General features: G+C 41.4%; 1 protein-coding gene and 1 long non-coding RNA gene across 2 annotated transcripts; both read left to right on the top strand.

The window, feature by feature from the left end:
• The first annotated feature begins 16681 nt into the window (after positions 1-16681).
• Positions 16682-21498, top strand: LOC308300060. Its single transcript, XR_013962796.1, has 4 exons — positions 16682-16991; positions 18099-18200; positions 18509-18595; positions 20031-21498. It is a non-coding gene; the product is annotated as an uncharacterized lncRNA (long non-coding RNA).
• Positions 21499-57156: 35658 nt separating this feature from the next.
• On the top strand, positions 57157-63594 carry LOC308298878 (uncharacterized protein). The gene is made up of 4 exons (XM_080742570.1): positions 57157-57407; positions 57937-58026; positions 60880-60957; positions 62909-63594. The coding sequence occupies exons 1-4, from the start codon at positions 57216-57218 to the stop codon at positions 63020-63022; spliced, it is 474 nt and encodes a 157-aa protein (XP_080598696.1). The 5' UTR covers positions 57157-57215; the 3' UTR covers positions 63023-63594.
• The last annotated feature ends 4738 nt before the right edge of the window (positions 63595-68332 follow it).

Below are 68332 nucleotides of genomic sequence, written 5' to 3'. Positions count from 1 at the left end.
TTACGGGCATGGCAGGGCCGTACAGCGGAAAATTTACGGGCGCTACGGGCATCGCGGCAAATGAGTTAATACCTCTAAAATGACAAATTAAGCATTGTCCAAATTGTCAAATATTAGAGGCAGAAATTGTGAAAATAACCGATCTACATGCTCACAACGCTTTGCAACGCCAGGGGGTCTTGAGCTAATAAAAAGTTTGGGGAAGGTCGCTGTGTCCCACTGCGTATAGATGCATCACGCAGCCTTTCAGCAATGACTCACATAACCACGGCATGAATGCAGGATCAGGGTGGCGCACGTTGGCAGAGTTCTGGTGATGATGAGGTTGAGATTACGCACAAAACAGTCCCGAAACAGTGACTGATCGCTCCCCGTGGACAAAACCATGACACAGAGGCAGCAGCACCATGGTAACCAATCCGAGCCTGCTCTTTGTTTGGTCACACTGACCCAGTAACAAGGAGGAAAGAAATGAGAACCAAAGTATTGCGTTTGGATGGATCAATAATGTGTGAAATGCTGTCCGCAATTTGCTCTCATCTTCTATGTTTTGAGCCCCATCCCAACATTGATTGCCAGCAGATTCATACAGCGATGGCAATGATGCTGCCAGTAACCGCAACTGGAGAGCTGGTGTAGGCCTATATTTCTTCACCACTGGAATTGTGGAATCAAAATTCGGCCAGTGTGTGTGTGCGTGCGTGCGTGCGTGCGTGCGTGCGTGCGCGCATCTGTGGGTAATGGTGTTTTAAACTTTAAACTTTTTTTTTGCTTCTATAATTACATGCCCAGAATTGGCGGGTTGATGGTGGTTCAATCTTCAGAAGGCATCATCTTTGGTCCATAAATAGATATATCAAAGTACCTCTTTCTTTGCTCCTTCTTTGTCTTTGTTCATTTGCGACCGTCAAGTTGCAGTTACTCTCAAAACCTCCACTGTCAGTCAGTCAGTCAGTCAGTCTGTATGCCACAACACGTCACACTTTTGGCCCCACTCTTATCTCCGCCACCGTTGCCCCTATCCATGCCAAACTTTGCACACACACTCCTTGGCTGCCACACCAAACTCCACCCCTGAATTTTTGGACACTGCTCCTACAAGACTGTAACTTTTGAAGATTCAAAAGATTCAAAAACATCGATAAGCTCAAACCGTGCGTTGAGCTTGTGGATCTGCTACTTTTGATACTTTTTTTTTTTACGCTGCAGTATGACCAAGTGCTCACAAAAATGCTAAATATGGAACATTTTACTTAAGTAAAAGTATTGGTGCCCAAATACAAAAAATGTTTTCACAATTTGTAAAACTTTTTTTTTTTCTTAAAAAAACAAATGCCTCGCAGCGCAAGGTGTTGTGAGCTTGTAGATCTGCTATTTTTGGCTAAAGTTCTCAGAATATGGACACTAGGGTTCAAGTGGTTAGTATAAAATAGGAGAAAAAAGAACAGTCTATCACTCAAAGACTTGGAGGACCCCCTGTAGTAACTCGGAGGCAGAAATTGTGAAAATAGCCGATCTACATGCTCACAACGCCTCGCAACGCCAGGGGGTCTTGAGCTAATAAAAAGTTTGGGGAAGGTCGCTGTGTCCCACTGCGTATAGATGCATCACGCAGCCTTTCAGCAATGACTCACATAACCACGGCATGAATGCAGGATCAGGGTGGCGTACGTTGGCAGAGTTCTGGTGATGATGAGGTTGAGATTACGCACAAAACAGTCCCGAAACAGTGACTGATCGCTCCCCGTGGACAAAACCATGACACAGAGGCAGCAGCACCATGGTAACCAATCCGAGCCTGCTCTTTGTTTGGTCACACTGACCCAGTAACAAGGAGGAAAGAAATGAGAACCAAAGTATTGAGTGTTGATGGATCAATAATGTGTGAAATGCTGTCTGCAATTTGCTCTCATCTTCTACGTTTTGAGCCCCATCCCAACATTGATTGCCAGCAGATTCATACAGTGATGGCAATGATGCTGCCAGCAACCGCGACTATAGAGAGCTGGTGTAGGCCTATATTTCTTCACCACTGGAATTGTGGAATCAAGATTCGGCCAGTGGGTGTGTGCATGCATGCGTGCGCGCGCGCATCTGTGTGTAATGGTGTTTTAAACTTTTTTTGCTTCTATAATGACATACCCAGAATTGGCGGGTTGATGGTGGTTCAATCTTCAGAAGGCATCATCTTTGGTCCATAAATGGATACATCACAGTACCTCTGTCTTTGCTCCTTCTTTGTCTTTGTTCATTTGCGACCGTCAAGTCGCAGTTACTCTCAAAACCTCCACTGTCAGTCAGTCAGTCAGTCAGTCAGTCAGTCCCTCCGTCTGTCTGCCACGACACGTCACACTTTTGTCCCTACTCTTATCTCCGCCACCGTTGCCCCTATCCATGCCAAACTTTGCACACACACTCCTTGGCTGTCAAACCAAACTCTGCCCCTGATTTTTTGGACACTGCTCCTACAGAGTTTGGCCTAAAATCATGCAAAGCGGTACACAGTATCTCTAAAGCCATGTCATACGTCCAAGACTGTAACTTTTAGAGATTCAAATTCAAAAACATTGATAAGCTCAAACCGCGCTTTGAGCTTGTCGATCTGCGACTTTTTATACTTTTTTGTGATGCTGCATAGTTGCAGTATGACCAAGTGCACACAAAAATGCTAAATATGGAAAATTTTACCTAAGTAAAAGTATTGGTGCCCAAATAAAATAAAAACATGTTTTCACAATTTGTAAAACTTTTTTTTCTTCAAAAATAGCAGATCTACAAGCTCACAAGGTGTCACATCGCAACACTTTGTGAGCTTGTAGATCTGCTATTTCTTTTAATAGCCTAAGTATTCATTTGAGGCTTATAATTGGTTAAAGGTAACATTTGGACCTGATGGTCAAGATTCAATGTATCCCCCAAGCAAGCAATAACAGGCTCTATTACCTCATTGGTAAAAATGCCAGCACTATCGCAGGATACTGAGTTTAAATCCGCGATAGAAGAGGAAAGTTACATTCTTACGTCTTATTAGAAGGACTATCCACCTGTTTCCACGACAGTTAAAGACCCAATGAAATGACTATTTGGGTATTTTATTTTGAAGTTTCAGTTTGAAAAGGAAGCCTGTGTGTTTCTGAACCTATCCGAGGGGACCAGCCCTTCAGGCGATGGGATTTAAAATCTGAGTAATGGGAGTAATGGGAGCCAGCAATGGGAAACAAACAGGTGAATGTAATCAAAGGTTCATTTATATTCAAAAACTCTATCTATGTCATCACTTTTTGAATTTCTGTTCACAGGAAGTAATTAAGACCTATTGGCCTATTTAGGGACCTTTGATATAAATATACACACAAATTGTTTATTTTCTATTTTTTTGGCATCTAGTGTTAGGTATGGCCATATTATCACTACAGATATGCTCTAAAAGTGTGAAAAAAATGTTTTTGATTTCACCCCGTCTTTAACTGTAGAATTATTTGTGGGACACTTCCGGAGAACAGCAGACATACAAGCTCACATCGTTTGAAGTTACAATGGGTTTGTAGGAACTACGTGTAGGCCTACGTGTCTGACAAAATGAATATCAAATATATAAATACTGACTCAATCAAAGAAAACTGTCTGGGGTGCTCACAAAAGCTTGAGTAGATGTTAAAATGGCCCCAAACATGTTTGAAAGTGAAATATCCCCTAGGCCTAAGCACATTTGTATGACAATGTAACCGCTGCTGTGTAGCTGTGGTGTCGCTGTGCGAAACGGTCTAGCTTGACAGCTCACTTAAGGTTGCTGCTCTGAGAAATCAGTCTATAGCAGGGCCACTCGACTTAAGATGGCTCAGGGGCCACTGGACATGGCAGCCTGGAACAGTTGTTCAAGTGCAGCTAAACGTGGCATGTTAGTAGTGCCGCAATTAACAATAATGCATTGCACCTGTGCAGCTGACCTGCAGAACCTGGGAATATACCATTTCGTCAAGATGGGGAGAATATAATTATAATACCTCGTTAAAGTGACAATTTTGTTAAATTTAGCATTTGTAGTTATGTAACTGTAATTTAACATAACCAGCACAGGTTGCCAAAGAGACATTCATGGATTTATATTTAAAAGTTAATTTTATTTTCTCCCCTGGACCCAGGGTATGGCAGCTGCATACCCCTGCCATACCCAATCGACGCCCCTGGGTGTTGCTACGTTTACTTGAGTAAAACATCTGAGTACTTTCTTCCATCACTGATAATAAGCAGTGCATAAGAGGGGAGTGATGTACAGTGCAATATTGGAACGGCTGGGCTGATCTATGGCACTTGGCCTTGTGCTGCGGCACAACATGGTGCCAATATTTCCTGATATACTGTAGGACTTTCTCTCGGGCATTATAGCTTAAATTCTCAAATGGCCATAGTTCAGATATTGCACGGGGCTGATATATTTCGTCGTTGTCGGGTGAAAACCTTGTATGTCCAAAAACCGTTCGTTTAGCATTTTCCATTTTAAAAATGATTTAAACTAGTGAAAACAGCCGATCTACAAGCACACAACGCCTCGCACCGCGAGGCGTTGTGTGCTTGTAGATCTGCTGTTTTCACTACTTTTGTGCTAAGGCCTTGTACGATGAAGCAGGGCTTTACTTTGCGAAAGAACATACAAATTTGAAACTTGGAGATAAGAGGTTTCCAACCGACAACGACGATTTGTATGTGCAGCCTCGTGATACATAACACGCTGCGATGGGTGCCCAAGGTCTTATTGTCTTTTGTGGGTTATTGAGCAAAGGCAGTGGCATTGGAGCAGAAACTGTTTTTGTAACGAGGTGTTTCCTGCACGCTTCCCTGGTCACGCAGTCCCTCAGCTCACTGAGAGCAGGGGTGTCACACCAACTTCTGGGCCCTGGGTACAAGGATTCACTCACATGTTGTGCTTTAACTATTGAAAAATAACAGATATACAAGCTTGCGCTGTATATTTTGAAAAATCGTGAAAATTTGTGCAAGTCTTATGTTTCTATGTCAGTGGTGCTCAAACTGTGAAGGTCCCCCAAAATTACATGTATTTGGCCACGGACCACCATCTCAAAACATTTAGTTCCAGGGACCCCACAGAAGCAAAATTTGAGTTATAAACGTTCGCTTAAAAAAATTAATGTATTCAAAGATTTGGACACATTTTCACGACTTTTCAAAAATAGCAGATCTACAAGCTCGCAGCGCGGCACCAAGTGCCGCGCTCAGAGCTTGTATATCTGCTATTTTTCAATAGCTAAAGTATTAAATAATTCCAGGCCCCTCCACCTTGGGCTCTAGTAACTCGGTCCCACTCCCCCCCCCCCCCCCCCCCCCCCCCCCTTGTGACGCCCCTGCACCTATCTGACCACTTAGCTTTAACACAGCAGCCATTCAGCTGCTGTGTTGACCCATTAAGATCTGTGAAATACCAACAAATGGTATACAAATTAAAGGAGTAGTTTACCCCGCAAAAAATTACGTATTTTCTATCAATTACACACTTCATGGGGTGTGGAATTGATAGAATATAAGTCATTATTTGGGTGAACTACCTTAGTAGAGTTCTCAAATTCTGCCCGAACCCGACTATACCTGAACCCGACCCGACATTTAGGGTAGGGTAGGGCCTAAAATGTATGCTAATTAGTCGGGCCGGGTAGGTCCTCGGGGCTCAATGAAAAAAGAAAATATATATTTGTCATTTTTATTGTTCGTTTTTATTACTAAATTCGTTCCAAACCCGACCATACCCGACTCAACCCAACTTTTTCGGGCCAGGTAGGGCCTAAAATGTATGCTAACTAGTCGGGGCCGGGTAGGGTCTTGGGCCGGCCCATTTAGGCCTGGGCCTTAAATTCCAGGCCCTTTGAGAACTCTACTCCTAGTCCTTAGCATGGTGAAAACTCATTTTGTTCTAGTTGCATTGACATTTGTTATTACCAGTAAGACTCCCTAATCGGGAAATAAACGAATAGGCCTGTAAGTGCCATTGGTGACAGATCGTTGATGACGAGTCTAGACATACTGTGTACCACTTTGTGTGATTTCAGGGCAAAATCTGTAGGAGCAGTGTCCAAAAATGTGTTTGAAAGAATCGTCCTGATGGTGGCGCTAAATGGGACAGATCCATCTTGATGACAGGACCGTAGACATACTGTGTACCGCTTTGCGTGATTTTAGGGCAATATCTGTAGGAGCAGTGTCCAAAAATGTGTTTTGCAAGAATCTGCCTCATGGAGGCGCTAGAAGAGGGGCAGCCAAGGAGTGTGTGTGCAAAGTTTGGCATGGATAGGGGCAACGGTGGCGGAGATATGAGTAGAGGAAAAGTGTGACGTGACGGAGAGACTGAGAGACTGACTGACAGCCGGTGGAGGTTTTGATAGTAACTGCGACCTAACAGAAATCGGAAGGTTCCTGGTTCCATCCCCAGCGTGGGGTCATGTGATGTCAAAGTGTCCTTGAGCAAGAAACTGAACCGCCAATCTGCTCCTGAAGAGCTGGTCGGTGCCTTGCATGGTTTCCTCTGCCGTCGCTGTGTGAATGTGACACACCTTGTGAAGCAATTTGGATAGAGGCACTATATAAATACACCATTTACCATTTCTAAACCACCCCAACCAACATAACATGCATACTGTAGAAGTATTCCATATCACCGTGTAAACCACTTTTTCCGAGGCTTCATGAAATGAGACGGACAATGAAAATTCACTCTGTTATGGGGGATGAAACAACAAATGATCAAACACTTAGGGTCGATTCATACCGTTATAAGGAGCCTAACTAATTTCGGTTCGGCACTAGGCGAACCCAAATATGGTTCGCATCCCCCGGTTCGGGGGGGCGTCAACCGACTAAATTCGGCTCTACGGTGCTGACGAAATGTTGTTTCGACTTAATTTCGGTACTCAGCGGTGTCTTCTCATTCATTCAGCCCGGCTTCACGTTCATATTCTCGGCTGTGAATCCAAGGAAACAGCGGTCGTTTGGGAGGGAGACACGCCGACTTCCAAATGCTTGTGTGGCCGTGTACTGGCCGTCTGGCTGACGAAGAGTGGTGGACTGGGAGGCGCGCGCGCGACACACACACACACACACTGTGTGTATCGCTAACGCGTCGCCGACCGTTTTAAAGACAAAAGAAGAGCTTAAACACAACTTTGCTAATTGCTAGTGTTCCGTGTTGATAGGTTTTCCACGACGAGTTGTGACTGTGTGATGACATGCATGCAGCAAGGGAGGCGGCACGTCTATAATGTGAGCTTGTAGATTAAATGTTTTTGACAGAGCTCGATCGAGCGTTTGTGAGTGTGAGTGAGAGAGAGAGAGAGAGAGAGAGAGAGAGAGAGAAGAGACCACGCTGGTACTGCTGCCTGCTGGAGCTGCTAGCCTACTCACTGGACCTCCAGTCATTCAGCGTGCAGCGCGAGGGCAAGTCAAATATGTAACCGCCCTGCAATGCTCATTCATCGGCCACAAACGTTGTCATGCCACGGACCTCCAATATTTACAAGCGACTTCGGCACTAGCCGTTAAGAAAGTATGGATGAACTCCCCCCAAACCTAAATAATTTCGGGTCGGGGAGCCCTCCCGAACCGAAATTAGTTAGGTTCCTTATTAGAGTGTGAAACGACCCTTAGAGTGCATGAAGAGAAGGAGGGAAGGTCAAACCACCCCATCGATCTCTCTGCTTCCCCTTCATTGTGTTTGTATGCTGCTTAAATGAGAAATCAGCTCCATGACTCCTGGTGTTGATGGCTTTTCATCTGAGTTTTACTTTGATTGATTGATTGATTATTTTATTAGACAAAGACGGAGAACAGTACAAGTATAGTCCATATAATTGAAATGTAGTACAGTACAAGTACAGTTAAACACCCTGCCTAAAAGGAACATCTCAAATAAGACCTTTTACGGTCTTTTTTTACATTGAAAGCCCTCAGTATTTCATTCACGGACATAACAAATAGCGAGGAAAGAAAACATTCAATAATATCACAGTTATAAAACATTATAATTATGTAGGCCTGCAGGATCGGGGAAACAAGGGGGTGGGGGTAAGGTAAGGGGGGGGGGGGGGGGGGGGGGGGTGGGGGGGGTGCTCACTTCTCGCCTGTCTATGGGAGAAGTGATAACTACCTCCTTCTCTGGCCTCCTGAAAGGTGAGTTTTCAGGGCAGCTTTGAAGGATGCCAGCGAGCTACATGTTTTAAGGGAGGTAGTCAAGGAATTCCACACCTGGGTGGCAGTGTTGTAGAACGAGAATTTACCCATATTTGTCTTATGGGTTTGTGTTATCAGATCGTTGTGTGTGCTCCCTCTGGTGTTGTGGCTGTGGGTGTCGCTAACTTTTTGGAGATGTTTGGAGTGATCTCATCTCCCCCTCTTTGACAGTGATGTAAAATAACTAAGATTTAATTCAAGAGCAATTTCAAGGTACTTTTTTTCTTTACATGAGTATTTCCTTTTCTTGATACTTTATACTTCTACTCTAGAAGTATATCTATATCTGAGTGGTAAATATCGTCACTGTCGGGCAGAAACCTCGTATCTCCAAGTTTCAAATTTGTACGTTTTTCAGTAAAGTAAAGCCCTGGTTCATCACACAAGACTATTGCACAAAACGTGAAGTGAAAATAGCTGATCTACAAGCACACAACACCACCGCGAGGCGTTGTGTGCTTGTTGATTGGCTATTTTCACTAGTTTTGGACATACAAGGTTTCCACCCGACTGACGATCTTGTACTTTTCCTGTACATTTATTGGACAGATTTTGTGACTGCATGGTTACTTTGCAGAATTAGATCATTACCACTTGAAGAGGCAGTGCCATAGTTTTGTCCTTTTTCTGGTTTTCATGTGTCTAGGAGGTTGACAGTATTTCATTAGACCCCCTGGTGTGGTTGTTATGAGCAATGATGTATTCCCTTTGTAACTTCAGCTGGGTCACTCACCACCCACCATGACAACCAGGCATACTTAATGATCTGGTGGGTGTGGCCACATAAAAACCTAATTTTAACTCTTTCTGTACACTGTTTTGGGAAAAAGATCTTCCTCCTAGTATAATCATAATAGAGGGTATGTGCATGCGTAAAGTGAATGGCAAATTGAGTGGCATATCGAGTGGCAAAGTGAGTTTAACGTTGTTTAACATCATTTAATGCAATCAGATAGGACTTTTCTGTTTGGATGTTGGCTGTCAAGGCCAAAAAGTAGTTGTTTGCCACTCAGTAGCGGATCATGGCACCCCATCTTAGTTTAAGCCCTATTTTATACTGTTCGAAAATGGATGATGTACAAGCTCACAACACTTCATATTGCCACACATTGTGAGCATGTATTGTAGAGCGTACATTTTCGAAAGACAATTACACATTTTGAAATATTTTAGTACTTTCACTTTGCTAATGTAGTATATTTTGATGCCAGTACGTTTATTTAAATTTTTTGTTATTTTGAATACAGGCCTTTTGCTCAGACTAGAGTATTTTTAGATTGTGGTTTTGCAACTTTTCAACTTAAGTAGAAAAAAGGAAGAAAGAAAGGATCATAGTTCTTCTTCCACTACTGCTCTTTGGGAGAGCTTGGGTTTGGTGAGCGGCTGCAGGAAGAGCCAGGGTGTAATTTAGGGATGGTAGGATAAGTGGTATTATTGTTTATCGTGATAAAAAACACCCACAATAATCGTATGGTGGAGATTTAATTCATTGTGATATCGTCCTCCGTCATGCACTGGGATCAATTCACCTTTTATTTGCCGAGCTGCATAACCGGTAGCACTTAAACCCCCTATAATTGGTAAAAATTACTTATAATATACGTACTTAATACAGTCTTTTTTCACTCTCTATCAAATGTCTTTGCCAAAATATAGCTTGTAGATCTGCTAATTTTTGTAAAATGTTCCACCACAGGATCATTTTGATTATGGCGATAATATCGTAAATCGTGATTTCTTTTGTCACAATAATCGTCCCATCCCTACTGTAATGACTGACATGTCTGGGCTTCACAGGACTTCATGCATTTTAGATCATTGGGGATGTGCCGGGACAGAGCGGGGCACAGGCAGGTGTTTGGGCATTCTGCCAGGGGGTGATCGCACGTGACGTGGGCAGCAAGAGAGAGATAATGAATGTGACACTTTAGACCTAGTGTCCCCATTTTGGGCACGTCATTATATGTGAACATTAAAAGAAAAAGAGAAAAAGACAAGACCGAAAAAGTGCTCCCGGTTAACACTTTGCTAGCCGAAATAGAATGGCTTGTTGTAGATTAGCCGTGAAATTTCTATTATTATATTATGATCTGAACCGCATTCATTTTACAAGACATTCAGCGCTATATCACGTGGTCTTCATCCCCCATATACCATACCGCGATCCCCGTTGTATACTCACCACAGTTCCCAGTGAAATTCTTCAATCTGCATTGGCTTAGACTTAGAGTGGGGGTTTTGGCCGACGCATCTTATCCCTGTGCATTTCGCGTGCGCGATCCGTTCACGTAAATGTCGGCTCAAATAATGTATGACTCAAGAGTAGATATGAGCATTTTCGCTTGCATAGCCCCCAGCACTCCTGCTATACTAGCACTAACGTATACACAGAAAATGGACGGCTACTGGGAAGCCTCTGCAAGGAATGGACCTGACGTCACTTCTGCTTCATGTCAGAGCAGCCATGAGCTATCGATGGACGAGCGGTGACTAGGGAAGGTTAGACGATCGCCGATTTTCGGATAAAAAATATTTATTTAGTTTTTAATGACCCAGTACTGTAAAAGACGGCGCGGCTGAGACATCCTTGCTCAGATGTCCGGTATATTCCGGTTTTAATATTAAGGGGCTCCCCGTGGCTTGCAAAGTGTTAATGTGGGCCAGCAATGTTCGGAATTCGGCAATCTGGATGGAATATGGAAAATCGGATGGATCTGTCTTGATGACTATAGAGATTTGTGTGATGTTTGGACAACATTTTTAGGAGTGGTATAATTTGTTTTTGTTAGTTTTTAAGCAATATTACACAAGGGGGTGTGCATTATCACGGTTATTTGCACACCAGCCTTGCTGCAGGAACGAGCCGAAGGTGAGTTCCGTAGGCAGGGCTGAAGTGAAAAGGCAGAACCCCGAGTGTAATATTGCGATTATACAACAGTTACCCTTAAAAAAAAAAAAGAAAAAAGGGTAGCACTTTACAATAATGACCAGTTATAAATCATTTATAAACATTTATAAGCAGTTTATAGATGAGTAATAAACATGAACAAACTGTTTATTGACATTTATAAATGTTTAACTAAACATTTATAACTGTTTTAAACATCATTTACATGTTATTAGTAAGGTATTAGTAAGTAGTAAACTAATCATGAATAAACCATTTATATACATTTGTAAATGCTTACTAAATCATTTATAACCAATGCTAAAATTCACATAATGTGTAGGTAGGAATGCATTTACAAATGTCTGTTAAGGTGACCTCCATGTGTTGTTCATGTTTAATATACACTTTGTAGATGTTATCAAGAGCCCTAATGTAAAGTGAAGACTATTCATTGCGACCGTGAGGTCGCAAGTTACTATACAAACCTCCACGGGATGTCCGCCCGTCCGTCACGTCACGTCACGTCACGTCACGCCACGCCACACTTTTGGCCCTACTCTTATCTCTGGCACCGTTGCCCCTATCCATGCCAAACTTTGCACACACTCCTTGGCTGCCAAATCACAACCTCCGCCCCTGATTTCTCACATGCCCCTCTTCTAGCGCCACCATGAGGTTGCTTATCTCCCAATTAGGGAGTCTTACTGGTTATTTACATCTGTCGTCTGTTAATGTGGCCACCTTGTTTGTTCATGGTTATGCTTTGTAAAACATTCCTTAAATATCTATAAATCATTAGTAGATGTTATCAAGAGCCCTAATGTAAAGTGAAGACTATTCATTATTTACAACTGTCTGTTAATGTGGCCTCCATGTTTGTTCATGTTTAGCAGTTTGGCAAGTTTGGCATGGATAGGGGAAACGGTGCCGGAGATAAGAGTAGGGCCAAAAGTGTGACGTGACGGACAGACTGACAGAGGGACTGACAGACAGCCGGGGGAGGTTTTCATAGTAACTTGCAACCTGATGGTCGCAATGAATAGTCTTCACTTTACATTAGGGCTCTTGATAACATCTACAAAGCGTATATTAAACATGAACAACACATGGAGGTCACCTTAACAGACATTTGTAAATGCATTCCTACCTACACATTATGTGAATTTTAGCATTGGTTATAAATGATTTAGTAAGCATTTACAAATGTATATAAATGGTTTATTCATGATTAGTTTACTACTTACTAATACCTTACTACTATCATGTAAATGATGTTTAAAACAGTTATAAATGTTTAGTTAAACATTTACAAATGTCAATAAACAAGTTGTTCATGTTTATTACTCATCTATAAACTGCTTATAAATGTTTATAAATGATTTGTAACAGGTCATTATTGTAAAGTGCTACCGAAAAAAGAAAAAAACATGTTGATTGATTGATTGATTGATTGATTGAAGACTTTATTATAAATTTGCATAGGAAAAGGTACAGTTTCATGATGGTACAGTTCACTGGTACAAGGTCAACTAAAAGGAGATCCTAGAAAAGCACTTGGCTTATTTACACAGGAAACCATTGAAGTATCTCATATAACATTGAATGACAGACGGATAGAACACAGTACTATGCAGTAGATATAGTAAGAAAAAAAACAGTGCAAGAAAATAATACAGTAGGTAAATACAAAGAAGGATCAGGGGAGGGTAAGGCTGGGCTAGGTTTGTTATTACCAGTTGCAAACGGCTGTAAGTGGTTTTTCAGGGCGATTTTAAAGGATGCTAGGGAACCACACTCCTTTAAGGCCTTCGGTAAGGCATTCCACATTTTGGTGGTACAGCAGAAGAACGAGTTTGACCCTTTGACTGACTTGACTCTGGATTGAACGTGATCTGTGGCGCTGCCACGTCAACTTCATTTCATTGTAATTAAGATATTTGTTAGGAATACGTAATTTTTAAACGCATCATTTAGCTACTATGTCCCTGAACTTAACATGAAAACTGCTAGCCTAGTCGCCTAGCATAGTCTGGGGAGAGGGAGAGCTTCAACTCTTTCTCAACCAGCTGATTGATATTATTTTGTTTGATGAGACAATGCAGTAGTGCTCATTAACTGCACTGGTAGAGAGCCTGTTCTACCCTGAGAGCCTGACTACCTGTTGTATAATCAAAAATACTCCTCCTGGAGGCGCTATAATAGGGCAATGTTAAAAGTGTGGCATCTGTTCTTCAATGCAGTGCGTATGGCAGAGACTAACTGAACATGATGAACAATAATCACAGGCTGGAGAGACAAGACCGGCAACAGCTACAAAGAACAACTGTTTCATCTGTGTTCAGACCTTGGTTGACCTGCATTATCAACTATTTGCACAGTACGCAAACTGCATTTGTCCTCATATCGGTATGACATACTGACACAGTATCAGAATGAGTCAACCACCAGAGCTTGAACTTCGGTAGAACTCATGGGTGGTCATTGAACTTTCTGACTAAAGCCAAAAAAACAACAGAGAAACCACATCAGGCAGATGTGACAGCAGGGGTGTCAATTGGGTATGGCAGGGGTATGCAGTTGCCATACCCTGGGTCCAGGGGGGAGAATACAAGTTACTTTAAAATATAAATCCATGAATGTCACTTTGTCTATCTGTGCTGGTTATGTTGTTAAATTACATTAAAATAACTACAAATGCAAAATTTAACAAGGTATTATAATTATATTCTCCACACTTTTATTCTCCCCATCTTGACAGAATAGTATATTCCCAGGTTACGCAGGTCAGCTGCACAGGTGCAATGCATTATTGTTAATTGTGGCGCATTTACTATATTATGCTAAGTTTAGCCGCACTTGAACAACTGTTCCAGACTGCCATATCTAGCCCAAGAAACCATAGAAAATTTGGTGGAAAAAATATAATGTACTTCTTAAAATAAATGTATCATGCCTGTTGCTAAGGTATGGCGACACCAGTCATGTTGCCATACCTTACCTTTTTCTGAACTGACGTCACTGTGTGACAGGTTGAATTTATTCAGCTTCAGGGTCCTCTTTTGTGTCTTTTTGAATGTGAAGTCGATGTTCGCGTCTCATTTAAGGTTCTTAGAGATTGTTCTGAGGAAGTCTCTGAAGTCATCGTGGTAGTCCTGTTAACTTAAACAAACTGGACGCCTGTGTGAAAATTCTGAAAAGGTTTGTTGATCTGGCTATTATTAAAGCAAATCAACAACACTTTTGGCCATCTGAATTTTTATGCCATTGGAAAGGATACAATGAAGTAACTTTGTTACATGTATGCTTTGTCATTTTATTCAAGTGTTTTAAAGTCTCCCAATGGAAATAATAAATAATAAATAATAAATAAAATAAGTAACTTTGTTATCTCTTGCATGTATGCAGGTTTTATTGTTTTATAGCTTTATGTTTGATTGATTGATTGAAGACTTTGCTCGAGTTTGCTTAGGAAAGGATACAGTTTCATTACAGTACAGTTCACTGGTCAACTAAAAGGATTCCTCAAAAACGCTTTTGGGCTTGTTTCAATTGGGGTCCTTTTTTAACTCATATGACATAGAATGACATATGAGTATCTGTGCCCCACTGGCATCATCAGGAATGCTGGTCCCTCATTGGCTGTTAGTGATGACGGTGCCAGAAATATAGGTCCCTGATTGGGCTACGGGCTTAAACACGGGCAGACACCGACATACATACACGTACGCACATACGTACACACGCAGCCGAACGCAGTACTTGCGCGCTCTGATCACGCAAGTAAAGTAAAAACACCCACACATACACACACACACACACACACACACACACACACACACACACACAGACAGACGCACGCACACACACGCGCACACACACGCACACACACACACACACATGTACACACACACACACACACACACACACACACACACACACACACACACACACACACACACACACACACACACACACACACACACACACACACACACACACACCCCTTTGGTCTGAATGTAGATGTAGGTCGGGTTCAGCCGGAATTTGAGAATTCTAAGCCACACACAGCCATGCACAGCTCCAATGTCATCATCAAGTATGCTGACCTCAAGTGTGTCTCAACAATTTTTTTACGGCATTCAAACCTGCCGCAGGGGTTTGCATGTGTCCTCATATAACATACTGATATCAGTAATGAATGAATCAGCCTCCAGAGTTTGAACTGTAACACAATGCTTCTGGGGGACTGAGGTGGGCGCTGAACTCTCTGCAAGAGGTGGAAAAAAAGTACACAAATATTTTACTTAAAGGGATATTTCACTTTCAAAACAACTTTTGGCAATTTTATCGTCTAATCAGGCATTTATGAACACCCTGAAGAGTTATTTGATGTAAATGTTACCAGGCCCTCCAGGCCCAGGGCCTCTCCCCACACACACCCATTGTAACTTCAAACTTCATTTTAACCATGATAGATTCATTAAAAACACCCATTATTTTTCTGGTTACTCATATTACCCTCCTAATACGTGAGCAGGCCGTGTTTTTTCGATAACTTTTTTTCATTTATTTTAACAATTATTTTTTGTATTTCATTTTTTCCATTTTCCCAAATAATTATTAAAAATAAATGAAAAAGGTTATCGTAAAAACACGGCCTGCTCACGTATTAGGAGGATAGTATGAGTCACCAGAAAAAAATAATGGGTGTTTTTAATGAATCTATCATGGATAAAATGAAGTTTGAAGTTACAATGGGTGTCTATGTGGAGAAAAGCCCATAAGGTCTTTCCCTGTTGAGAGTGGAATATCCCTAGTAAAGTATCCCAAAGTAAAAGTATCCCTAAGTAAAAGTGTCAATACTGCAATGTAGAACTACTCCGTCAGGGTGCCCTCACACCAAAGTACCTATGAGAGTGGAATCCGCGTTCCGCCAATGCATTTCAATGAGAGTGAAGCGGTTTCATGCCAGCAGAGGATTTCTGCAAAAAACGCTCCCTCATCATTGAAATGCATTGGCGGAACGCGGATTCCACTCTCATATGTATTTTGGTGTGAGGGCACAGTTACAAGTAAAAATCTACCATTCAAAATGTTCTTGAGTAAAAGTACAAAAGTATTCGTATCAACATGTACTTAAAGTACCAAAAGTAAAAGTACAAAATGTTTGAAAATAGCAGATCTACATACTCACAACACGTCGCGATGCGACACCCTGTGAGCATGTAAATCGGTTATTTTCAAATAGCCTGGGTATAAAATAGGGCTAAAGTGAACTAATGTATGTTTTATAATATAACATTTAAATTTGCAAAGTAACTAGTAACTAAAGTTTTCAAATAAATGTAGTGGAGTAAAAGTACAATATTTGGATCCGAGATGTAGTGGAGTAAAAGTAAAAGTACTGAAAACTGTAAATACTCAAGTAAAGTACAAATACCTCAAAATGCTACTTAAGTACAGAACTAAAGTAAATGTACTTTACACCACTGCTCTCTACCTGAAGCCAAAAACAACAAACAGAGAAATCAACCTCAAACCTCAAACAAACATCTGCTCTTTGTCCCCTAGACCAAGGTTAGACCAACTGCACGACAACATATCCTCTTCTCCAGAAGGTCTACTCTAGGTGTTGGAGAAGATCCTCTCCTGAAGGTCCCCGGTGTTGGAGAAGATGGCAAATCTTATCGTGTCTTTGTTGTTCCTGACGGCTTTCGTCTGTGAGACCACAGGAAAGACACTGGACTACGACCAACTGGACGCCCGCATGAAGACGTTTGTTGATCTGGCTATTATAAAAGCAAATAAAGAGTTAGAACCTAAGCCAGGCCATCTGAATTTCCTTGCAAGTGGAGAGAATTACAAAGAGGTAACCTTCTTGATTTCATTTTAATCATAATTTGTTTTTATTAGTTATAAGTGGTGTGATTATTTGTCATGAATGTTAGCTCCAATATGTTACAATGAGTGTGTTCTCTTCTGAAACACAGATCAGAGCTGCTATAATGTAACTGCTGGAATGGCCTGTGGAATGGTTCCAGATGTCAGATGTGATAGATCAGAAATTTTACTTTTATACAATCCAGTAACATAAAATGTTTGTATGTAATTGTGTGTATGGTTAGACTTCAGGCATCCATTTTTAGAGTAGAGATATAGGGCCCTATTTTTGTCCATGTCTTAGTTACCCCTTATCCTTTTTTTTTTTAATTTAAATTTTGTTTTAATAGTTCAAATAGCTGATCTGCAAGCCTACAACATCAATGTGTTTCTTTTTTTTTTCTTTTTTTTTTAATATTAAAAAAAGTAAAAGAAGTAAAAGAAGGGTAAGGTATGGATGGAAATATCTGTGTATGTGTACTATGACTGCTGTACTTAGTTAAAAGAAAATGTGGTTCATATTTGTTGTGAGGCATACAGGTATGCATACACTAGGGCTGCAACGATTAATCGATTAATCATAATCAAATCGATTATTCAATTAGTTGCCAACTAATTTAATAATCGTCATCGAATCGGCAACTAATCGCTGGAATTCTTTGTAATACCGTGCAGGAATATAGGGTCAAGAATAAAGAATATGACTTGAATACTGTTACCCTTTAGCCTGACACACGTGTAGCTATTCTTTAATCAGTATGCAGTCAGAAAAGGGTATTTATTTTTTGTCTTTTAGTAGCAACCTAATCGGCAGCTGAGCAAAATGTAATAAATTATGTATTTTTGAAGGAATTATTCATCTTTAATGTATTTTTTGTTAGTTAAAACATGTCTAAAAGAACCTCAAATCTAATGTATAAGGTAATAGTGAAGTGCCATAATACGATTAATCGTTTAAATAATGGACTGATTAATCGATTATGAAAATAATCTTTAGTTGCAGCCCTAACCACTGTCTGTCATGTTCCATCTCACAGTAGTGGACAGAGAAGGAAATGTAAACCACAGATTGCTTATGTTGGGTAATTTCTTGTAGGTCAAATCCTATGTGAGAATTGATGTCCGTTTAAAGGCAACACACTGCAGTAAGGGTACTGCCGAACACGGACATCACCATGGCTGTAGATTCAGACCAAAGGTGTGTGTGTGTGTGTGTGTGTGTGTGTGTGTGTGTGTGTGTGTGTGCGTGCGTGCGTGCGTGCGTGCGTGTGTGTTATACAACACAGCAATGCATTGAAATTAATAGTAAATTGTCCTCTGTCATTTGTACTTTTGAATTTTTAAGTATAACTCTTTGTTGAGTAGTTGAGTAATATTTGACCAGAAGTATCTATACTTTGACTCCGTTTGTTCACTACTGGTCAAATTATGTGCAGATTAAACCAGCAGTGTTTAAGTTGAAAGTGGTTTTGTCCAATCTGTCTGTGTTTACTCTCTGTCTTTCAGTTTGAGGTTTATTGTATCGTGTGTAGCAAGGATCCGAACACCAGCGAACCTTACATTGATTGTATTCGCAAAAGAGACGCAGCATCGGTAAACATCTCTTCACATTTCTAAAGTCTGTTATGCCTGTTGTTACTTACCAATATATCTAATTTATCTTTCAACTAATATGGACTTTCTTTAAAAGGATCCCTGGCTAATACGACAAATATTATAATTGTCCTCTATAACTACAATGTAAAATTTAAAACACCTTAAATATTGTATTTCTTCTAGAAATAGCTAATCTTTCACTCTATAGGGGAAATGCCCATTGCATGTTGGTGATGTCATAACACCATGTCTGGTAATTTATGGCATGCATGTGCAAAAAAACAACAGCATTGATTTGATGCTCATATTAACCATAGGAAGTATTACGTTTTTTTTTTTCTTTTTTTTTTTTCACATGCATGCCATAAATTCCATAGGGATAGATAACACATGGTTTTATGACATCTTCAACTTGCGACGGGCATTTCCCCTATATTGAGTGAAAGATTATTTCTAGGAGAAATAAAATATTTAAGGTGTTTTTAATTTTAAATTGTAGACAATTATAATGTATTAAGGCATATTTGTTGTATTAGCCAGGGATCCCTTTAACTATTTTATTACTTAAATACATTGTGCCGTGATTCCCCCCCCCTACAACATAATCATCAGGTATTATGATTTTACTTGGAGCAAGATTATTATTATTATTATTATTATTATTATTTTCCAAAAAAGTGTACAGAAAGTATAACAATTATGTATTTATGTGGCCACACCCACCTGTTCATTAAGGATGCCTGGTTGTCAGGTGGGTGGTGAACCAGCTGAAGTGGTGAACCCACATATGTTGCTGGATGGTGAAAAGGGGAGAGGGTGATTTTATGATGTCATTATATCGGTGTATTTCAATTGGGACTTTCAGCTTTCAGGAAGTAACCACAAATACACAGGAAAGACATATGTGCATATTATAACCACACCTGGGGTCTATTAGAGTAATGTTAACGCCATAGACAGATACAAAACAGAAAAAGTACAAAACTATGGCACCACCTCTATTTATTGCGATTTGTTAATTAGAGAAAATTAACGCAATAAAAAAAATGCATTTTAATCGCACTTAGTTTTTGCACCAGAGAAACTTCAGTTTCGGGCGTACCAATCATAGCGATGCACCAACCTAGAAGAGACAACAAACGCAAAGGGAGAAGTAGCCAATCAGAGCGCTTTGCTTGGCCCAGCGGATGCAAATTTTAGATTTAAAAAACCCACTTGTTGATTCACTCGTACAACAAAATGTTTTACTTTAAAAAAAAAAATGCTTCTCAGGTCAAATATTAAATGCGATTAAACATGCGATTAATTTCAATTAATTAATTACAAAGCCTCTGATTAATTAGATTATTTTTTTTCATTGAGTCCCAGCCCTACTTATTATTACATGTTGTACTTCAACTATATTACACATTTACCTGTTGTTTTCTTTCAGCGGTATCCTACATGGAACAATATCTGTCCTCCTCACCCAGGGCGGCGACTCCAAGGCGAGACCCACCCTCTTTCATCGAGCTTGAATCCAAGCGGCGACGCGGTGGTAGAGAATGGCAACACAACAGGAACGAGTTTGAATGTGACCGCTGATCAGGAAAACGTGATGAAAACGAATGCCTCTGATTACCAATTCAATTATGATTATGAAGACGCAGTCGTAGACACAGGTGGTGACGATGACACTGGAGATATTACATATTATTGAACATGAATACACTTGTTAAAGCCACAGATAGAAAAGGAAGGAGAAGACTGCTTTGAATGCTAATACCGTCTTTGTCGGGTGTAAACCTTTTATGTACAAAACCGCTCGTTTTGCATTTATAATTTTTAAAAATTATTTGAAATAGTGAAAATAGCCGATCTACAAGCACAAGGCGTTGTGTGCTTGTAGATTTGCTGTTTTCCCTAGTTTTGGGTGACAGTCTTGTATGATGAAGCAGGGCTTTACTTCAAAAAAATAAAAATAAAAAATAAAAAAATTAACTTAGATACAAGGTACAAGCTTTCTGCCTGACAGTGACAATATGAAAATAATTCTACTGTGTGTGGCCACCGCTTTTCATATATTAATTAAGTAACGGGGGATGAGTTTGTATTGTTTTGCATAATGATGATATGCGTGCACATGTAAACAGAGCAATTAAAACAGGAGAGATGCTTGTTTCCATATGATAGACAATAATCTAAACTCAGAAACAAGTTATGAGATAAATTCTTGGAGGTTATTATATTAATCAGGGAGTATTTTAAAGTGTATTAAAGCAGTGCCCTCTCCAGACCATGAATGAATGCAGTTTTTTCTATGGTGAAAGAAATGCAAATGCCCCTCTTTCAAAAGACAGCGCTCAAGAGAATTGCCTTGTCCAAACTGTCCTGAACTTGAATCCAGCATCTTATGTTGAAAGAATTGCCCTCTCTGTGTAGAAGTCCATGCCGTTACGTCACATCTCCAGTATTCACTTGATTATGCTTAGTTCATGTGTGGTATCAAGTACCGGAAATAGCCGACCTCTAAGCTCACAACGCGTCGCAGCGCGACGCGTTGTGAGCTTGGAGGTCTGCTATTTTCGATATTTTCACCAAAAGGCCGTCTTGAAAATTGCAGCCCCTGCCTCTAACATTCTCTGCACGTCCCTGAGTGTACAGTATAATAACACTTTGTAAAATTAACAAAGATAATTGTTATAGCCAACAAAGGTAGCCAACAAAGGTACATTGTAGTAGGACTGACAACTGCCCTGGTTTCATCCAAATGATCAGATCTATGCTAAGCATTATTCTGTTTTATTTCATTTTTTAACATATTTTTTTCAACATTATTATACTGTATGATCTATGATTAATCAACTGCTAAGCTTAACTGTCTGCAATAAAAGCACATCTACAATTTGCCTCTACTCTCATCTCGTCAGGCAGTATCTATTTTCAGTGTTCGATTAATGTTGGATCTTGTTGAGCAGTAAAATATTACAGTACTGTAGGTTCTGCATGCTTGTGAGGTTTACTGTAGCAATTCAAATCAGCATTTCCTTGTAGTAAAATACTTGCATGTAAATGCGGTATATTTCCATACAACCAACCACAACAACAGACTTCTCACTAGGAGGGGAGTCACTGTCAGAGTGGTTGGGATTCTAAGCCGTATATTTACAGGTCACAGCTACATTTAGGAGATAAACAGGTAGTCATCAGCATGTGGGAGGTTAGATCACATCATTCACACGTTGTTTTTGATCAGTGTAATGTGTTCTATGACAAAGGACTGGAACAGCAGAGGGGAAGATGATCCAGAGTATTGTACTGAACTTTCCAAGGAGACAAATCTATCATCTGTCGCACAGACCAGTCAGATTGTGTTACTGGTAATATTATTGTTCTATTACTCATTCTGTATGTCTGTGACCGTGAAAAAAAAAAAAAAAAAAAACAATTTTGACAAAATAATGTCCACCACAAGCCAGCATGGTAATGACCCCTGATACTGTACTGTAATATGACATAAATGTAAGGTTCTATAAAGTAACAATGCAATTCAGAGGTGTCTTGGATGAAAAAGTAACTGATATTAACAGTGGTGACTTGAGACGCCCCAAAAAGTTTGAAAACCACTGTGCTGGCCTGGACCTCACTTTAAAGGTTTTATTGAAGGTGTGTTAAACGCCCCGAAAATTAACATTGTGATACAGTTGTAACACTTCTATACCTTTTTCCATAGCATAGGTAGCTCCCTGTGTTCATATTTAATTCCCAATTGAGTTTAACTCTTAACCCCTTTTTGTTGCCCCTAAAATAAACCACATAAAAAACTACTTCCTCAACAATTTTCTGACAATTTATATATGTGGCGGAGAGAGTCGCAGCCCCAGCCTGAAGCCTCAAAAGTCTAGTATCTGCTCTCGTTCCATAGGGATATCCCTTTGGAGTGATGGTTAAGATATTGGACTTTCACGCGGGAGACACGGGTTCGAAGCCGGGTGGGGAGGTTCGGATCACCTCCGTTACATTGGTGCCGTGACCTGGATCCGGGCTTCCCCGTAGGAGGAGGTCAAAGGGGGGTGAGTGTGGCGGAGAGAGTCGCAGCCCCAGCCTGAAGCCTCAAAAGTCTAGTATCGGCTCTCGTTCCATAGGGATATCCCTTTGGAGTGATGGTTAAGATATTGGACTTTCACGCGGGAGACCCGGGTTCGAAGCCGGGTGGGGAGGTTTGGATCACCTCCGTTACATATAAAAAAATAAAATAAAAATAAAAACTAGAAGAAGTTCTCTTCCGAGCACAGGTCTCCACCAGCCACCCGTCCTGGTGGTGCTATAATAGGCCAATGTAAAAAGGGTGGCATGTGTTCTTCACCAATCTTAGACCTTTCATGGCGCCACCATGAGGCTGATTTGAACATTCTGTAGTGTAATTTCTTCCTTGGCCTTTTGCGAATGTGCGTGCACAATTTCATTAATTGCACGCTGTGTTTGATTTGAGGCAGTTCGTTCGAAACTGATCAATCCTGCAAAGTTTGGAGGCCAATCTTAGCCAATCAGGATTGAATATTTATTACGGGAGAGATCCGCCTTGATCATATGACTGTAGAGATACTGGCCCTCATTTATCAACGTGGTGCAGATCAAAATTTGGGTGTACACCGAAATTTAGGGAAGTCTCGACATTTATCATTTCAACTTGACTTTGACGTTGGCGTAGGGTAGGATCAAATCTCACGTCAAGTCCAGAGGTGGTGTAGGATTCATCCTACACCACTTTGTTCCATTGTAGACGTGCGGAGCAGCATTGTGTAACTATTTGACAGGCAATGGACACATGTATCCACTCAAAAATGTATATCCAACACAATAATAAATAATCCTGTGAAAATATAACATTTTATAAAAGTATATTATAGCCAGCTACATCATGGACATGCACGCCGATTTTATTTCCAAGTTACAATGACAAGCAATCAAAATCTAGCAACATGGAAGCAATCTAATGTTAAGTGCTTTAACAGTCTATATTTTAAGATTGCAGACCTGGCTCAGAACAAGCACATTATAGCCTACGAACGCATGCGAGAGCATTTTCGGGACCAGCGCGGCGCCGCTGTGATCTACCGTGAGGCGTGAGCCTCCAATTTATACAGTGACGCGAGTCCTTTTAAATATGGATAAAACCCGAAGCTCCAAACCTGGCTGTGCCCAGCCCCGCGCACGCACGCTGCGGATGATTTATTTGGGGGTCCACGGCCCACCTGGGAGAAGACCAGCCCGCGCAGGAACGGTACATGATCGCTAGTTCAAGCACTCAAAAGTGCATTGCGCTCGTCACCGAAATTGGGTTAAATTAATATCCAAAACGTAACCGTGGGGTCTCTCAATTTATACAGTAGATACTGTACACTATGCTGGAGTTAATGATGAAACCCGACGTGGCGAGCCTTGAGATCATGGCCATGGGGAATATGATTGCTTGTAACCAAATGAACGCGCTCTGTCTGCGCACGCACGGCACGGGTAGGCAATGGTTTAAATTAATATCCAAAAGTATTCATGGCAGTGACCAGTGACTTGTGTCATTCATGTCGGCTGCGGTGCTATAGCCTCCTTGTCAAAGATTGTACCGTTGGTTAATCCCACGTTTCCACTGTCAAAGACTGCTGTGTAAACCAAAATGCTGCTGTTCCAAGTAGCCTAGTTGCGTGTGTAGGTGTGTGCGTGCGTGCGTGCATGTGTGCGTGGTCTGTGTGGGACGCGGACATGGCTTTTCTTTGGTTGTTAGGTCGTATTCGGGTTGTTCTGGTCGTAAAATGGGGGCGTTTCGAGAATAATTAAGGGCGTGTTATTTAAATTTCAGCCTGCGCATTTATCAACGCTGGGATCAAATGTACGCCAGGTGTGTCTGTTTAGGAAGCATTGATAAATGCCGTGCACACGTTGCCCTACGCAAAATTTTGTGAAAAAAATAGACCATTTTTTACACTCTATTGATAAATGAGGGCCACTGTGTACTGATTTGTGTTAATTTTGGGTAAAATCTGGAGGAGTAATATCCAAAAATGTGTCTTACATAAGTCGGCCACCTGGTAGCGCTATAAAAGGCTAATGTGAAAAATACAAGGAAAGGGTTTTTCCTTGGCCTATAGGGAGTGCGCTTACAAAGTCTGAAACTGATCGGTGGAGTTATAGGTAAAACCATGAATAGTTATAGTGCCACCATGAAGCTGTTTTCAAAAATTTGAAGTGGCATTTCTTCCTCGGCCTAGTGGGAACGTGTGTACGCGATTTCATGTTAACTCTCCCACCGCTTTGAACGTTCACGTTCGCCCGATTGCGCAAGACCTCTCCGCCAATACGGCGCTCGTTCGGTTCGTTCGTCTGATGACTGTAAGCTGATGAGGGGTCGCGCGGCCGTCTACTGTAAACACATTTTCCGCGGTGATGGTGTAAAAAATCCATTATGCGTTAGATCAACGGAGAACAATTCACTTCCTTGTTGATTTCCTCCGGCTGTAAGGCTCTATGGCCAGTGACTGGTCTTCTTCTTCTTCAACACATAACAGGCATTTTCACATTCATTCTCGCATGACGCCGCCCTCTGCTGCCTGGCAGACCAAAGTGCACTATTGCACAACCCAAAAAAATAAAAATAAATAAATAAATGTCTGTCTGTCTATCTACTATAACGTCGCAAAGGTAAGCCGCTTTTTGATGGCACCAGACCCAATAAATAAATAAATAATCTGGCAGTAGGAAAGTTAATTGCACTCTGCATTTGTGATTTGAGGCATTTTGTCCAAAACGGACCAATCTTACAAACTTTGAAAGCCAATATCAGCCAATAAGAATGGAATATGGACAATCAGACAGATCCGTGTCGATCACATGACTGTAAAGACACTGTCTACCGATTTGCGTGATTTTTGGACAAAATCTGTAGGAGTAGTGTACAGAAATGTGTTTTGCAAACATCGGCCTCATGGTAGCGCTAGAACAGGGCCATTTGAAAAATGTGGGGCAGAGGTTCTGAATTGGCATCCAGGGAGTGTGTGTGCTCATTTCGGCAGCGACTGGGCCAACGGTGCCGGAGATTAGCTGTACACAAACTCGGAGGACGGACGGACGGACGCACGGACAGACGCACGGACAGGGGCGAAAACTTACTCTCCCCCTGCCTTTGGCTGTTGGAGACAAAAAAAATAAAAATAAGTTGGGGAAAAAAGGATAGAATAAAACGGTTGTTGAAAATAAAAATGAAACAACTGGATCAGCTGACTGTGTAAACTGAGTGGCTAGGCTAACTGCTACTGTAAACACAAACTCAAACCACTGTGTTTGATTGCTTCTCAACAGTATCTGTGCAGTTACCTACAGCCACTCACTTGCATTGTAGTCTTCTTTAGTCTCTAAAAATGTATAAAGAGCTTGGCTTTTCCAACACACACTTTTCATCCCTTTCTTTGTCTCTGCCAAAAACACTCTCTGCACTCTCTCCACTCTCTCACTCACTGCTCCCTCTCCCCTCTTGTTCTGCCTTGCTTCTACTCCCCACCAATCACCTTGCAGGAAAAAAGATATCACTCTTCTTCTTGTTCTTCTTCTTCTTCTTCTTCTTCTTCTTCTTCTTCATGGCGTTTCATGGCAGTTGGCATAATATACTTATATTCTATCCCACAAACCAGTTTCTTTATTAAATCTAAACACTGTGCCTCTTCCCACATTATCTTCTGCTGCACTGATTATTATATCACTCTTAACCAACCAATTACATTTCCCCAAAACACTCAAGATAGGTTGTCTCTTGCATTGAAATGCACTTTGAACTAAACACATGGCCTGAAATAATATATATATTGGGGACTGCCCATAAGTCCGAAATCTCATTAGTCCGAAATCTACCAATTTAGTTAGGGTTATGTTTTAGGGTTAGGTTTAGGCATAGTTTTACTGAGGTTAGGGTTAGGGTTATGTTTAGGTTTAGGCATAGTATTTTTCACTAGGTTAACATCACCAGATTCTGACTAATGGGATGTAGGAGTTTAATTAGGGTAATTAGCCAGTAGCTATGCCCCTCCCCTAAAAGCTTTTGTCCAATGCTAGCTTGGCAACCGGCAGCTTGCCAAGGCTGTTGCCAAGGCAAACCTTGGAAAGTAGGAAGTTATTCTAAGCTAGCATTGGACAAAAGCTTTTTGGGAGTGGCATATAGCTACTGGCTAATTCTTACTCACTGGAGCCTTGCACGGGGCAAAAAGTACACAGCCCGGTCCTCCTAAAGCAGGACGACAAGGTCCGTCACCAAATTAATACTACTTTCTCTCTGATGTGTCATTTCTTTGATGCACATGCAGCGCACGTCAGACTGAGCAGAGCTCACCACAGCACTGCGCTCACTCGCGCTGGTACAGGCAGCAAACAACAAAAAGCTGCTGAGCTGGTAAACTTACTTGTTGTTGTAGTTTGAAAGAAGCTTATTAATTCTGTGTTACCCACCTACTGTAGTCCTACTGTCCCTGTCACTGTGTTAACTTTGCGTCGGGAAGCAAAGCGCTTCGCCTCCGTTAACAATCAATCGACATCTCCGTGCATGAGCAGTGCAGGGGCGGCCTTAGCTATTTTTTCACCCGTTTCACCATCCTCCAAGAGCTGGCTTGTTTTGGCTGTTTTGTCACTCACTATTGATAATGAAACACTAAGGACGCTAAGTTAACTTCTGTATGTGATTGTTGCGCAACTAAAGTTATTATTATTATTATTACCCTTATTGTTTTATTACATTTTGCTATTTGGCTATATCAAAAAATAAAAAAATAATCATTTCCTTGCATTTTTTAAATGAAAACAACATAGTTGAAACAATGTATACACAATGTCTGTCTTCATCTCTGTCTCGCACTGTGTCCATCCACTACATGTAAGCAATTGACCATATTCACCTGGTGGCCATGTTTGAAATTTGCATTGAAAACTGTACCTACATAGGGTGGCATTTAATTGACTTAATGGCAAGATGGCCGCCATGTGAATATGGTCAATTGATGTCTCTTTGCACTGTGCTGCGTTTGGTGGCAGCGTCCAAACTCAAAATTCACCCTGGTTATTTGTTTTACGCCATCCGACACTGATGCGACACCCGATGGCTGCAGTGGAGCTTTGGGTAGCACTTTATAATAACTATACACTATAAAGCATTAGTTAAGCATTAGTAACTAATGAATTCATGATGAATTCATCATGAATTCATCATGAATTCATCATGAGTTTATAGTTTATTAATCATGAATCCATCATTAGTAAGGCATTATTTATACATTAACTGAACATTAGTAAACACAGTAGTTAAGCATTAGTAACTACTGAATTCATCATGAGTTCATACTTTATTAATCATAAATTTGTCATTAGTAAGGCATTATTTATACATTTACTGTACATTATATAACCCAGGTTCCAAATAAGGGTCAATTATATGGTGATAAAAAGTCAAATAAATGACTACCTGGTTATGCATACTGGTTTAAATAACTCATGGTTAATTCATTGCATCATATGATTTTGCCTAAAAACAACAATAAATAGTTGGTTCATCTACAGTAAATATGCTTAAAAAGGTTGAAAACATTTTATATGTGAGGTTAAAAAATCGGGCTTTGAACAAATCCCTTTAAGTGCACTCCACTATAAAAGGAGCACTGCCCCTTTAAGAGTCTCTTTGTAACTGCCTCTGTGTCGGTGGTCAGTCAGTACTTTCGTTTTGGTTACTATTTACATTAGGAATTTTGGTTCCTACCTTCCTCCAGTCAGATGAATGGGGCGGAACTAATTAGCGGCAACGCAACGTTTCTACCCGGCCGTATTTCAATGTTGCACACACAGTAAAACCAGCGTCAGTTCTGAACACTAGCCAAACAGTGTTGCTGTAAAAGTTAACTATTTAAAGTGCTATAAAGTCCGCGAATTTAAACAATAATTCCCTCCTTGTAAATGTATGCAGCTAATAAGGTACTGTACTGTATTCTGACGTTTTTGTGTTGTTTTATTTGAAGTTATTTCAGTATTGTGTTGTTGGCTTGATGTAAACAGCTAAGGGCTAAGGAAATGTTTCTGACTAAGTGCTTCATTACTGTATGGCATTAATGTTGTAGTTATTGTAAATCTTACATTTTGCTTATGGAAATACATCGGATGGCAAGCTATTGGAGACCCAGGAACTGAATCTACAGAAACCATCTATTGGACCAACTGCATGGTTTGACCAAGTGACTTGAACAGAGCTCTGACTGACTATTTTTTGGAACTGAGACTTGACTTTGAACAGAACTCTGACTAACTAATATTTTTGAACTGAGACTTTGGACCGAGCAACTGAACTGTTTTGATCATCCACTGAGTTAACTGAACACAGATCTAAGGAAGAGGAAAAGACAGTGACATTTCATTTGGAAGTTAGATATTGACAATATTGCACTGTTTTGTTACTAAAATTGATATTGCACTATTTTTGATAATTGATTGTTTTTGATATTTTATTTTATTATTTTCCGTAAAGGTTGAACTTAAAGGTCATATTAAGGTTAAAGGGGAGTTTAAAGGTACTTGCCTGGACTTTTTATTTTGAAAGCATACTTAACCTGCTGAAAATAGCTCAAATAAATAGGTCTTACCTGTTTAAATAGGCTGAAAATATAATAAAGATTGACCGGTCCTAAATAGAAAACTATCTTTAGTTTGAATTACAGTTTTTTTCGATTGCTAAAACACATTTTTCAAAACTGTACGTTTGTTTCAAAACTGCACACACAAAACTCCAAACATCAAACACAAATTGCTAAACCCTGGCATCCCTTTGCAAAACAACTCTTTGCCATCAAATCTCTTAACATGTTCACAAAATGGAACTCGTGTTTTCATTTGGTAAACACAGCCATATTTTCACATGACACACACATGCATTCATTGAATAAACACAACTAGCTTTTGGCTGAACACTACCAAGCATGAACAGAACACTGAAGAGCAAAATTGAAAACACAATTGTCGAAATGGAACACACTGAATGAATGTCAATTACTCTGGTAAATGAACCAATTCCCTTTTTGTAAAATGACCCAGTGTATGCCCACTTCTCTCATAGACAAACATAAAACAGCACACAAATTTGCAGACAAAACATTTTATTGACTGTAGGTCTAAACGTTTACCCCCAAACACTCCAAACAAGCCCACAACGCGTTGTGTGCTTGTAGATCGGCTGTTTTCAATAGTTTTGTGCGACAGTCTTGTATGATGTAGCAGGGCTTTTCTTTACCAAAAGCCGTACACATTTGAAACTTGGAGATACAAGTTTTCTGCCCGACAGTGACGATATTTTAGTGATTATGTTGCGAGGAAAACGTTGAGCCATTACATAATAGCCATTTTGGTTAGAACTGACTGAAAATAACTTTGTACTTCAAGTTTAAAATTATACTAAATAATATTTTTTCAAGTGTCCAAATAAATTCAAAATATTATCAAATGATCTCGCGGCACCCCTGGACTGCCGTCGTGGCACCCCAGGGTGCCCCATCACCCACTTTGAAAACCCCTGGCCTAGAGTGCCGCATGAAGCCCTGACAGGCCTCAAAGCCCACATCTCCACAAGCCTCCTCCATGGCCTGAAGCAGTGGGACCTGGCTCTGAATTGCTCGCCTGACCCGAAAGTTTAGAGATTTGAATATTTGTGTGTTGTGGATTGATGCTATGAGATTTTATGTGAGAAGTGTGTGCAAACCTGAAAAGTGTGTCTTATGTTTTGACAACAAGGTGATGTGAAATTTACATCAGAGTGTAAAGAAGGAAAGTCAGAGTCTAATATGATAAGGAAATCTAAAGTAGTAACAAATTGAGTCAAGCAATTGGGGACAGAAGTAAAGGTTGTGAAAATTGTGCCAAATTTTTGAAAAATGTGTTTTAGCAATCGAAAAAAACTGTAACTGGATTAAATATTTAAAGTTGGTAAACTAAATAGAAAAACTGACCTAAGAACCTGCTCTAAAAAAGAAAGGTGTTGAATGGTTTTTGAGAATTTTGTCTACCTACCTCCATCATTGTAAATAGTTTATTGTATGCATACTATTTTTGCTTCATTATTTCATTCAGTAAACTTGACGTCTTTATTATTCACATTTAAGCTCTTGTCTCTGGTCTATTCTTTTAGTCACCTCCTCACGAACCTAGAAATACGGTCATTTTCTACATCACTGCTTCTATCTCATTTATAAATGCTTTATAAGGCATGAATAGTCCTCACTTTAGATGGGCTCACGGAACATACTTAACTAACGAGTAGTAACTACCTTAATAAATCATTAATTGATGATGAATTAATGATTAATAAAGTATGAACTCATGATGAATTCAGCAGTTACTAATGCTTATTAATCATGAATGTTTTGTTTTATTATTACTATGTTTCAGGTGTCCGCTTTTGTAATAAATACGGTCATTTTCTACATCACTGCTTCTATCTCATTTATAAATGCTTTATAAGGCATGAATAGTCCTCACTTTAGATGGGCTCACGGAACATACTTAACTAACAAGTAGTAACTACCTTAATGAATCATTAATTGATGATGAATTTATGATTAATAAAGTATGAACTCATGATGAATTCAGCAGTTACTAATGCTTAACTACTGTGTTTACTACTGTGTTTACTAATGTACAGTAAATGTATAGATAATGCCTTACAAATGATGAATTCATGATTAATAAAGTATGAACTCATGATGAATTCAATAGTTACTAATGCTTAACTACTGTGTTTACTAATGTTCAGTTAATGTATAAATGATGCCTTACTAATGAGGAATTCGTGATTAATAAACTATGAACTCATGATGAATTCATGATGAATTCATTAGCTACTAATGCTTAACTAATGCTTTATAGTGTATAGTTATTATAAAGTGCTACCGAGCTTGGGTGTAACATGTCTGTCAGCAACTAATGTCAAATCCCAAACCGTAAGATGATTAAATATGTTGCACATATTTAATCATCTTGGGACCCCCCAAAATAATTTGGGTGGGGGTCCCGACCCACAGGTTGAGAACCACTGTCTATTAGTATTGTTTGTTTATTATCTAAGCAACGGTTTTCTTATTTGAATGTGTTCCACATTTGAGGTAGCTTAACTCATTCTGGGCGATCCCCGTAGAAACCGTAGATTTCCCGCTGTACCGCGGTGCCATGCCCGTCGATCCCGGAAGTTTAATTAGCTTTAATCATTATGAAAGGATTAAAAGTATTATCGCCGATTTTTGCTGATTCTGGCTCTTTAGGCCCGCCCCCCTAACTGTATCCTGTCATTTCCGGTCTGGACCGGATCTAGCTTTCCGTATCCGGTCTGAGCCTGGGCCATAGTCCCGCCTCCGTTGGTTTACAGTGTAACAGAAAAGAAAGCTACTCGGCGATGGAACACTCGTTTTTCAATCGGATTTTTGCGTTTGGAAACTTTGATCCAGTCTCTACACGCCTGGATTATGATCCCCGCACATATTGTGCGTTTTGTGCGCGAACGTGTCCACTTGTTACCATAGCGCAATGTTTTTTCATGTAAACACTGGCGGATAAGCAGGGAGGGATACAGCGTGGCAACGGATATGTCTATTTCAATGGGTTTTTTTTTATTCGAAAGCTTGTCACCGAGTCTACAGTCTACTAGATGAGTCGCGCACAGATTGTGCACGATGCGTGCGCGTGCCCACGTTAAAAGGTAAGGACAATTTGGCAGCTGCTTACTACAGCTATGTTTAAAATGGCAGCAAAATTGTTAAGGTCTTAAATATCAGAAAGACCTGAGGGTGTGTTCACACATTTAGGTGATATAATTTATCAACACCTTGCCTTATCAGAACCTTATCCAAACCTTTTCCAAATAAGAATACACTTCCCACAATGCTTTGCGTGAAGTGGGCAGTGTCACTGCAGACCAGAGGCTCTGAAGCAATCTACAGGTGTGACCCCGCCCTGTGGCATTCCAGCACGGCCCATTCTGTCCTATTGGTTGGTTGGTCTCATCAAGGCTATTCCCAGCAGCTTGGCTGCTCCTAGCAGCTGCCTACAACTTAACTGATGAAAACCTTATGGAAACCTTATGAAAACCTCAAGCTTATTAGGAAAGCTTAAGGGAAGCTTCCCTTAATGAATTGAATGAAACCTTACCCCCGCCTCCCCCAGGTTTTTGATAAATGATAAAACCTACATGTGTGTCGGCGGCCCAAGGCTCCCGACACACATTTAGGTTTTAAGCCTTTTGTGGGAGGTTAACTCAAGCTCTGCCACCAAAATACCCCTTTGTACCCCTTCTCTGCCATGCCCGTAGAACCCGTAAATGTAATACAAATTAATTAAAAAAAAAATTTTATCGAAGCGAAACTAAAATAGTGCTCCGTGATCGGTTTCTACACGGACACATTATTGGGCGGACCCGTTAGCATTGAGCCCCTAAACCGGAAGCCGATGGTCCGTCGTCTATTTTGGCCCGTTACCTTACTGTTTAAACTCCGCGGCTTACAGACGGAGAACTTATTGATCAATTGTAAAAATCTAAAAGGATTTGAGAAGCTGATGGAAATACGCGAACACACGACGCATAGCAGTGTCCGATCACGCACGATGGGAACTGGATGAGAGCCTACGTTAACAGGTAGGAGAAGCCAGCAGTGAAAGACATAGAGAAATTTACGGGCTTCACGGCCGTAAACTCCGAATGAGTTAAGGTTCCATTCAATTCATTCCCTATGGAAGTCACGTGTTTTGATAAGGGAAGCTTCCCTTAAGCTTTCGTTATATGGCTGGATTTAAGGGAAGAGGTTTTCATAAGGTTCTCATAGAGTAAGTTGTAGGTGAGCAGCCAGGTGCAGCCCAGCTGCTGGAATAGCCTTGATGAGACAAAGGGGCAGGGTTCAACAGCCAACCAATAGGACAGAATGGACTGTGCTGAGATGCCACTGGGCGGGGTCTCACTTGTTTGGATACGTTTTTGATAAGGCAAGGTTTTGATTAGTTATATCACTTAACTGTCTGAACACACTCTGAGAGTAAATTGTCACTTTAGAAATGTGTAGATCAAATCATATACACTATACAGTGGTTCTCAACCTGTGTGGAAATTATTTTTGGGGGTCCCCAGATGATTAAATTAATGTCTAACATTGTTTTCTCACTCAACAGTAAACAAACCTGCATAAAGTTTATAGAGGGTATCTACACATTTCTAAAGTGAAAACATAAGGACTTCTTAACCCTTAAGTTCTGTTCAGATTCACTACACCTTCGTTCTGTTCGGGTCATTTTGACCCGGGGGATATTTGTTTTAAAAAAAACAATACTAATGTAAATTTTAACTTAATAAATCATCATGATACATTGACTTTGACTCAATACCAAACAGCTCATATGATATATATGGTAAATGTTTGCATTTCTGCTTTGCTATATCACATTAAACACTGAAAGAGCTAGGCGTTTTTACTGATTTAGCTGAAATTCATGTTTAAAAAAAACTACTTTATTTAATACTGGGCAATATTGCTCATGCTTATAGGAAAAAATGAAAATCAGACAATATTTTTATGAACTTTTTTTTTTTCAACATGCCCATAATTGAATACTTGTGGTTCAGGAACAGGACATCATTCTCACATAGAGCTGAACACACATGTGAACACACATGAACGTCACATATGAATATACACTAGGACAGAGGTTTTCAAACACTTTGGTCTCAGGGCACCCCTGTAAACAACATTTTCATCCACAGCACCCCTGAATTACAGTGTTACTTTACAGCACCTTATGTTTATGTAAAATAAGATAAAATTTCCCCTAAGATATAGTACAGTCACAAGGAAAACTTCAGATAAGTGAGGGGTGAGGGTGAGGGGTGAGGAGGGAAGGGGTGAGGAGGAGAGGGGGTGAAGGGTGTGGGGGTGTGAGGGCGATGAGGGGGGAGGGGGGGAGGAGGTGTGTCTGTGTTAGTATACCGGTACATGCTTTCTTTTATTTCTGTGCATCTGGGGTTGCGGGGGGGGGGGGGGGGGGGGTTTGGTTGGGTTGGGGGGTTTGGAGGGGAGGGGGTAAGGGTGAGGTGAGGGGGGTTGGAGGAGGGGTGGAAGGGGTTAGGGGGTGATTGTGTATCTGTGTTTGTACATGATTCCTTGTATTTCTGTGCATCAGGGGAGGGGGGGGGGTAGGTGTGGGGAGGGGGGGATGTGGGGGAGGGGGGGAGGGGTTCGGAATGGGGCTTCGGAAGGGGGGTGTTAGAAGTGGGGGTGACTGTGTGTCTGTGTTTTGGCATAATACTGTGTATTTCTGTGCATCTGTGCTTCCGGGTCAAAATGACCCGAACAGCACTAAAGGTTCAAATAATATGAGGGGGGTGTAGCATGGGTGTAGTGCAAACATATTTTTTGTTCATCTCAGAAAAATCTTTAAGGCCAGTGAGTTTCAGGTGGAAAAAAATTAAACTTCTACATTTTTTTTTCAAATGAAAATGTAAAACGGGTCAAAATGACCCGAACAGCACTTAAGGGTTGTCAAACTGTCAAATATTAGAGGCGGGAAATGTGAAAATAACCAATCTACATGCTCACACCACCTCGCATTTTCAGCCATGTTCAGCCATTTTCCACAATAGAACCATGCTATACAAAATGTAATGCCTCAACTCTTAGTGCTCTTCAGGGTGGGGGTGCCCAGATCACAGCCTGAAAAGGTTGAGAACCACCGTGCTAAGGCATCATTTTTTGAAGGGCCATTGAATGTGTCTTCAAACAACTCCTCCTTGAAACTAGTTAGAGCAGTGAACCTCAAACTGTAGGTACTCCCTTTTGTCTCTGCCAGGGTTGCTGACAAACTGCACACACACTCCCTGGATGCCAATTCAGGACCTCTGCCCCACAATTCTCACATGGGATTGTTCTAGCACACTTTTCTATTTGTACTCCTATAGAAAAGAAATCGCACAAATTGGTAGATATTGGCGCTATAGCAGGCTGATTCGTGATTTTACTCCACTGAACAGTGTAAAACGTTGTATGCACGCTCGGAAGAGCACTGCTTCACAGTTGCAGTTGCCGACCCTGTATACAACAATAATCTGTATAAACTGAATATGTGTCTGTTCCTATGTATACAAGATACTATAGAAAAAACAGAGTTGCTTTAACATTTTTGAACATCAGTTGCATGTTATTTCAAATGATTTCATGCTTTTTTTCTCTCTCTCATTCTCTCTCCTCAATCTCCATCCAAGATTTGTTTCCTGCCCAACTACCACTGACAAAACATATCTACAGCAGAAACAGTCGACTCAAACATCGCCAGAGAATGAATACAGGCGAGAAACCCTACCACTGTGAACAGTGTGGGAAACAGTTCAGCCAGATAGGTAGTCTCAAACGAATTCATATAGGAGAAAAGCCTACCACTGTTACCAGTGTGGGAAATGATTCTTCACCTGCAGTGAGCCCAAACTAGTACAGGAGAGAAGCTCTACCACTGTGACCAGTGTGGGACTAGGTTCAGAAGGAACAGTAGTCTCGTACGTCACCAGAGAACTCCCACAGAGGAGGGAAGAGCTTCTCTTTAAAGTGTGAAGTGCTTCCTTTGCCTCTGATGCCCAAAGGGCCCCTTTTTTATCCCCTCCCCAAGGGTTAGGGTTGGCCCTTATCAAGAAGAACATTTAACAAATAATAATACAACATTTAATCTTAATAATATCTAGAAAAGAACATTTCTAAGACATTTTAAGTGTGCCTGCAGTTCGCTAAGTGTGTGCAACCTTGTGTAGCGGTTGGTGATGGCATTATCATTAGAGTTTTTAACATTAGCTTTAACATTTTTAGCATTATCATTGGCATTTTTAATTAGCATTTTTAGCATTAGCATTTTAACCCAATGAGTGCCCCGGGCCACAAGGTGCCGCTAGAGTGCCAGAAATATCTCTATAGGCCTTCGCTCTAGCTTCCGTCGACACTGCCTGTAGTGCCTTGGGATTTCACTCCAGCCACTGTTATGTATGGCGAGAGGAGGAAGTTAGCTAACACTTTTATTTTTTAGAAGCCCGATCTAAAGCTATTTCAGTCGCAAAAAAACTTTGTCTTTGGTCTGGGAACACAATTCAGAGAAAATCCTCTCTAAAGATGTGACTTTGTATTGGATTCGGCGGCGCGATGCGGCGGCGTTGCCCGATTACGGCCCATGGATGGCCGAGTCTTGGCCCCGGCCATGGATGTAAATTTAGACCGGGGCTTCGTTGAGGCCTCCGATTAATTCATTCATTTTATTAAATATGCCTATTTAACTAGATCGGGATAGGCACCCCGGAATACGTCGCACCGCCGACAGTATATATTGAGTTTTTTTTTGAGGGGGCTCTAAACTTATTTTAAACCATTTTCAATGGAATAAATCGTCGGACCATCTAGCATCACTCGTTGGAAAGCGTAGGACGACCCAGGACCACCCACATCTCTACAAGCAGCTCAGGGTATGTAAAATAGCAAAAAAAAAATATTGTATTGGATTGAAAATATCCCGAACTTGTTTGGGATAGGCACAAGAAGGGTTAACATTAGCATTTTAACATTCATTAGCATTTGTAACATTAACATATTAGCTTTAACATTTGTTAGCATTAGTATTTGTTAGCATTAGCATTACTATTACCATTTTTAACATTAGCTTTTTTGGCATTAGCATTTGTTATCATTAGCATTTTTTTAGTATTAGCATTTTTTTAGTATTAGCATTTTTACTATTAGCATTTTTACTATTAGCATTTTTACTATTAGCATTAGTGGAAGTAACGGTTAGCATTAGAGGTTAACCATTGGGGCAGTGGGACCACCCACCAAGTTTGAGCGCAGTAACGTGTTGGGAAGTGGAGTTATGGACAAAAAAAGCTTGAGCCAATCAGAAGAGGGGGCGGGGATAAGTTAAACCAATTAAGGTGAAGAACTCTGAAACAAGTCAAATGACGCCACCCACAAGTTTGTACGACAAACGGTTGACGAGATAAAGCCAAATAAAGTTTCAGACAATCAGAAGAGGGGGCGGGGCTAAGTTAAAACAATTAAGCTGAAGGACTCTGAAACAAGTCAAATGACACCACACCGCCCACAAGTCTGTACGACAAACAGTTAACGAGATAAAGCCAAATAACGTTTTGGCCAATCAGAAGAGGGGGCGGGGCTAAGTTAAACCAATTTAGCTGAAGGACTCTGAAACAATTCAAATGACAGCACCCACAAGTCTGTACGACAAACAGTTGACAAGATAAAGCCAAATAAAGTTTCGGCAAATCAGAAGAGGGGGCGGGGCTAAGTTAATAAATTAAGGTGAAGAACTCTGAAACAAGTCAAATGACATCACCCACAAGTCTGTACGACAAACGGTTGATGAGTTAGAGCCAAATAGAGGAACAAGCAAGTTTCGACCAATCAGAAGAGGGGGCGTGGCTAAGTCAAACCAATTAAGGACAAGGACTCTGAAACAAGTCAGATGCCCATTTAAGTTCAGACACCGAGTTTTGAGAGGTTACCATTCTGCAAACTGGAGTAAAGTCTGTTTAAAGCTCAGCCAATAGGAAGACAGAGGGGGCGGGGATTCAGCAATTACAGTTCGTCCCTATTGGCCAGAACGATTCCAGTCATGTGAGCGTTTTAAAGTTAAAGTTTAAAGTGTGCCTGCAGCTCGCAAGTGTGTGCAACCTTGTGTAGCGGTTGGTTTTAGCATTAGCATTTTTAGCATTAACATCGGCATTAGCATTAGCATTAGAATTTTTAACATTAACTTTAACATTAGCTTTTTTTGCATTAACATTTTTATTAGCATTAGCTTTAGCATTTTTAACATTATCATTAGCATTTTTGCATTAACATTTTAGAATTAGCATTTTTAGCATTTGCTAGCATTAGCATTTTAGCTTTAGCATTTTAGCTTTAGCATTTGTTAGGAATAGCATTTGTTAGCATTAGCATTTTAACGTTAGCATATTTTTAGCTTAGCTTTAGTGGAAGTAGTGGTGAGAGTAGTGGTGAGGGACAGCGAATGCATTTTCCGGCAGCGGCACCTGCCCCGACGTCGCCGGAACTGCCGACAACAGCCGCGGAAATGATTCCTATGCCGTGGGAATTATACCTAATCCGTGGCAACGCCGGACAGACCGACAATGGAGCTGCGTCAGCCGCTGTTGCCGAATCCCCCCCCCCACACACACCAGCGTGCTCATATAGTCAATAATGTATAAATAAATGAATGAAGTATTAAAACAGTAATGTCTGCTCTCTCTGGTGGTCGCTTGCCGACCTTCCGGATCTGCTGGGGGACCACCGGGATCTACCGTGGCAACCGGCGGGCCTCACCGGCAGCCGCCGGTATCCGCCGTCACCTGCCGGGCCCGCCGGGCCTCACTGGCAGCCGCCGGCAGCCGCCGGTAGCCGCCGTCACCTGCCGGGAACGCCGGGCCTCACCGGCAGCCGCCGGTAGCCGCCGTCACCTGCCGGGACCACCGGGCCCGCCGCTTCTATACCGGATCCGCCGGTCCATCTGCCGGTGCATTGGCGGCGGCCGCAGTGCTGCCAGAGATGGGTCTGTCTGTATGTCTGTCTGTCTGTCTGTCTGTCTGTCTGTCTGTCTGTACCACCCTTTCCCTTAGTAGCCTAGTAGTAGACCTAATAATAATAATCAGTGTCTATCAATGTCCCTCCCTCCACCTCGCCTCTCCACTTCTATCTATCCATTTTACGCACAGCTGTTTTGCGCTGCACGCATCTATCCCGCCACACACACACACACACACACACACACACACACACACACACACACACACACTTTCCCCCCAATGCCCATCTTTTCCCTTCGTTTTTACCCCTCCCTAGTTCCAAATATACAGTATAGGCCTATGCCTTATTGTATTCATTTTATTGTAGGCTATAATAGTTAACGGACGGACGGACAGATGGGCGCCTCCGCGAGGTTTTGGACGTAGCGCGCCCGGGAACGACCCACGGAGCAAGCAACGAACACCCACCCGTCCGTCTCGCCGCCCTGTTCCAACGAGGGGTCGCGCGATCCTATACGGCCGGAGCTATACGGTCGTTTTACTTTTCAATGGTCCTTTAAACATTCCTTGGGGCAAAAAAGGCCCCCCACAAAACTGTGAAAAGTGATGACTGATGGAAAAAAAACCTTGTTTGACCCCTCACATGCTACTTAAAGCAAATTTATTGTTTGTATTATTTTCCTGAAAAGTAAAGTCAAGGAGACCCCAGCTTTGATTGGCTTCCACAAAGTTTCCCAAGGGAGTTGGGTATGACAAAGTTCAGAGGTTATAGACACCTTTATGAACACATTTGTGAAGAAAGCTATTGGTAAGCATTTAGTTCCCAGATGGGTCAAAGACTCTGCTAACTTTCTCTAAATAATTAGAAATATCATCAGCTGTGCAGCTGATTAAATGGACTGACAAGAGTCTCAGCAGCAGCAGCACTGTTGCAACTGCAGTAGACTCAGCGGCTATGCTAGTGCAGATTGCACGCAACGTTCAAATCAAATTATTGGCTTAGGAATGCAACACAAACTAAAACATCTCTATGAATTCAAGGAATAAATTGGCCTCCTGTATTAACAGTGCAGTTTTTTAAACCTTTGTTTAAAGCTTTACTCTGGAAGTTGCTCAACTACTGGTCAGTAGCGGTATTGCTATTTTTGGCAGTTTTTTACCCGGGGTCGCTGCAGACCACCGGAGCGGGGCCACAACACTGCGACAACCTTCACCTCGCCGATATGCATCTTTAGAGGGGTCTCACGTTCCTGTGCGACCAAGCTTTGTGGAGTAACAGGCAAGACTCCAACACCAGCGTAAACACTGTTGCTGAGGCAAGCTACTTCCTGAAGAGACGGCAAGACGCGCTGTAATTGGCACGCTGTGATTGGCCAACGTATATACAACGTATACGGAAAGATCCAGATGACGTAATTTTGCAGCGAAAACCGGTCCCCGGCCAGGATCATAGAAAACATATTTACAGAAGGCTTTAAGGGCTGAAATTAACGGAGTGGGTGTTCTAAAACTTTAGCGATTTAATAGTTAGGACAATTTTAAGATTAGTTCTATTGGAAAAGTTACAGAGTATAGCTTTAACCAGTAAAAACACATTGAGACAGAGTCTCTTTTACGAGTGGGAACTGGCCAAGACGTAGCCTGGTTCCAGACCCTGAATCGCTAGCCACGCCTCTTTAAAAATATGTTTTACGTGATTCAGGGGTCTGGTGACACTCTCATTGAAGAGGTTTTCCACTTTTGAAAATCCGTACGGCGAATCAGCGTCGCTTCAACTCGATGACGTCGGGGCTTGTGAGCAGCGTGGGTGGGGTTTTCCCATAACTCATGTGCGATTCCAAGTAACCCAGTGCCGCCTACGGACCGTACCGCACATTCCCAAACATAAACATTGCGTCGCTGTAGAAGGTCAACAAAGAGGCTCAGGTGTGGCACCTATGCCCCCGACCATGTCTGTCAAACCTCAGGCGACCACTCCATCTGCCACAAAGAAGAAGAAGAAGAGGGGGCCTGGGCGCCCCCGCAACGCTGCTAGGCCACAGAGTGCTCCGGTTGGGCCTTCATCAGGACCCACGTGGGGCTTCTGGCCCCCACCCAATCAACAGGCGACTTCTGACTGGGGAGCAACCCGGCCAGACGCTGCTCTGGCAGGGCCCCCACAACAGTATTCACCTAACTCAACTGGGCTTATGAGTGCGTGGTGTGTACCAAAAGGCCTGGCCTGGTGTCACACCAGAAGTCAAGACCAGTATCGTTGATTGTATTGGTGTATGTTATTATACGTATCTCATGCTGTGGGCAAAACTATATCTCACGTATCCACTGCCCAACTAGGTATGTGCACAACTCTGTAGTTGAGTTACGACTCTGAAGGGCTCCGCTGGCCACGCGGAATGGAGGTCAGGGGGCAAAGAGAATCATTCTTCCAGGATGAGTTGGACTGAACTCTGGGACATTTACTATGCACGTGTATACTCATGTTAGGTTTTGGTGTGTGTCTCTATGTACTGTATGCATGCACATGTGTGACGCATTCATAACCATGACAATGTATTTCCTTTTTCACCCTACGTGTTTCCTGTATGCGCTGAGTAATGCAACACATATGTTAAAGAATGAGCCTGCTGTAGAAGGAGGTCTTAATCTCATCTTACAGCAAGTGTCAGTGATGACGTGATATGAGTATAAAAGGTGCCGTCTCGCTGCTGCGAGGCAGATTTTTAGACTTGCAAGCTTTTTGCTTTTTCCGCAGCCATTTGTACAGCTGCATTTTCCATTCTTTCTTTTTGATTGTTATTTTTAATAAATACTTTCATTTTATCACGTCGTTGTCTGTCTTGCCTCCCCATGTCAGTTAGGGTCGCAGAGGTCTCCGCGTTGAGTGCTTCGCTTTAGCACACGGTAAGTCTGGTGTAAGATTTATTTGTGTAGGCGAGGGCGGAATACACAGAGCTTTCTAACACTTCCGCGTGGAGAGTTGGGGAGTGAAGGGTCTCCCCTCATGCTGTTGCATATCACTATTTTGGCACTTTAGCGTTCGGGTTCAAGCTAAAGGTCAGGTGCCTAATCCCCACATTCCTGGTTACCATGGTGATCACTGAGAAGTGGAGAAATAGGTGCTAGCGTATATTGCAGTTGCTACGAGGAGTGAGAAGCTCATATTTCTGTGTAGCTGGATGCGTGGCAGAGGAGTGTGTCTGTAAAAGTTTCTAAATGCTTGGGATTTCTGACTGATTACAGTTATTATCCTGTTTATCAGAGGTTGATACTTATGACTGAATAATACATTGTATTCCAAAGTAGTAAAAGACACAGTACTTTGCCAAATAGTGAAAACAGTTAGAGGCATCTGAAGGTGTGATAAAGTGACCCACAAATCCGAGACTTGGGGGTTTTGAGGCTGACAGGTTAGTCACATAACTTCTGAGACGGCGTTTCCTCTTACAGTCGCCCGCCGCGGTAACATGCAATCGTATCGATCTCGCTATGAAACATCAGTAGCAGACATATTTTACTGTGTTCGATTACTAGTTCGTAGCGCTCCTATTCTGCCTGTTTCTTTGGCTAGCAAGTAGCAAGCAACAGGCTAGCCACTGCCACATAACACCGATAACAACTACGTCATCTGCTTTGCTACTGTTGTGATTGGTCAGGCGGTGAACCAATCGCAGAAAACTGCCTCTTTGGCAACGCCCATCCCAGGAACTGCTGTCGATGGAAGCACTTTCAGACTGAAGGCTGAGTGTCAGGTTAGCCAAGAGGCAGAAATATAAATGACAGTCTTTGCTACACATACAATAGCAAAACAAGCCACAAGATAGGTCATCCATGATACACTTCAATAAAATAACTCCAAAGTGATACACTTTACTGTGTCTGTGTGTGTTGACACAGTACTAACAAAGAAAGTAGCCAAGCTGAGACGGAGAGGAGCATTGCGTTGTGGCGAACTTCTGCTTTTAAATCAAAGTAAGTAAATATTTAAATGCTAAACTCTTTACATTGTAGATTATGCATAATTCTGTTACCTTAATAAACACTTTAGGACTAGAACAATTGTCTGGTTGCCTATACAGGGGCGTCAATTGGGTATGGCAGGGGTATGCAGCTGCCATGGGTCCACGGAGGAAAATAAAAGTTACTTTTAAATATAAATCCATGAATGTCTCTTTGTCTATCTGTTCTGGTTATTATGTTGTTAAATTACAGTAAATAACTACAAATGCTAAATTTAACAAAATGGTAACTTTAACAAGGTATTATAATTATATTCTCCACACTTGTATTCTCCCCATCTTGACAAAATGGTATATTCCCAGGTTTCGCAGGTCAGCTGGACAGGTGCAATTCAGTATTGTTAATTGTGGCACATTTACTAACATGCCAAGTTTAGCTGCTCTTGAACAACCGTTCCAGGCTGCTATATCCAGCCCAAGAAACCATAGAAATGGGGGAAAACATTTAATGTACTTCTTAAAATAAACGTATCATGCCTGTTGCTAAGGTATGGCAACATGACTGGTGTCGCGCACGTGCAAGACACCAGTCATGTTGCCATACCTTAGTTTTTCTGGACTGACGCCGCTGTGCCTATAGCAACCACACTAAATAAGTATCACCCACTTCGCTTGGTATCAAGCTGCAGCACGACACACAAGAATATCTCCTTGTATGGGCCGTTCCGTCCATGATGTTAGTTATCTCCATACATGGAGTTCCGCGCTCATACATACACACAGCCAGATGTAGGAGCCGTTAACACAGCTAAAAATAGGTGACAAGAAGTGATACAGGGAGAGAGGAGGGTGTGAGTTGAGGATACCAGCGCTCACAGTCTATTTTTCTAGTGTCTCCTAATCCACTGTTGACAATAGCTGTTGAGTGTCGTGCATTAGTGATTCGTTCATAGGAACCGAATCATTAGCAAGACTTGTGAACGCTCTTAAAATGTTACGTTCGTGCTATTGTACCCCTACCCTCCCCCTCCCCGCAGACACCGCAGACTGGTGACGGAAGGTTAGTGAGTGAGCTCAGGCAGCAGACAGACATCCTTTAATTATTTGCCATTTGAATTGAAACAAAGAACTGTGCTTTTGTTGCTCCTGGACAAAAGACAGTTAGTAACCCATCAGCACACCACATTTTAATATTTTAGTATTTTAGTATGAAAGGAATATAGTATAGATGCGCGTGAGTCCAGCCTCCCCAATGATCAATATATGGACTGGAGTGAAATCAATGAATGGGCAGTAATGATTTGCGAACTAAGCACTGCATAATTTGCTATGAAAGACACACACACACACACACACACACACACACACACACACACACACACACACACACACACACGGACACACACACACACACACACCATGAGTGCCACAAGAGCTTGTAGATCTGCTATTTTTGAAAAATCATGAAAATGTTTCTATGTCAATGGTACTCAAACTTTTTCATGTGAAGGACGCCCGAAATTATATGTATTTGGCCACAAACCCATCTTAAAATATCTAGTTCCAGGGACCCAAATTTGAGTTTGCACACATTTTCACGACTTTTCAAAAATAGCAGATCTTCAAGCTTGCAGCGCGGCACTCGGTGTCGCGCTGTAAGCTTGTATATCTGCTATTTTTCAATAGCTAAAGTATAAGGCCCCTCCACCTTGGGCCTTAGTAACTCAGTCCCACTTTCCCACCCCCCTTGTGATGCCCCTCTTGAAGCCAAAAACAAACAAACACAATCATCTGGACTTTGTCCCCTGGACCAAAGTTCGACCAACACATATTATATATACAATGACAATATATTTTCCTCAGTAGGGTCTTGGAGTGTTGGAGAAGATGGTGAGTCTGATCGTGTCCATGTTGTTCCTGACTGCCGTCATCTGCCAGACGACAGGACAGCAGGCACAGGACTACAACCAGCTGGACCCTGGTGTGAAGAAGTTTGTTGACCAGGCAATTTGTAAAGCAAACCAAGAAAATTATTTTGGCCATCTTAATTTCCATAGAATAGAACATACTATTCCACAGGTAATGTATCTTTAGCATTGTATTCACGTTTTCAATGTTTTCAGGAATGTAGCTTTATGTTACAATAATGATTAATGTAACTGCTGGTAACTTAAAGAGATGGGCCACCCCCCAAAATGTGTATATATATTGTTTAGTTTTTGTCAAATTCCTAAGCCAATAATTGGCAAATAATAATATAATATTTAGAGCAAAGATACATACATACTGTATGTCTTGTAGGCGTAGCATTTTTTGGACTGCCCCTACATTGCGTTGTGGCGAACTTCTGCTTTTAAATCAAAGTAAGTAAATATTTAAATGCTAAACTCTTTACATCGTAGATTATGCATAATTCTGTTACCTTAATAAACACTTTAGGACTAGAACAATTGTCTGGTTGCCTATTACAGGGGCGTCAATTGGGTATGGCAGGGGTATGCAGCTGCCATGGGTCCACGGAGGAAAATAAAAGTTACTTTTAAATATAAATGGAGAAGTGGAGAAGAGATCCAGTAGATCTAAAAGACACATCATTTTACATTTAGGAGATCTACAAGCCCACAACTCATCGCAGAGCACCGCATTGTGAGCATGGAGATCGGCTCAGCCCTAATGGCACCAGTATCTGAACATGTGACCACAAAAAGTGGTAGAATCTTCACTATACTGCAGTGCCATCTAAATGATGTCGACGGTGTGCACTGTTACTGTCTTCCTTTAGTCAGGGGTGTCGCACCAAATTCTGGGCCCTGGGTACAAGGATTCACTGCGGGCCCCCCACGAATGTTCTTCATAGGGGGAGGTGGTTTAACCCATTTAGACTGGGAACACATTATTACGTGTTATGTCATGCTTTAACTATTGAAAAAATAGCAGATATACAAGCCGCTGCAAGCTTGTAGATGTGCTATTTTTGAAAAATCTTGAAAAAGTCTTTGAAAAACCTATGTTTCTGTCAGTGCCAGTGGTAGCCTACTCAAACTTTGTGAAGGACCCCCAAAATGATATGTATTTGGCCACGGACCCCCATCTCAAAATATTTTGTTCCAGGGCAGGGACCCCCCAGAAGCAAAATTTGAGTTACATATATTCGCATAAGATATACCTTATATTCAAAGATTTGCACACATTTTCACGACTTTTCAAAAATAGCATATCTACCAGCTCGCAGCCTCCAGCGCAGCATGAGCAGCATCATTCATTACTCTAAAAAGTTGCTACCGTGCAAAGTTTGTGTTAGTGCTTTGATTGCAATGTAACATTGAGGAGAGCGGAGCAGGTCTCTTAGTGCATGCTCATTGCTTCATGATGAGTCCAGAGTCAACAGCTGCAGTGTGCTGGGGAGTTAATTCGTATTTAACCTAGATTTGCGCTTTTTGCTGGTGATGTACTTAATTATTTTGGAGCAGATTCCAATAATATAAACATTATTAAAATGCTGTGTGTGTCTGTCTGTCTCTCTGATCTCACAGTTGAACAGCGGCATGTTATATATAGTATCAGTGAGAGCTTGAAAATGTATCTCTTTATCTGTCTCTCTCTTCCTCTCTCTCTCTCGGACTTTAAGGCCATCGGAAAATCACCAGCCCCCCCCCCCCCCCCCCCCCCTGTGAGTCTTAGGCCCCTTTTACATTAAAACGGGCTTCACTGTAAACGTAATGATTTATAGCCGTTTGTGGGGGGTCATTTAGACGAAAATGGCGCCTTCGGGGGGTGAAACCGTAACAAAGTGAAAACCCCTTTGAAAGTGGAAAAGGTAAAAACGCTTTGTATCTCCCGCTTTCATCTAAATACCGTAAACGCAGCAAACCACTGAAAATGATACAATGTGGGACGTCCTAGCTAGGGATGGCCAAATGGAGATTTTTTCTTAACCGATAACCGTAAGGCCTTATCAGTTAATTAACCGTTAACTGTTAAGGAAATGTGTTCAAAAATGCGCTATTTTAGCGATTTAAAAAAGGAAAATACACCTGTTTTTCCCAATAATAAAGTGCCATATTTACACATTAAAAACAATAAAACTAGGAGAAACAAGAATACAAATGTTTTCTAAAAGAAATGTGTTTTTGCAAAGAAACGGTGGGATTGAAATTATCAGTCTGTAATGTGATGCGCTGTCACCAGGCATGTGCGCACATACAGCAAAGGGGGCTGGAGCCCTTAACTTTTATCAACAGAATTGTCCACCAAAAGGCCCTTCAGCCCATGCCTCTCTAACATTCTGTGCACTCCCTGGCTCAGGCTGGCTGTCGCCTAACAAAACAGCCGCAGCGAGATGCTCGCATGTAGAGCAATAACTTTCAATCGTATGACTTTTGGAATGGTTGAATCGGCTAAACGTGATGTCCATTTCATTCATTTTCTTCTCTCTCGCCCGTGTTTTGTGTGTGCTGATGCAGCGATCATTGAATTTGCGACTCTGAGCTTTGTTATTTTCGCATATCCTACTCTGTAAACAAGACGACTTTAGCGTTCCTCACGTCATCAACATGTAACATTAGAAAGTTGTGTTTTAAGCTCTTCTTAAACGGGATTCAATGTGACGGGGGTCTGTTTTGTAAAATCCAATCAACGACGGAGCATTTGTTGAACAAGTCAGCGTGTACGACTCGTCGCAGACTCGCAGTTGCGTGAATGCATGGATGTTACACAGACATTGGTGTCCAGAAATGTGTGGCCACAGCGTTTATAGTTGAATGGTTGTCCATTGAAAAATATCTGCTTTGGTGCGACGTTTCGCCATGCTGCTGCCTGCGAGTTATGGGTTTCGTTTGTTTACATCCGCGAGTCCTCTGGCTGCTAGGAAGTAGAACGGAACTTCGGCAGTGCGGTCATGCCGACATGCGCCACCTAGCGACCTGGCATGCAAATTACCGCGTTTACGGACAAATTGCGTTTTCATCTAAAGACCACATAAAAAATTAAAACTAAACAGCTCTTAGCCGTTTTCCACGGAGCTCGTTTTAATGTAAAAGGGGCCTTAATCAGCCCTATACACACGCACACTCACAAGCACACGTACTGTATAGATAACTGCATAGATCTATATGTTCTTAATCGTGGTTTTAGATCACAGTTTTTAGTATCCTCCTGATGGCATCATTGCAAGGCTAAATCAATATTTTATCTCCCATTAACCTCCTAAACAAATGACAGTATATCTTTTCTTTTGGAATTACATATATAAAATGATGTGCAGATTAAGCCAGCAGTGTTTAAAGTTAAAAGGAGCGCTCTCAGTATTTCTACATCAATAAGGTCTGTTTTTTTTTTCCCACTGTCTGTCTGTCAGCTCGAGGTTCGATGTATGGTCTGCCTAAATGGTACTGAACAATACGTCGATTGTATTCGCAAAAAAGACCAGAACACGGAAAATATCTCTTCTGTCTGTCTGTCTGTCTGTCTGTCTGTCTGTCTGTCTGTCTGTCTATCTAATGTATCTGCCAAACCTGCATTTACAACATGAACTAACTTTGTTCATTAAACTGTTCATTACATTACCAGTAAGACTCCCTAATCGGGAGATAAGCGACCGTTGGTCGCTTATCTCCACAAATAGGCCAAAAGTTTGTTTTACCAATTATTACACTCTATGTGAACATTTACATCAACAAATCCCAAGTACTGGTTTTTAGGGGTGTAACAAAGGCTCTCAATTGCGCTCAAGACAAACGGGCAGTTGACAGTTTGCCATGGTTACTCATTGAAGTTGAATCTCCATATATGGAGATAACCTACGCATCACACTAAGTCTGACCTCACCAGCCCATATTTGGGCATGAGCAACTTATGTCTCCATATATGGAGATATGATGACATCACACAGTCCTCAGCCGATGATGTGGCGTGATGTCATACAATACACAAACGAGCCCTACAGTATAAAGGGGCAATTCTTGCCAGGAAAGAAGCATTTCTTCGACTCAGACCTTATCGCCAGGGTTGGCTTATAGCTTATCATCACATCCAACCATGCCGGTCTTATATAAGGGTCATTTGTGTACAGTGTGATGTCATACTGATGTCAGCATTGTGATGTCATACTGATGCGGAGATATGAGCAGGGCTGATGTCAGCAGTGTGATGTCATACTGATGCAGAGATATGAGCAGGGCAAAGGTGTGACGTGTGACGTGATGGACGGCCGGTGGAGGTTTTGATACTAAACTGCGACCTTACGGTCGCAATTACCACATGTTCTCTCATCTGGCTTTCTTTCAGTGTGTTGCAGAATGGAACAAACACTGTTTCTCTGCGTTGCCCGGGTCCGTCATCAGCATAGCAGCCAGTACTGATGGATCAACTGAACCAGGATGTCTGGGCTGTGTTTGATGGTTAAGCTACATCAGGGGTTTTCAACGTTTTCTTAGTCGAGAGAGAAATGAAGCAGGGAACCCCACAACCCTTTCTTAGATTCCATATAGTTTCATCGTTTGACAGCACAATCATCTGTGTATTTTGGGTTCATGTAAATGTGTGTTTTCAGATATTTAACCACTTGAACCTCATACATACATACATACAAAACCAGATGTTGGAGGAGTTAGCCAACAAAAAAAAACACATTTAAATTTTAAGTATGAAAGGAATGAAGCAGATGCGCGTGAGACCAGCCTCCCCAATGATCAATGCATGGACTGGAGTGAAATCAGTGAATGGGCAGTAATGATTAGCGCTGCATAATCTGCTTTTAGTAGCATAAGAGGGGTCAAACTAGGGGTTTGTCATGCCATGTCATTGCCGAATCCATTGCAAGCATTTGTTTTGCACAAAAAACATTCCTTGGGCTATAAATGGCGTCAGAAAACGATGCATGTATGGGTGTGCATTCATGTTAGTCAGAGGCCTTAGGGTTTTATTTCTCGTGCTAATCAGTCTAAAAGCGCCAAATTTTGCACATATGTAGCCCAGGGCATGCTCTAATGATTTAGCTAGGGCGCCCGAGTCGGTGACCTTCGGGGTCGCCACAGCTCCAGAAAAACAATGGTTTAGTGATGAAAAGTGATGAGTCATCACTTTTCAGAGTTTTGTGGATGTTTTCTGATAACAGAGGATATCACGGAAATCGGCTGAATCTCATCTCGTCGCACCGTGCCTTTTGAGCTTGTCGATTTTAGTCAAGAACACTCACGACTAGGTAGAGTAACCATTTATTGCATAAATGGAATACAGTTAATCTTGGCGTTAATGGGCTCTGCGTTCGGAGATGTTCCCTGAATTTTGTGCAAGCTTTCTGAGCATGCTAAGCAAAATCAGGGAACGCTAAGCAATACCCCCCATAGGGATACAGTAGCAGAACAAAAGCAATACATTGACATGTACCGTACCTTAGTCGAATCACAGTATTTGAGCTTAACATCATGAACAACACAAGTATTTGAACTTAGCCAGACTTATTGTGCAAAGGTGGGGGCTGGGGTGGAGGAGGCAGCTAGCAGCGAATGATTCCGAAGCTTTGGAACAAAGCATAGGTAGAGAAAGCAAGACGTATTTAAAGGAGCCTTCTCTACTGATTGAGAGCTTTGACTGGGGTATGGCAGTCATGTGACGTAATGACCAGCAGATATGATAATGAGGAATGAGAACAGAGCTGACTGACAGCTGACTACAGCTGGGAGGAACGACTCCGAAGTAGGGCATAATTATACGAAAAGAGTTAAAATACGATAAGAGGTTTCTGCCCGACAGCATATGTATTGTAGCCCTCTGGAGTGAGTGTGGAAACATAGTGGCCCTCTCCATCATCAAAGTTCTGAACCATAGAGGTTTAACTTCACAGCTCCTGTTGCTGTCGTTAGGCAACACCTGTTCCAAGGTACGTCTATTTCCTCACTATTCCCGTTCTAGCTGGTTCAGCAACACCATTGACTTGGTCTATTAGTGTAACATGCCTGTGCATAGAATATGAACAGAACATTCAAGGATAGCATCTCTGTTAGAGTCAACAATACAAGAACTGTCTGAGATTGGTTATACGGCAGGGGTTCTCAACATGAACGTCGTTGGGTCGTTGTTTTCTCACTCAAGTAAACAAACCAACATAAAGTTTAAAGCTGATATAAGCATTTTTTGGGCCAGCTTGTCAGAATTTTACTGTCACTTTTTTTTATTTTTTATTTTAGATTCAGATGGTTAGCAATTAGGTTTGACAGAGACAAAAAAAATCGAGTCTCTAGATTGCCTGTAGGGGCCGCAGTCTGCCTCCAAAGCAGAGAGCTGCTGGGCTAAACCACCACGTTATTGGTTCAAAATCACCGCGCCGCGGTACAAACTGCCTCTCTCGATTGGCTACGTCGGTAGCCTCTTTCGATTGGCTACGTCGGTTGTCAATCATTTTAGCCCCACAGGCCGACGCTTGAAACCACCGTGTGAAAGACAACAGAAGAAGAGCATAGGCCTACTGCACAATGTGCGCATACGTCGTCTCCAACGGCAGCTTGCTTGATACAAAACCAACAAAACATGCTTCTCTAGCTCTCTAAACTAGTTTTTAGTTCGAAAGAAATGACAGACTGGGAGAAAAAACGTCCTATTCTACCCTTTCCTACTACTGCATACAAACAAAAAGAAGGGAAAAAAAAGGAAACAAACGATGGAGGGGATGGAGGGGACTCTCTGAACCAACGCAGAACTTGCTGTGTCTTCTGTACAGGTAATCATTTCTTATGGTCTATTTCAGTATTTTGTTTGTGTATAAGTTAGTCCACTAAACGTTACAATGAAGGAGGATGGCCAACTTGTTTCCACGACCTAACAAAACAAACGTTGAAGAAGACCTCTTACTGTTGATACAAATAAATAAAAGGGCTATTGCATCGTGGCTACTGGCTATACAAGCTGCGCGACCACTCTTTCTTTAAAAAGTTTTATATAAGGTGATATAAACAGTCCTCGTTTGTTTACATTACCTAGCAGTATGGTACAATGACGTTAGCTTTCTGGTGTCTGACTCTGCAGCTAGTAGTCTCTTATAATGGGGGTCCCTGGTATATCTGGGGGTCCGCGAGCTTATGTCAATTTGGGGGTCCTTGACATGAAAAGGTTTGAGAACCACTGTTGTAAAATACATTAGAATCCTAACTTTAGTCTTGTGGTTCACACTGTGCTAACATACTTATTTTCAGGGTGCATCTGTCTGACTTGGCAGTAGCCTAGTAGTTGTAGTCTCTTATGGGGGTCCCTGGCATATCTGGGGGTCCGCGGGCTAATAAGTGTCAATTTAGTGGTCCTTGACATGAAAAGGTTTTAGAACCACTTGTGTAATATGCTTGCTAACTAGTCGGTGTTTGTTGAAAATCTATACAATTGTTACAAAAATTACATCTAAAAAGGTTGTCAATTTTTTTAAATTAATATTTTATTTTTAGTAGGAAAAGAAAATGGGATTATTACTCGAGTTGTGACCCATACAAATTGGTCTGTGACCCACAAATGTGTCTCGACCCACTGTTTGGGAAACTACCCGAGGAAATGGCCCACAAATAATAGCTACATGACATCAATTACTATCGCTGTTATTTTCCCATTGAAATACATGTCAAATTGTTCATTCAGAGTATTTTGTCTGAATAATACTTTCTGAATATTTCCTTTCATAGCATTGACTGGGAGGAGGAGGAGGAAGAAGTCTAGGTGTGTGCTGGAGCGAGGGCTTGTAGAGTCTGCGTCATCATCTGAAGAGGAGGACGGTGAAGATTATGTGGCTCTGCTGTTAGGTAGGTTCCTATGCTGTCCCATAACTTGTGTTCCACCCCCATCCACACAGCAGCTGTTTGAGTCACGTCAGCTGAGGTCTTGGTACAATTTATAATAGAGGAGATGCATTTGAATAGTACACCTCCATATAAAGTGGCCACCAGGACTAAACCGAAAAGCATGAATCACTCATCCTGCACTATGAGGGAATCTATTTAGTAAATAACTATCCATGGTGATTCAGAAGGAAACATTGTTTTATTATTTTGTGTGTTACTTCAGCTAACCTCTGATGCCTGAAAAATGACTAGTCGGTGGGTCAAATTCATTGTCCAGGCGTAAACCTTATGCTGTGAACAAGCAGATTTCATTTTAATTCTAATTATGATTTTACTTTACCAGGCCATGGCATGGACTTAGCTGGGAGCCGACAGGACCATGGAGACAGCAAAGTACCCCGCAGATCCAACCAGTGGAAGACCCGTGGTCTCCGGCAGTCTTCTGAACTGACTTCCAATAACTGTCATTACTGCACTGCCACCAAAGTGCCCTTACACAGAATACACACCTCTTCGAAAACTTGGATCTCCAAAGGATTTTGTGCCTTTTTCACTTTAGTGCCTCTGCGCTCTACAGTGTTTTATAATGTGTCGATATTGTATTTGTGTTAAAAGTGAAGCGTTTGGTCATGCTTCACACATTGTCACTGTTGTGCTTCACATGACAACACAATCTGTATGTAATGGTAAGACTGAATTCATTTTCCAGTGGATTCCTCGCAACCTGCATCAGTGAAACCACACTTGGAATTTCCCAGAATTGCACCTTTCTAGTTTTATGCAATGTTGATGAATTACATGGGACCACAATGAAGCAAGTCACCAGGACATGTTTTGTTATCCATTTAGCTGAAGTGTAATGGTATGTTATATTTCTGTTTACACAGTGTTTAATCAATCAACACAGATTTTTAAACCAGGGACCAACAATATTCTACTGAGAACCCACTGTTGAAAACCTGTTTTATTTCAATGTCTGAAGGACAAAATGTTTTACACTGCAGTGGTGTAATAAAAAAATAAATCCACCATAGAACTCTTTAGTTATTCTTTGTCAGAATATAATGGTAGTCATGATGTTTTGATTCTGTGACATCATATTGCACTTGCTAATTGTCCATCCTCTTGTGTCAGTTACGGGATAGACTGCTGCTGTTGTTAAAAATATGAAATGTTGTCAAAGACTTCCCAAAGAAGTAACATTTCAACATTACAGGAAACAAAGTGTAGATATACAGTATGTGACTGTCTATAGGCCTACTTTGACCTCAGTGGGGCTGCATTTTTTGGATTGCCCACTGAAGTAAAATAAATTCAAAAATAGTTATGCAGTGTGACAGAAGATGACATTTCTATTATGTCTAGACATTTATGCACTTGTGTCTAACAAAACAAATACAAGTAGAATTGTCTGTGGAATAAACAGCACATTTATTTAATTGCAGGTTTTTGTGTGACCATGGTGACCAGTTTATCTTGTGACTACGTTTGTCACACAATGGTACATGAATATGTAAATATTTACCTCCTAAAATACAGCATGTCATGAAGAAAACTTGAGAGTAACCATTTCCATTATGACTGATTGAAAATATATACTTGATGTTTAACCAGTTGAACCCCAGCATCCCTATTCTGGGGGGAACATTATGTCTATAATAGCCTCTACTATATACAGGTATATATTTTTAATTCCTATATATTCTTTTAATTCCCTAACCCTACAACTTCTGTACTATGAAGCCTACATGATGACCCTCAGATTGTTGCTTGCAGCACTTCTTCAACAATGTTGGCATTTCTCTGCATCAACTGGGTGCCCAGGGGCCTGGCGGAGGACATTGGGGGAATCTGGCAGGTCGAAGAGCAGGCTGGGCTCTCACTGAAGAGTGTGACATTCGGTCAATCTGTGCCTGATAATAGACAAAGACAATAATATTCACATAGAGACAATTAATTTCCCACAAAGTAACTTATGTTCATCAAAATATAAATATTATGTGTGCAATGGGCAAACATCTCTCTTTCCCATACTTTGTTAATTATTATACTGTACAACCAATAGCCTACTTGGTACAGTAGCATTTACAAATCACATAAGCTTGAGTTACACTTTATAATTTGATAGTGTCATGTAGCAAAGAGCGGGTCTACAAGCTCACAGTTATTCCCAAAATTGGGAAAGCAGATTGAAAGAGCCCAAATGCAATTTTAGTAGTTGTTTTGTTACATAGAAATAATATAGTATATATAATTACAACATAATTGTACATGAACAGCCCATTCATGCACAATTCACCAAAGCAAATATAATTTAAATGTATTGACTTTACTTGTAGCTTGAGTAAAACATACTTGTAAACACTGTGATAACTATGGTAGGCTCTGCCTGGCGTGCAGATATTTAGACTAAAATTGGCATATAGCCTACCAATATATCTGAACTGGACTAGTTTGATGCATCATCGCTACTAACTGATGTATGATAACTACTAAAGGGCTATAGCTAACATTATCGCTAACATAGTAACATTAGCTTCAGCTAATATGTTTTTTTTACATAAAGATTCACTCGGAAACATGCTGTTGCAACGTGTACACACACACACACACACACACGCGCACGCACGCACACACACACACACACACACACACACACACACACACACACACACACACACACACACACACACACACACACACACACTGCGCACACACACGTCTCACACACACACACACACACACACACACACACACACACACACACACACACACACACACACACACACACAGTGCAACACGTTAGGTAGCTAATCTTAGCCAGCAAACTGAATACAGCCCAGTATAATGTCTTCCAGTAACTTGCTATAAAGCAGTAAAAACGTTCATTATGACACATCATTTTCTAAAAGTCTGATGATGGATAGCTTACCTCAGAACCAGATATTCTGCTTTCGGTAGAGGTCAGAGGAGCGGAGTGGAGTAGCGAGTTGTTGGTTTTCTTTCATAACAGAGGCCCTGAGCATGCGCAGTGCATCGTTCTTTCTTCTTCGTTGGTGGCTTTTGCGAAGGGCCGTGGTGAGAGAGGCTGCCCCTGTATTATTGTCACAGGATTGGCTAGTTGTTTAGAGGCTAACTGCGACCCCTGCAGGTAATATAGAGACTAAATATTTAGTATGAATAACCAACCCATTGAAACTTGTCTAAAAAAATAAAAAAATAAAAAAAAAAGTGACAGTAAAATTTTGACCAGATCTGGCCCAAAAAATGCTTATATCAGCTTTAAGTGCATAGAGGGTATCTGCACATTTCTAAAGTGACAATTTAAGGATTTAAAAAAATGATAAATTAAAAATGTTCTCAAACAGAGGCAGAAATTGTGAAAATAGCTAATCTAACTACACCCCTGGACCTGGCGGAGACCTATTGGCTCCGAGGAGCTCTTTTTTTTGGTGTTTCTGTCATTCATTCATCTATCATCAGTGATGATAAATCCACCAGAGTTTGAACTGTGCTTTTGGATGACTTGGATTTGATTGGATCTTCTGGCTGAAGCCAAAAACAAACACACAGAACCCACACAATCAGGGGTCACACCAAATCCGGGGCCCTGGGTACAAGGATTCACTGCGGGCCCCCCATGAATGTTCTTCCTAGGGGGAGGGGGTTAACCCATTTAGACTAGGAACGCATTATTACGTGATATTTTGTGCTTTAACTATTAATAAATAGCAGATGTACAAGCTCACAGTGCGGCACAGAGTGCCGTGCTGCAAGCTTGTAGATCTGCTATTTTGGAAAAATCTTTTTTTTTTCTTTTTTTAAACTTATGTTACTATGTCAATGGTACTCAAACTTTTTCTTGTGAAGAACCCCCAAAATGATATGTATTTGGCCACGGACCCCCATCTGAAAATATCTAGTTCCAGCGATCCCCCAGAAGCAAAATTTTAGTTTGCACACATTTTCACGACTTTTCAAAAATAGCAGATCTACACGTTTGCAGCGCGGCACTCACTGTCGCACTGCGAGCTTGTAGATCAATCAATTTTAATAGCTAAAGTATAAGGCCCCTCCACCTTGGGCCCTAGTAACTCAGTCCCACTCTATCCCTCCCCCTTGTGACGCCACTGCTGAAGCCAAAAACAGACAAACAGAGAACCCACACTGGACTTTGTCCCCTGTACCAAGGTTAGACCAACTGCATGACAATATATTTTCCTCAGTAGGGTCTTGGAGTGTTGGAGAAGATGGAGAATCTCATCGTGTCCATGTTGTTCCTGACTGCTGTCATCTGCCAGACGACAGGACAGCAGGCACAGGACTACGACCAGCTGGACCCTGGTGTGAAGAAGTTTGTTGACCAGGCAATTCTTAAAGCAAATCAGCAATATTCTCTTGGCCATCTGAATTTCCATAGAATAGATCATTCTATTCCACAGGTAATGTATCTTTATCATTGTATTCACGTTTTCAATGTTTTCAGGAATGTAGCTTTATGTTACAATAATGATTAATGTAACTGTCATGTAACTTAAAGGGATGGTCCACCCCAAAAAATATTTATCTATCGATTTGTGTATATATATTGTTATTAGTTTTTGTCACATTCCTAAGCCAATAATTTGGACGGGGCGTCCCTCTGGTAAATGTTTAGAGCAAAGATCCATAGCGTCGTTGTCGGGTGGAAACCTTTGTATCTCCAAGTTTCAAATTAGTATGTTCTTTCGCAAAGTAAAGCCCTGCTTCATCGTACAAGGCCGTCGCACAAAAGTAGTGAAAATAGCAGATCTACTGTTTTCACTAGTTTAAATCATTTTTGAAAGGAAAAATGCAAAACGAACGGTTTTGTACATACAAGGCTTTCACCCGACAACGACCATAGGTATGTCTTGTATGCGTAGCATATTTTGCGTGGACTGCCCTTACAGCAGTAATGTGTTGATTATGTCATGTTCTGTTCTCTTGTAGGTGAGAACTGATGTTCGTCTCATGAACACAGTCTGCAGAAAGGCTGCCGGTAATGGACACAAACATCGCCCTGAGTGTGCATTCAAACAGGTGTGTGAAATACATTATAGTTATACAATATATTAACAATGTCGTCAACAAATAAAAAAATCAAACCTCGGTTCGAAGTGAAGCAGTGAATCTGAGTATAAAATTGTCTAGAGCTACAGTATTCAGAATTCTGAATGAATGAATGATTTTATCTGGAGGGCCGGATTGTCATGTGAAGCTTGACCAATCCTCAAACTATGGTCTCATTGGACATTTTTAATCATCCAATCATCAGACCGGGACGGACACTACACACATATTCTGGACGTACGGGACAGATAAAACCTGTTCATTCTGGACTGAAATGACCATATATGGACATAGGGGACACACATGGGACACACATTTACGGACAGATAAAACCTGTTCATTCTGGACTGAAATGACCATATATGGACATGGGGGACACACATTTACGGACAGATAAAACCTGTTCATTCTGGACTGAAATGACCATATATGGACATGGGGGACACACAAAGCCACTCCTTGGAAGCGAAAGAGACTGCTTTACTCTGATTTACACCAGTGGTGAAAGTGTTTTGAAATTCTTGCCGGAAAAGTTTTTGGGAGGCTCTAATCCCCCAAAACCCCTGAAATGCATAGAAAACTTTATTTTGGGAGGCCCACCTGCTGCTCCTCTATAATAAGCCTCTTCATATTGTTCATGTTCCATACAGAAGGCTAAGCATATATATTATTATTATATTTATTATATTATTATTACACATTATTATAACCAGTTATCTAAAGTACTGTATTTAAGTACAGGTTTTAAGTATAGCCTAGCCTAGTTTACTGGAGTATTTCCAATACTTTTAATTCTACTCCACTACATCTCCCATTCCCAGATGCAGAATTGAATCATTTTGGTCTATTCTGCATTTATGGCCACATGCAGGCACAGACACGAGTCCTCCTAGAGATGGGATTTATGGCTCTTTGAAGTGAGCCGGATCTCTGGGATCCGTTCCTTTCAAAGAGCTGTTCAAAAGACGTAGGCCTACATTTTGATACTTCTACTCAAGTACATTAACATTCCAAACTTCTACTTGATTGCAGTATTGATATTTCTACTTAAGTAAAGAAATTGAGTATTTTTCCCACCACTGTTCATTAGAAAGGAACGGCTCCCTACTGTGAACCGAATCCTATCGTTCATTTCAAAGAGCCGTTCAAACGACTCGATTCGTTCGCGAACGTCTCACCTCTACCCGCTCCGTGTCAAACAAACACTGAAACGCAAACGGACTGACTGGTTCACACTGACCTACACAAACCCACGGGAATAATTTAGAAGCACTTTATCAGAAAATATAACTAGTAACACTTGTGTAGCCTACTGTATGTTAATCTGACTTTAGTATAGGCTATTGTTTTCTTCCTTCCTGGACGTGCGTTTGTGGCTGGTTATTTAACATGGGATTTTGACAGCTGGCTTCTCCTCTTCTTAACGGAACTCCGTTCCGTCCCCAAATGTTTTAACGGAACGGGGGTTCCGGCCGTTCCGGCCGTTCCGGCTCACTTTCACTACTGATTTACACCCTATACCTTAACCGAAACGTTAATATGTGTATATGGATATATATTAATAAAGGATAAAATAAATAAAATGTTCATATACAGTATGGGCATTCCCAGATGATGCCCTGTTAGGGTACCCATTTATGCCCATATATGGAGATCCCCAGGCATCAAACCTCTCTCTCAACTAAGGGGTCCTTGGCCTGAAAACGTTGAAGACCCCTGCTCTATGGGATATCTTTTCCTCTAGTCCCCACCCTCCTGTCTTCCTTTAGTCCAGGGTTGTCAAACTCATTTCGGAGTGCGGGCCACATTGGACAAAAGGTGACTTGGTGAGGGCCATGTCCCAGTGCGGACGCGCATGCGTGTTCGTTTACTTACAGAGCTGTAACTGGCTTTGTCTCAGTCACTGCTAATAGTATAACTACAATATATGACTTTAGTTTGTTGTTTATAAGAATAGGTACTTTAATTATTAGGCTACAAGACATTTGGTATGAGTGGTGAAAAAAATTGCTATTTTTTTGTTTGTTAAAGAAGCCCCAATAATCCATTTGAAAATGAAATAATAAAATTTCAAATAGCCATAACTACAAATTTGAAAGTCATGTCCTGGGCCGCATGGAACATCTCCCCGGGCCACAAACGGCCCCGGGCCGCACGTTTGACAACTCTGCTTTAGTCCATGATCAGCTCTTTGGTCTGTGTTGTAGCATGGGAATGACTCAGTGGTTCTCCAAGAGTACTTTGTGTTTGCCAGTCGATCAGCCAGTAAATTAATTGCGTCCATCTGGTGTCCCAGCATTAAATTACTTCTCGTTTATACAAGTGAAAACCAAATGCTCACTGTTTTACATGGCCACCCAACTGTCCACTGCTCGAAGATGATTGGCCCAGGGGCCCCTGTGAGTCTTAATCGGCCCTACACACACGCGCACGCACACTCACATGCACGTACTGTATCGATGCCATCTACTGTATATGTTCTTCATTGTGTTTTTTAGCTACTGATGGCATAATTGCAAGGCTAAATCAATATTTTATCTCCCATTAACCTCCTAAACAAATGACAGTATATTTTTTCTTTTGGAATTGCATATATAGAATTATGTGCAGATTAAACCAGTAGTGATTAATGTGTCAATCTATGTTTATAGTGTCAATCTATGTTAATTTGTAGCCTCAGCTGCAACACACACACACACACACACACACACACACACACACACACACACACACACACACACACACACACACACACACACACACACACACCACCGCTCACTTCAAACTTGGTTAGATTTATTTTTCTGTCTGTCTGTCTGTCAGCTCGAGGTTCGATGTATGGTCTGCCCAAACGGTGATGAACAATTCGTCGACTGCATTCGCAGAAAAGACCAGGAGACGGTAAATATCTCTTGATCTGTCTGTCTGTCTGTCTGTCTGTCTGTCTATCTAATGTATCTACAAAACCTGCATTTACAACATAAACTAACTTTGTTAATTAAACCAGGGGTCTTCAACAGGGGGTCCGGGACCCCTAGGGGTCCTCAGAGTTACTACAGGGGGTGCTCCATATTTGTGTGATAGAAACTTTCTCCTTTTTTATATTAACCATGTGAACACTAGTGTCCTTATTCTGAGAACTTTTTGCCAAAAATAGCAGAGCTACAAGCTTGTAGATCTGCTATTTTTGGCTAAAGAGCTTTGGTGTAGAGGGGAAAAAGAGCAGACTAAGTACAGAGTGAAACGTCAAGTTTATTAAGTGTTGACGGTTCAAGCCGTTAAATATCTGAAAACACAAATTGACTTGAATCCAAAATACACTGATGATTGTGTTGTCAAACGATGACACTATATGGAATCTATGAACAGGTTGTGGGGGTCCCTGCTTCATCTCTCTCTCAACTAAGGGGTCCTTGGCCTGAAAACGTTGAAGACCCCTGCATTAAACTCTTCATTACATTATTACTATTATTACACGTTGCAACCTATATAACACATTTACAGAGTACCGGAAGCCACGATTGTGTCCATGTTGTGGAAAATTCACGATGTTGTAACGGTGATCAGTATGTTTGCTTTCACGCGGAAATGAAAAAATTGTAACCGCGGTTGAGTGTCGGCGTGAAAAAAGCAGTTCCCGGCGCGCAAAGCGTTCTTTTTTTTTTCCTTTTTTTTCTGAGTAGATGCTGAGATAAAGGGTTAGGGTTAGATACTGAGATGAAGCTGTTTCTTTGCAGCAGCAATGAACAGGAGCATAAGGAGATGAACAGGAGCATAAGGAGATGAACAGGAGCATAGGGAGATGAACAGGAGCATAAGGAGATGAACAGGAGCATAGGGAGATGAACAGGAGCATAGGGAGATGAACAGGAGCATAAGGAGATGAACAGGAGCATAAGGAGATGAACAGGAGCATAGGGAGATGAACAGGAGCATAGGGAGATGAACAGGAGCATAGGGAGATGAACAGGAGCATAAGGAGATGAACAGGAGCATAGGGAGATGAACAGGAGCATAGGGAGATGAACAGGAGCATAGGGAGATGAACAGGAGCATAGGGAGATGAACAGGAGCATAGGGAGATGAACAGGAGCATAGGGAGATGAACAGGAGCATAGGGAGATGAACAGGAGCATAGGGAGATGAACAGGAGCATAGGGAGATTACACGCTTCCTGATGATGGCAGCCGAGTTGCATCATGGGATATGAAGTTTTTCCGCACACCAGCAGCCGCCGCAGCGCCTGTTTAGGCTGTTTACCTGGTAACCATGGTCACTGTTTAGGCTGTTTACCTGGTAACCATGGTCACTGTTTAGGCTGTTTACCTGGTAATGGTCACTGGCGGAACAAGTCAGAACGGGGCCCGTAAGCAAGCCACAATGAGCCCCGTCGCCGGCACAGTTTATATGCATTTCCGCTCACGATTAAGCCATGCCTAAACAACGCACTGCTGAAGGTTAGCTGGCTTGTGTTGACAAGTGATTGATGATGACATAGTGTGCACCGATGGGCAGCTGTTGATGATGATAAAGTTTTAAATGGACCCACCTGCCCCACCTAGAGGCGGAGCAGGCAAAGTGCGTCCACATCCTAATAAACTAAAGATGATAAGATCCATGTGATCTGACCATAGCTGATGGCCAGGCCCCCGCCCAGGCCCCCTGACCATGGTAACCAGGTAACACGTCCCTGGGCGTGATAACGGGGCCTTGGCGTCGCACCGCCGTAATTCCTATCACGTTCCTGGACGTAATTGGCACCGGAAGTACTGTTCATTACATTATTACTATTATTATTATTACATGTTGCAACCTACAGTATATAACACATTTACGTCTCTCTTTCTTTCAGCGTTTTGAAGAATGGGAGAAACACTGTTCCTCTACCTTGTACGGGATGGTCAGCATAGCAGCCAGTACTGATGGATCAACTCCTGTTGAAACAGGATGTCTGGGTTGTTTTTGATGGTTAAGCTACATCCTTCTTCCAGTGGTTCTCAAACCCTAACCCTATACGTTTTAAAGGTCTTATGACATCAACTTTCATTATTATAATTATTTTTCATGTTTCCTGACCTCAAACTGAACTTTCAACATTTTATTGTTTTTTTTGTTTTGTTTCTGTAATCTGTAGTTTTTTTTTTAATTACTATGCTCAGAAAAGTGAGTTCATTTGCCTCTGGACATACGCATCATCATCCAGTTGTAGGGAGGGTGTATCACCTTTGATGTTACTTTACATTGTGTGTGCATCGGTCCAATGCACCATTTACCATTCATCACTTTGTTTGTTGAGTTCACCCTCCCCTGGACAGGGCTGTATTAACCATTGGGCCAGTGGGGACGTTGCCAGGGGCCCTTGGCTCTTAAGGGCCATTGGGGGAACTGGGCCACGTGGTCATTAACAATTTACTAAAGTTAAATGTATAGGTTAATTAAAAATCAAATGTGTGGGGCCCTCCTCTGTTGTCTACAGGTGCTTTCTTTGCCCACAGATGATCATCATGGCTTAAAATCTGAGCTAGGTAGTGCAAGTTGGGAGGGACGGGGGGTTATAGTGGAGTCTCGGGGGGGGGGGGCCCTAAAAGATTATAGGCCAGGGGCCCTCACTGGGGTTAATCCGTCCCTCCTGGATGATTTTTGCTTTTTTCCAGAGACAAATGAACTCACCTTTCTGAGCCTAATTATTTAAAAAAAAACTACAGATTACAGAAAAAAAAAACACTGAATGTGAAAGGTCATTTTTTTTAGTTTTTTGTTTTGTAATTGAGGTCAGGAAACATGAAAATAAAATTAAAATTAAAATCTGATTTCATAAGACCTTTAACAGCGGGTCTCAGCCGGCTACTCTGTCCGAAAAAAATCTCCTAGTGGGCGTTCCTGCCGCCATTACTGTACGCAGTGGTGGAAAAAGTACTCAAATGTTTAAGTAAAAGTAGAAATACTGCTAGGCTGCACCTACACCAAAGTACCTATGAGAGTGGATTGATTGATTGATTGAAGAATGTATTAGAAGTTTGCAATAGAAAAAAGTACAGTTTCATGACAGTACAAATCACTGGTACAAGGTCAACTAAAAGGAGATCCTAGAAAGCCGAGGCTTATTTCCACAGGAACCACACTTTAAGTATCTCATATAACATTGAAAGACAGACGGATAGAACATAGTACTTTTAACATTTTGAGTAAATGTACTTAGTTACTTTACACCACTGACCGTACGTCTTCCTTCTTGGGTAAACAAAGCAACCCATGAATTTCATTGGCTATCGCCGGACAATGTCGCCCAAAGATAAAATATATGTTTGTGTTTTTGGGAGACGTTCCTCCGCTCACTTTTCCATTATCGCCTGATCGCCTGCTAGCTTCAGTAGTTGCTGGATCCCATTGAATTATATCAGTGGTTCTCAACCTGTGGGTCGGGACCCCCAGGGGTGTCCCCAAATTATTTTGGGGGGTCCCCAGATGATTAACTTAAAGTTATACCATGTAACTTTTTTTATAAAACAAATCTTAAAATTGTCCTAACTGTTAAATCGCTAAAGTTTAAGAACCCCCACTCCGTTAATTTCAGCTTCTAAAGCCTTCTCTTTATATGTTTTCTATGAGCCGTGAGGGGGGGAGAATTTTGCGGCAAAATGACGTCATCTGCATCATCTGTATACGTTGTTTATACGTTGGCCAATCATATCGCGGATCATAAACACATGGTACACTACCGGCCAATCACAGGAGTATCTGCAGTATCTTCAGGAAGTAGCTTCCCTCAGCTACAATGTTTACCATGGTGAAGGATTCTTAACCTCTTAATCCCCAAATCCTGGCCAGAAAATTACGTTCTACCATGGTTCTACCCCTCCACGGATTTGTATCGTCGCGGTGGTTTGCGGCGCCGCTCCGGTGGTCCACGGTGGTGGTCCGCGACCACGACGGAAAAACGGGCGAAAAAAGCAATACCGCTGCTGACCACTAGTTTAGCAACTTACACAGTATAGCTTTAATGTGAAACATTGTTTTCTCACTCAACAGAAAACAAACCAACATAAAGTTTAAGTGTATAGAGGGTATCTGAACATTTCTAAAGTGAAAATTTAAGGAGGGACAGCGAATACAATTCCCGGCACCGGCGGGTGCCGCAACGTTGCCGCGGCAGGTGCCGGCCGTTACCTAACCCTAACCCTAACCTTAACCTCAGTAAAACTATGCGCCGCCGGTCCTATCTGCCAGACCTGCCGCTCTGTGCGGCGGCCGCCGGTCCTACCTGCCAGTGCGTGCGTTCGAACTGCCAGTCCTGTTATGCGCCTAATTCCGCGGCAGACGCCGGTGCCGGGAAGTGTATTCGCTCTTTCTGAATTTAAGGACTTTTTAATACCTCTAAAATGACAAATTAAACATTGGCCAAACTGTCAAATATTAGAGGTAGAAATTGTGAAAATAGCCGATCTACATGCTCACATCGCCTCGCAATGTAAGGCGGCCAAGGCGCTGTGAGGCGTAGTGAGCATGTATATCTGCAGATTTATACAAAATGTAATACCTCAACTCTTAGTGCTCGTCAGGGTGGGGGGGTCCCCAGTTAAAATATGTCCCTGTTAATATGTCCCCGGACCCCACTTTGAGAACCACTGCTCTTTTCAGTCTATTGGTTCACTTCCCTGGCTCTCAGACAGTCTGTCTTGTATCGTCGGTGTCGGGTTGAAACCCAAAACCTTTCATTTTGTATTTATTGTTTTAAAAATGAACTAAACTAGTGAAAATAGCAGATCTACAAGTGCACAGGTGCGAGGCGTTGTGTGCTTGTAGATCGGCTGTTTTCAATACTTTTGTGCAACAGCCTTGTATGATGAAGCAGGGCTTTACTTTGCGAAAAAAAACATAGAAACTTAAAACTTGGAGATACAAGGTTTCTGCCCGACAGTGACGATATAAAATAGCTGATCAGCAATTGGTCTGCAAGCTCGTCTACACCAAGGTGAGCATGTAGACTGTGCTATCGTAAATAAATGAAGTTGCAAAATAACGCAGGGAATATTTTAGTGGTTTCTACGACACAAAAACAAAACAACACACTTTTGTACATAGTAACCTCAATTTTGTGGAGCGAGCAATTATTAATACCTTTGTAATGTTCATTAAAGGAGACCCCTTTTCACAGAACACACACACACGACAAAACACTGTCTGTGTGACAAACACACAGACAGGGGTGAAAACATTGTCTTCACCTCAGACAATAAAGACAGAATGTGTACAGCAGTACCGCAAAGTAGGGACCATTAATATTCCATTTGTTATGAATAATAACACATTAAAAGTTTATCTCATAATCAATTAGGCGAGAGCCTAATCTACCTTGCTAAATCTTTAATTCATCTTTTATGTTTACATGATTATACAACAGAGAAGTATTTCATGCACTAAATAGTGGGTGATTGAAGTGATAGCTCAGACATTCAATGGAGTTGTGAGGCACTACTACTTTCCATTGGTTCAATATTGTTTCAACCAACACTCAGATGTAAAGGGTGTTCAATAGCCCTGATTTATAACAAAAGTGGTTAGTATAAAAAAGGAGAAAAAAAGTTCTATCACACAAACATTTGAACGACCCCCTAAAGTAACGTATGCCAAATACCTAAAAAATGTTGTTTTGGCCAGACAGCAGGTTTGTGTAAGCCTATTATGTATATGCATACAGTATGCAGGCCTGTGTGTGTCTGTCAGTGGTGGAAAAAGTACTAAAATATTTTACTTAAGTATCAATTCTGCAATGTATAAATACTAGACGTCTGGACTTCAAAATTCACTTGAGTAAATGTAAAGTATTGGTATCAAAATGTACTTAACGTACGTTGCTACACACTGTAGCAACACATTATGGAGCTTGACGATTGGCTATTTTCAAATGGCCGAAATGTATAGGCCTATAGGGCTAAATGGTTAATGTATGTTTTGTAATAATAATCAAACTCTGCAAAGTAACTAAAGTGTTCAAACAAATGTAGTGGAGTAAAAGTACAATGTTTGCCTCTGAGGTGTAGTGGAGTAGAAGTAAAAGTATTGTACTTGTACTTGAGTAAATGAAATGAGTTACTGTCCATCACTGGTGTGTACATGTATACTAGTAAGACACCTCAGGGCGACAAGCGCGTCACAGTGATGTGGACATCAGGGATGTGGACATCATTGATGTGGACATCAGGGATCTCCATATATGGGCATAAAAGGGATGTGTTCCTCTGGCATCAAAGGGATCTCCATATCTCCATATGGGCATAAAAGGGATTTTTTCCGCCCCTGGCATCAAAGGGATCTCCATATCTCCATATATGGGCATACAAGGGATTTGTTCCCCTGGCATCAAAGGGATCTCCATATCTCCATATATGGGCATAAAAGGCATACTGTTAGTGTGACATCACAGTGAAGCCAGAGCACCAATTTTGATAACAGTCCCATCCCAAGGATATGATAACACGTGTATCAGGTGTTCTGGTAGTGTGGTTCCCCTGACATCACAGTCACATCAGAGCATGATGTCAGAGCGGCAAACTATAGACCGTAAAAATGTGTACACGTCTACACGGACGTTTCTCATAGTAAACTGCGACTGTCGGTCGCAATTATGCATATGTATGTGCATGTGTAAGTGTGTGCATGAATAAATGCATGTATAGACTATTGACCAGTGGTGGACTTAAAGGGGCCCCACCATGCTTTTCAAAATATATATTTTATATAAATATCGGTCCATAATACGGTTTTATACAGGTTATAGCCTAAACAACCACTCATATATTAAAGTTTAGTGTTCTGTCTGTCTCTAATTCCAAGACATTTCAAATGCAATACCAAAATGCCCTTTTTTTTTGCAACGGGGCGCTGTCTTTGGGCTAAAATTGGAACGATACAGAGAAGATTAGCATGGTACCACATGGTATTGCTGTACCTCCCACACCTGTCTGTAGTGTACTCTAGCAATCATGACCTTTAATTTCCCCACATATTTGACATGATTTGAAACGCTTACCATTGCTGCCTGAGGGAGTTATTGCATACTTGAAACACGTTGCTGATTAGCCTGTAAGCTTTTAAGCCATTTCTTTTGTTCAACGTGCCTGAACAAAACATTGTAAGCTGCTTGAAGACATGCAAACTATGTTCACATCATACAGTGGTCTCCCTCCTATTCTGTTATTAGCAACTGATTATACATGTCTGGGTTGCATCCTAAAGTGTAATTAGTGAATACTGCAGTATTTAGACAACATTGACA

This window comes from Nannobrachium achirus, assembly GCF_963921795.1.
Source record: "Nannobrachium achirus genome assembly, chromosome: 15".
NCBI lineage: Eukaryota > Metazoa > Chordata > Actinopteri > Myctophiformes > Myctophidae > Nannobrachium > Nannobrachium achirus.
The sequence above is the reverse complement of the archived record's forward strand: the minus strand, read 5'-3'. Positions and strand labels throughout refer to the sequence as shown.

Bases quoted from the DNA above. Each gene is read 5' to 3' on its own strand.
- LOC308298878 (XM_080742570.1), top strand. From the start codon at position 57,216: ATGGAGAATCTCATCGTGTCCATGTTGTTCCTGACTGCTGTCATCTGC. The intron at 57,408-57,936 runs GTAATGTATCTT...GTTCTCTTGTAG, and splicing joins TAGATCATTCTATTCCACAG to GTGAGAACTGATGTTCGTCT. The intron at 58,027-60,879 runs GTGTGTGAAATA...TCTGTCTGTCAG, and splicing joins CTGAGTGTGCATTCAAACAG to CTCGAGGTTCGATGTATGGT.